The following is a 72,089-nucleotide window of genomic DNA, read 5'->3' as shown; positions in this document are numbered from 1 at the left end:
CTGGGAGATGGATCTGCTCTGAGCCCTGGGATCATGGTGGCATTCCTGGGAGGCACCTTACAGGCAGAGGGGAAATTGCTCATGTGTTTCAGGGACTGGGAGTGACTGGGTGTGGCAGGAGGTGAGCCTGAGAAATAGGCTATCCCTCAGAGCAGGACAGGTTTTACTCAGGGCCACAGGCCAGTGTCTGACGTTTCTAGATCAATCCCAGTTTAGCTTCTTCTAAATGGTTTTGTGTCTGTGAGAGTGTGTGTGAAATGGGGTTTTGCTATGCTGCCCAGGTTGGTCTTGAACTCCTGGGCTCAAGCGAGCCTCCCACCTTGGCCTCCTGAAGTGCCGGGATTACAGGCATGAACAACTGTGCCCGGCCCTAAATGGTTTTAAGGGCATGGTACCTACCTCAATCTAACATGCACGCAGGCACGAGGGAGCCAGAACCCTAGCCTAGGATCTTCTCTTCAACAATCCTTGCATTAAGACCTCACCCTAGACACTTGCTCATTCACAGATCCCTCCCCTTCTCAGAGGGAGCTGTGTTACCAAGCCTTGGCTTGCACCTCCAAGGCATGCAATGGACGGGCTGGGCTCCCTGCAGGGAGGTGGGTGGGAGCAGGGCACAAAGATGAGCACAACACTGTCCCTTCCTCCCTCCCTCCCACGGGTGCTCTTCCTGGCCAGTAGCCGTGTGGACACCTGGAGGGAAGCTGATCTGTGTGGCAGATTCACTGTGTTGTATCTGGTACTGGGGCCCTCGCCAGGGGAGGTCAGTGACTCGTCCAGCCCCAGGAGGTGGCTGCTGTCTCCTCCTCATGCAGATGAGGTGGGGCTGGCATTCAAAGGCCTGGCTCCCTCCTTTTAGACTCAGAAGAGCCCAGGAACGCAGCTTGAGGTCTGGGGGAAGTGGTGTGTGCATTGGGTCTCACAGAATAGATAAGTTTTGAGTGGAGAGGCCAGCCAAGGGTGTTCCAAGTAAGCAAAGCATGGAACATGGAACTAGGCTGCAGCAGTGAAGTCACAGGAAGGGAAAGCCCACCACACACTGGGTGAGCTGCAGAGGGAGGATGGACTGAACTCCACCTCCAGGGTCATTCTGTTTTGTTTTTGTTTTTGTTTTTTTGTTTTGTTTTGTTTTTTTAAAAAAACCACAGTCTCGTTCAGTCATCTGGGCTGGAGTGCAGTGGCTCAGTCATAGCTCATTCCAGCCTTGAGCCCCTGGGCTCAAGTGATCCTCCCACCTCAGCCTCTGAGTAGCTGGGACTACAGGTGTGCACCGCTGTAGCTGGCTAATTTGTATTTTTTTGTAGAGATAGGGTCTCACTATGCTGCCCAAGCTGGTCTTCAATTCCTGGGCTCAAGTCCTCGTCTGCCTCAGTTTCCCAAAGTGCTGGGATTACAGGTGCACACCACCATGCCTGGCTAATTTTTTTTTTTTTTTTTTTTTTGAGATGGAGTCTCGCTCTGTCACCCAGGCTGGAGTGCAGTGGCGTGATCTCGGCTCACTGCAAGCTCCGCCTCCTGGGTTCACGCCATTCTCCTGCCTCAGCCTCCTGAATAGCTGGGACTACAGGCGCTTGCCACCATGCCTGGCTAATTTTTTTGTATTTTTAGTAGAGATGGGGTTTCACCGTGTTAGCCAGGATGGTCTCGATCTCCTGACCTCGTGATCCACCCACCTCGGCCTCCCAAAGTGCTGGGATTACAGGCTTGAGCCACCGCGCCCAGCCAAATAATTTTTATTTTTGGTAGAGATAGAGTCTCACTCTGCTGCCCAGGCTGGTCTTGAGTTCCTGCCTCCGTTTCCTAAATTGTTGGGATTACAGACATGAGCCACTGCGCCCAGCCTTGGGGCCCATTCTTGTCTGTGGGGCTGAAGGGATTTCATCATTTAGAAAAGGATCTTTTAAGACGTCTCTTTTAAGAAACCTCATGGCCCATTTGCATACTGAATTAATTAAACTCATCGACCTGACCATGTTCCTCAGGACTGGGCTGGAATTTCCCTGTGTTAGTGGAAGAGGGCATGGGGAGAGGTCTGAAAGTTGTGGTCCCTGTGATACAGCTCCAATAGGTGGAGGAACACTAGGGTTTTTGGGTTTTATGCTCATTTAGACAAAATGACATGCTTGGATGGCCAGTGACGGTGAGCATTTTTTCATGTGCTTTTTGGCTGCATAAATGTCTTCTTTTGAGAAGTGTCTGTTCATGTCCTTTGCCCACTTTTTGATGGGGTTGTTTGTTTTTTTCTTGTAAATTTGTTGGAGTTCATTGTAGATCCTGGATATTAGCCCTTTGTCAGATGAGTAGGTTGCGAAAATTTTCTCCCATTTTGTAGGTTGCCTGTTCACTCTGATGGTAGTTTCTTTTGCTGTGCAGAAGCTCTTGAGTTTAATTAGATCCCATTTGTCAATTTTGGCTTTTGTTGCCATTGCTTTTGGTGTTTTAGACATGAAGTCCTTGCCCATGCCTATGTCCTGAATGGTAATGCCTAGGTTTTCTTCTAGGGTTTCTATGGTTTTAGGTCTAACATTTAAGTCTTTAATCCATCTTGAATTGATTTTTGTATAAGGTGTAAGGAAGGGATCCAGTTTCAGCTTTCTACATATGGCTAGCCAGTTTTCCCAGCACCATTTATTAAATAGGGAATCCTTTCCCCATTTCTTGTTTTTGTCAGGTTTGTCAACTAGTTCAACCCTTGTGGAAGTCAGTGTGGCGATTCCTCAGGGATCTAGAACTAGAAATTCCATTCGACCCAGCCATCCCATTACTGGGTATATACCCAAAGGACTATAAATCATGCTGCTATAAAGACACATGCACACGTATGTTTATTGCAGCATTATTCACAATAGCAAAGACTTGGAACCAACCCAAATGTCCAACAATGATAGACTGGATTAAGAAAATGTGGCACATATACACCATGGAATACTATGCAGCCATAAAAAATGATGAGTTCACGTCCTTTGTAGGGACATGGATGAAATTGGAAATCATCATTCTCAGTAAACTATTGCAAGAACAAAAAACCAAACACCGCATATTCTCACTCATAGGTGGGAATTGAACAATGAGAACACATGGACACAGGAAGGGGAACATCACACTCTGGGGACTGTTGTGGGGTGGGGGGAGGGGGGAGGGATAGCATTGGGAGATATACCTAATGCTAGATGACGAGTTGGTGGGTGCAGCGCACCAGCATGGCACATGTATACATATGTAACTTACCTGCACATTGCGCACATGTACCATAAAACCTAAAGTATAATAATAATAATAATAAAAGAAAAAAAAAAAATGACATGCTTGGAGTGGTTTTTTTTGGTTTTTTTTTTTTTTTTTTTGTGGGGGACGGAGTCTTGCTCTATTGCCAGGCTGGAATGCAGCAGCACGATCTCGGCTCACTGAAACCTCTGCCTCCTGGGTTCAAGCAATTCTCCTGCCTCAGCCTCCCAAGTAGCTAGTATTACAGGCTCCCACCACCACGCCTGACTAATTTCTGTATTTTTAGTGGAGACAGCGTTTCACCATGTTGGCCAGGCTGGTCTAGATCTCCTGACCTCAGGTGATCCACCCACCTCGGCCTCCCAAAGTGCTGGGAATACAGGTGTGAGCCACCATGCCTGGCTCAGCGGAGTGGTTTTAAAACACTGGTGTCCACGGAGCTGGTTCCTTCTGCTGGCTGTAGGGGAGAATCTACTGTGTCCCTGTCCCAGCTTCTGGTGGTTTCCTGGTCATCTTTGTCTTGTAGATCATCAGCCCAGCCTTTCCTTCATCTCCCTGTGACATCCTGTCTACGTGTCTGTCTCTGTGTCCAGGTTTCTCCTTCTTATCAGATCCTATTGGACGAGGGCCTAGGCTAATGACCTTGCCTTATCTTGATCACCTACAGAGACCCTAGTTCCAAATAAGGTCATCTTCACAGGTATTGAGGGTCAGGACTTCATCATCTTTTGGGAGACACAATTCAACCTGTTACAGCCCTGAAGTGTGCCATGTAAATTACCGAACCCCACATCCCCGGGAATAACCTAGTTGACAGGAGGACGGAGTTCAGGATCTTTCCAGATCCCAGCCCTTGCCTCCAGGAGATGCAGCCACCTAGTACCCTCAGTCGGAATACCTGGGAAGTGAAGGGCCCTCCCTAGGCAGATCCTAAGCCAGGAAGAGAAGCCTCTGTGTGGCTGTCAATCAGTATGGACAGCTGCCAGGGCATCTGCCCAGCCTTCTGGACAAGCTCTGCTACCCACCTGCCTCTCTTAGAAGGGCCCCAGGGAGTGTTCCAATTCATCTGGAGAAGCAACTCCAAATCCATTGCTTACTCCAGACATCTATAATATGTGGGCTTAGGTACAGTTGAAACAGTACCATTTAGACAGTTCCCAAAATTTGTAATGGATATTGAGAAAGATACATGATATGACAGGGAAAGAAAGCACAATGCACAATCTTATGTATAGGTTGATTTCGAATATGTACATACACACACCCGTTTTAAGCAGCTTGATTGAGATATAATTCACATACCATATAATTCACCCATTTAAAATCTGCAGTTCATTGACTTTTAGGATATTCACAAAGTTGTACAGCTGTCACCACATACAATTGTAAAACATTTTCATCACCCAAAAGGAAATCCCACACCCTTCAGTTGGCATCTAGCAGCCCCTCCTTCCCGCCCACCCCCAGCCTGAGACCTCTAATGTATAATACATCAGTCTCTTGTGTGTCTGCATTTCATGTAACTTATTTCTTTATTTTTTTTTTGAGATGGAGTCTCACTCTGTTGCCTAGGCTAGAGTGTAGTGGCATTATCTCGGCTCACTGCAACCTCCACCTCCCGGGTTCAAGTGATTCTCCTGCCTCAGCTTCCTGAGTAGCTGGGATTACAGGCACACGCCACCACGTCCAACTAATTTTTGTATTTTTAGTAGAGATGAGGTTTCACCATCTTAGCCAGGCTGGTCTCGAACTCCTGACCTTGTGATCTGCCCACGTTGGCCTCCCAAAGTGCTGGGATTACAGGCATGAGACACCGCACCCGGCCGCAATGATTTTTTCTGTATAATTAGGAAAACAAATTTAGAAATACAGACCTGACAGTCTGATTCCTGCCTGTGAGTGGCACATTGTAATTATACTTTTAATTTTTTTCTATATATTTAATATTTTTCTGATCACACAATGAGCATGAGTTGCTAATAAAGGGGAAGGGAGTTATTTTAAAAACAAAGGGCGGTCATATCATACTAATAGTCCTTGTAGGCAAGGCATGGTGGCTCATGCCTGTAATCCCAGCACTTTGGCAGGCTGAGGCGGGTGGATCACCTGAGGTCAGGAGTTCAAGACCAGACCAGCCTGGCCAACATGATGAAACCCTATCTCCATTAAAAATACAAAACAAAAAAATTAGCTGGGCATGGTGGCGCACTCCTATAATCTCAGCCACTTGGGAAGCTGAGGCAGGAGAATTGCTTGAACCCAGGAGGCAGAGGCTGCAGTGAGCTGAGACTGTGCCACTGCACTCCAACCTGGGCAACACAGCAAGCCTCTATCTCAAAAAACAGTCCTTGTAGAGTGTTCTGAAACTACTCAACACCAAATTCACAACTTTTTTTGTGTTTTTTTTTTTTTTTTTTTTTTAATTTGAGACAGGGTCTCACTGTGTTCCCCAGGCTGGAGTGCAGTTGTGTGAACACAGCTCACTGCAGCCTCGAACTCCTAGGCTCAGGCAATCCTCCCACCTCAGCCTCCCAAGTAGCTGGTATTATAGGTGCATTGCCACCCTGCCCAGCTAATTTTTTTTATTTTTTATTTTGTAAAATTTTTATTTTTAAATTTTAATTTGTAGATACCTCATTATTTTTCCCAGGCTGGTCTTGAACTCCTCAGCTCAAGCCATCCTCCCATCTCACCCTCCCAAAGTGCTGTGATTACAGGTGTGAGCCACCACAACTGGCCCAGAATCACAGCCTTAACTTATCAGGTTGGGGGGCGGGGGGCGGGGGGCCAGGGGGGCGAATGTGTCTGAGTTCCAAACAACTGACTTTCAACTTGGAATCTTAGTGCACAGCTTGTTAGAAGTTGGAAATGCTTGCATTGCACTAGTCTGCTATGCATTTGATTTTCTAGGCCCAGCTCCCACTAGCCCTCATCCCCTAGTCCTGAGCACCCCACATCCGAGCACCCCACATCCTTAATCAGGGGACCTCCCTCAGCCCTTAACAAACGGCCAGGTGGTTCAGGTGAGAGGCCCTGTAATTAAACCACATCTTTTGCCTCTTTAATAACATCAGAGACAGCAAGTTCTAGGAAGGGACAGAAGGAATATATAATTTACTGTCCTTTGCCTGAGCCAGTATGAAATTAGTGCACGTGCAGTCTTGCGTGTTTTGGCTGTAAAGCGTGATCTGTTGTCTCAGCAAATGTGTAGGTAAACTAAATATTCTAATAAGTCGGTGCAACCATGGCAGGCTCTTTGCAGGTGTGTCCAGCACAGCTGAAGAATAGACGTCTACACTGGAGGAAACTGGCTCAGCTAGTCAGTTCACAAAACAAACCAATCCCGGCCACCATCGCAAAACCTCGCCAGTTGCGTAATCTGGAATCATGGGCATCGTCCTCGATTAGCCTTGTTCTTCTGGGCCTCACATCAACTGTGTGTGCCACTGATCTCTCCAGCCGCCCTCTCGTCCTCCTCAACACCCACAGCCACTGCCCAGCACGTCTCACCTGGATGAGAGTAATGACTCCAGAGTGATCTCTTCCTCCTTGCCCCCTCCTGTGCTCTTTTCTCCCCGACTGCTGCCCAGGTGATGAAGGTCACCCTGCACCACTTGCCCTTGTGCCTCTCATGATGTGACACCATTTACTTGCCCAACTGTGTCACCCACAGCTCCCGCATATGTATCCACGTTCCCATCCGGCAGACTAACATGGGTCCCCTATCCCCCATGGTGTGTTGTAGCCCCATTGGTGGGCTCTTAATCTGGACTCCAGGAATGGAGCACAAGCTGACATGTGAATGAGTGTCTCAAAACAGAACACGTAGGTTGGGCACAGTGGTTTAGGCCTGTAATCCCAGCACTTTGGGAGGCTGAGGCGGGTGGATCACCTGAGGTCAGCAGTTCGAGATCAGCCTGGCCATCATAATGAAACCTCATTTATACTAAAAATACAAAAATTAGCCAGGCATGGTGGTGGGCACCTGTAATTCCACTATTCATGAGGCTGAGGCACGAGAATCTCTTGAACCCGGGAGGCAGAGTTTGGAGCCGAGATCACACCACTGCACCCCAGCCTGGGAGACAGTGCAAAACTGTCTTAAAAAAAAAGGAATTTTATGAAATTCTTTGCTCCGGGCATTTGAATATGTTCTTCCATTTACATGCGGTGTCTTACCCATCCACTGGGGTGAAATACTTTTTAAGACTCTGCTCCAAGGTCACGATTTTCCTGCCTGAGGTTCCCTTCTCCATGTCCCCAGGGATTTAATTACTTCTTAATTACATACCTGTTTCCCTCCTAGACCCTGAGCTCCTGGGGATAAGAGCTGTCTCTTCCGCCCACCCCCGGCCCCCCAGCAGTGTCTAGCACATAGCCAGCTCTTAGTACTTGCAGAAAGAAAAAGACCACGAAGGGCACGCACGCCAGACCATTCTCTATGGAAGACCCACCCAGTGTTCCCTGATGTATAGTGAATGGCTCCATATTCCCAAATCTCGGCTCCTCCCTCGTTTACCTTCATGAAAGGGGCCTTTTTGTGGTTTGCAGGCATTTCATCTAAGACGCTGAAGCCCAGTTGTCAAGCATCTACGCGGAGGAATCAGACTTCCCCTTGCTGTGGGAATTCGCTAGATGTGTAACGCTTTGTAAATTACCTCTTGACAAATGTTGGGCTCTTTGTTTTTCTTTTCTTTCTTTCCTTCCCTTTCAGACTGATACATTATTAAAAGAAGCAAGGAAGCTGAAGCAGCTTTCTTGAATGTCTACAAAAGATTGATTGACATCCCAGGTAAGCCCCAGCACTGATGTCCCACATGTGGCAGACATTGTGTCTCATGAGTCAGTGAGTTTGGGGCTCATTCTTCTTGGCTTTCCTAAGGAAAATAAATACACCATCAGTGGCAACTTCCCCCAGGAAACCAGGGAGTGCTGCACACGTGAATTCTCCACAACCCAGACTTTGGATATGGAGGGAAATTGGTTGCACTTGTTGAAGTACTCACATAATTTCCAGGGGATGCCTTCATAAAAGCAGAGACTGAAATCTCTGGGGCTACAGCATAAAACACTGCACATCCTGCAGAGAAGATGCAGACCTGGTGTGTGTGCTGTGCAGAAGTCCCTTGTACTGCCCAATGCCATCTTTAGGACTTTAGGAATGGCCCTACTAAGACACCTGGAGTGTCCTGCTCCCCTGCCAGGTCAACCAAGATCAGTGGCCCCTAGACAAGCCTTTCACTTAAGGGTTATGGGCAGAGGGTAATTGATAATCCCTGCAGCTACAACCAAGTATAACAGTTGTTTCTTTTATTTTATTTTTTCTAATTTTACTTATTTAATTTTGAGACAGGGTCTTGCTCTGTCACCCAGGCTGGAAGGCAGTGGCGCAATCTCCACTCACTGCAACCTGCACCGCCCGGCTCAAGCTATCCTCCCATCTCAACCTCCCAAGTGGCTAGGAGGTGCATGCCACCATACCTGGCTAATTTTTGTATTTTTAGTAGAGACAGGGTTTTGTCATGTTGGCCAAGCTGGTCTTGAACTCCTGACCTCAGGTGATCCGCCCGCCTCAGCCTCCAGAAGTGCTGAGATTACAGGCGTGAGCCACCGCACCCTGCCAGCTGTGGCATCTTGAGATAGCCTCCCAAGGCCATCAGATAAGACAGTTTGGAAGTGCAGAATTCTCCAAGGGCTCACAGCAGCACTGGCAGGGGGCCCCTGTTCCTAGACTGCTGCTCTGTGATGTTTGTAGACGTCTCTAGTGAAAAGTCAAGGACAGTGGATGATGCACACAGTTCAGAGACCCTGACTCTGGTCCCGTCTGTCCCCAGGTGTGGCCCCACAAAGCCCCTCCCTCGGCCATAGCACCCATCTCACTAGTACAACAACAGGATCGGACCAGATGCCAGGCAGAATGGAGGAGCCAGCCCATTTGTCAGCCTCTTGCACTTTCTTGCCCAGTTCTACTTCCCAGAGTCCTGGATCTCTGATACTGTCTCCCAGCAGGGCTTGTTTGTGGAGTGGCCTTCAGGCACGGCTGCATCCAGGGCACCCGGCAAAGCATGAGTAGTTATGGGAAAAAGCTGGGTTGCAACATTGTAAAGACCTGCGTTTGATTCCCCACTCCATGAATTATGTAACCTCCAGCAGGGCAGGAGGTTTCCTTACTCGGGCCTTAGTATTTTCATAAGTGAAATGAAAGAATGCCATACCTCGCCTGTAATCCCAGCATTTTGGGAGGCTGAGGTGAGTGGATCACTTGAGGTCTTGAGTTCAAGACCAGCCTGGCCAGCACGGTGAAACCCCATCTCTACTAAAAATACAAAAATCTGCCAAATTTGGTGGCAGGTGCCTGTAATTCCAGTTACTTAGGAGGCTGAGGCAGGAGAATCACTTGAACCTGGGAGGTGGATGTTGCAGTGAGCCCAGATAGCGCCACTGCACTCCAGCCTGGGCAACAGAGGGAGATTCTGTTTCAAAAACAAAGAATGCCATGCCAGTGCCTGGCACAGGACCTGCAAGGCACCTGGCATCACCTGGCACATTTGAAAAAGGTCTGCTTACCTCGCCTTGCTTAAGGTCTCTCCCTACTCTAAAGAATTCTGTCGCTTTCCATGATGAATTTGTAAAAATCGTTATCTGCACTGCAAGACCTACTCATCCATATTAGCATGCCGCAGCAGGGAGAGCCAAGTGCAAGGTTTTGTTTCCCATCATCTTCCTCAGGGACCCTAAATTTTAAAATCTGCATTAGTCACCACTGAGGTGCCACTAATATGGTGGCCAAAAGTCCAAGTTCAAACCATTACAAAGCTGCAAATGCCTTCATAGATGTGTCTCTAAAAAGTCAACACTGGGGCCTGGTGTGGAGGCTCATAGCTACAATCCCAGCACTTTTGGAGGCCAAGACAGGCAGATCACTTGAGGTCAGGAGTTCGAGACCAGCCTGGCCAACATGTTGAAACACCGCCTCTGCTAAAAACACAAAAATTAGCTGGGTGTGGTGGCAGGCACTTGCAATCCCAGCTACTCAGGGATTACAGGCGTGAGCCACCATGCCCAGCCATTTCACCAACTTTTATAAATTAACTAGGGAGATAAATATATGTTTCTTTAAATTTAATGCAACTGCACATAAGAAATGTGTCATTCTTCTCCTTTGTTCCAAGCATTTTGTAATCCAATTTTTCTATCGCTATCACTGAAGCAGGAGAATCGCTTGAACCCAGGAGGCAGAGGTTGCAGTGAGCTGAGATCGTGCCACTGCACTCCAGCCTGGGCGACAGAACAAGACTCCGTCTCAAAAAAATAAAAAAATATGTAGTGTTGAGAATGCTTGCTATCAAAATAGCCTGAAGTGCAAAAGCACAGCTTATTCTTGAATTTTTATGAGATAGCCTATATTTTTACCTTTTCACTTCTTATTTGGACAATATGTGCTTCGATGCATTTCTGTGATCTTCCCACCCCTAAAAAAAAAATCTCTGCAGGCCGGGTACGGTAGCTCACACTTGTAATCCCAGCACTTTGGGAGGCTGAGGTGGGTGGATCTCGAGGTCAGGAGTTCAAGACCAGACTGGACAATATAGTGAAACCCCGTCTCTACTAAAAATACAAAAATTAGCCAGGCATGGTGGTGCATGCCTGTAGTCCCAGCTACTCAGGAGGCTGAGGCAGGAGAATCACTTGACCCTGGTAGGCAGAGATTGTGGTGAGCAAGATCATGCCACTGCATTCCAGCATAGGCAACAGAGTGAGACTCTGTCCAAAAAAAAAAAAAAAAAAAAACTCTGCAATTTGAAGGATTTGCTGAATATATAGATGACTGGCTGCTCTGTGGTTTCCATGGAAAGCCGAAATGTAATTACAAATCCAATTTCCTATGGATTTTTACAATGGAAAAAGGACCAGTTGTGTTAAGTGGCTAATTCTTTTTGTACACAGATGGTTGATTGTCATTTTCTTATAGTAGCTTTCTGAATTTTTGTGGACTGCCAAAATAAGAAGAAAAAGTTGTATATAAAAATTGCTCAATTGGCCGGGTACAGCAGCTCACGCCTGTAATCTCAACACTTTGGGAGGCCAAGGTGGGAGGGTCATTTGAGGCCAGGAATTCAAGACCAGCCTGGGCAAAACCACAAGACGTCATCTCTATTTTTTAAAAAAAGTTGTTTGTTTTTTTTTTTTGAGACAGAGTCTCGCTCTGTTGCCCAGGCTGGGGTGCAGTGGCGTGATCTCGGCTCACTGCAAGCTCCACCTCCTGGGTTCATGCCATTCTCCTGCCTCAGTCTCCCAAGTAGCTGGCACTACAGGCACCCACCACCACGCCCGGCTAATTTTTTGTATTTTTTTAGTAGAGATGGGGTTTCACAGTGTTAGCCAGGATGGTCTCGATCTCCTGACCTCGTGATCCGCCCACCTCGGCATCCCAAAGTGCTGGGTAAAAAACAAAAAAAAAAGTTTTAAAATAGCTCAAATTTAAGTACATTAAAGGACAGAGTCTTTAGGAAATGGTAGACTAACAGGTCATCTATGTAGAAGCCAATAGAGTCAGAGCTGAGCCCCATGCAAAATAAAGTCTATGTGTTTAAAACATTTATTTATTTATTTACTGATTTATTTTTTGAGAAAAGGTCTCGCTCTGTTACCCAGACCTGAGTGCAGTGGTGTGATCTCGGTTTACTGCAACCTCCACCTCTTGGGTTCAAGCGATTCTCCTGCCTCAGCCTCCCAAGTAGCTGGGATTACAGATACATGCCACCAAACCCAGCCAATTTTTGTATTTTTAGTAGAGACAGGGTTTCACCACGTTGGCCAGGCTGATCTTGAACTCCTGACCTCAAGTGATCCACCCACCTCGGCCTGCCAAAGTTCTGGGATTACTGGCGTGAGCCATCACACTTGGTCTAGAAGTTTAAAACATTTAAATTGACCAAAAAAAAAAAAAAAACCCATAAAGACGCTAGAAACAATTTTAGGTGGATATTTATACAATAAGGGGGTGGAAAATTTTTTTTTTTTAAGCATGATGCCAAAAGTAGAAATCACAAAGGGAAATTCAAAGCTTTATGGAGATGGATGGGTGGGTGGATAGATGGATGGATGGACAGATGGACAGATGGACATATGAATTTGGACAGACTGGCAAAAATATTTCCAATGTATATAACAGAGTGTGTGTGTGTGTGTGTGTGTGTGTGTGTGAGAGAGAGAGAGACAGAGTGTATGCCCTTACAGAGCAATAAAAAAGTTTCATTTCCCAATAGAAAAACCTCTGCATTTTCAGTTCCTTACTAGACATTTCTACCATGAGCATCTCAAACTCAGCTTAACTTGTTATTCTCCATAATTTCCCCCTTCCCTATAGTCAGCCCCTTCTGCTTTTTTCCTCTGCCCAGCAATACCTGCTCTTCCTTCACTCCAGAAATGGATGGTATTTCTTCACTCCTTTGTGAGCCCTCCTGTCTAATTGATGTTAGTTCTAGCAATATTGTACATGCCCAACTTCATCACCTCTCTCACTACTGTCATTTTAATGTGTTTTCTTTTTCTTTTCTTTTTTCTCTTTTTTTTTTTTTTTTTTTTTTTTGAGACAGGGTCTCGCTGTGTCACCCAACCTGGAGTACAGTGGCACGATCTCTGCTCACTGCCACCTCCACCTCCCAGGTTCAAGCGATTCTCCTGCTTTAGCTTCCCAAGTAGCGGGGATTACAGACACCCACTACCACACCTGGCTGATTTTTGTATTTTTAGTAGTGACGGAGTTTCACCATGTTGGCCAGCCTGGTCAGGAACTCCTGACCTCAAGTGATTCACCTGCCTCAGCCTCCCAAAGTGCTGGAATTACAAGTGTGAGCTACCATTCCCGGCCTTAATTTGTTTTTCATCTCTTGGTCTCACTTCTTCAAGATCTTCCAAACTTGACCCTGTGCCACCAGTTTCTCCCTGGACGAAACCACCTTCCATGCATCTGCTAAAATTATCTTTCTAAAATATGTCTGATCCTGCTAAAACCTGTCCCACTTAAAATCTGTCCATGGCGCGCTCTCTTGTCTCTAAGGGCAAGTCCAAAATCACAGCATGATGCACAGGCACTTTGGGATACAGCCCTGCCTTCCCAGCCTCATCTTATGCCAAATCGAATTTCCCCATCCTATGGAATCCCAGGCCCTTTCCCCAGCTCATCTTACAGCTGGTTCCACCTTTCCTGACAAGCAGATCCTGCCCTGCCTTGCCTGCTCCTGTGCCCACACTTACCTGCTCTGGTGAAAGAGGGCTCTGGTCTCCCTCATTCTAGGGGCTCTTCATGTGGGGTCTATAGAAGGAACCCAGGGGCTTCACGAATTGAACCCAGAAAAAATATATCTTTATTTCCATCAATGACTAACTGCAATGTAGCATTTCCTTCCATTGCAAATGAAGCCCCCACACCGAGCTAATTGCAGACCGTGACCTTGCTGTGAGTGGAAATCACAGAGGCGTTCACATCTCATTCCCGTTGTTGCAGAGATCACAAACGCTGTTTGGATTCATCTTCAAAATGTCAGTGGTTCTTAGATTTGTTATTTAGTGCAACAGTAAAGAACAGTTGTTCCTATATCACAAATCTGGTTTTAGAAAAGTATTATCCGGGCGCAGTGGCTCACGCCTGTAATCCCAACACTTTGGGAAGCCAAGGTGGGCAGATCACTTGAGGTTAGTCGTTTTAGTCCAGTCTGACCAACATGGTGAAACCTCATCTTTACTAAAAGTATAAAAAATTCACTAGGCATGGTAGCAGGCCTCCCAGCTACTCGGGAGGCTGAGGAAGGAGAATCACTTGAACCCGGGAGGTGGATGTTGCAGTGAGCTGAGATCACACCACTGCACTCCAGCCTTGGGCAACAGAACTAGAGTCATTCTCAGAAAAAATAAAAGTTAAAAAAATTGCAATAACTGCACTTCAAAATAGTTGTTTTCCTTGGTCTCTGAAACATGATTAGACTTACGTCCTATAATAGACTTATGGACTTAAGTCTTTAAAACATTGTGAATAGATGCCTGTATTCTTTACAAGACTTCCAGAGGGGACCATGGCAAAGGAAGGGTTAAGCATCTGCATCAGATTAACAGAGCCTTGAGGGCTGTGGCTGGATCCTCCTCTGTCTTTGCCCCACGGCTTTGCACAGTGCCACTTTGTACCACATGACTTTTTACTTGTTTGCTTGTTTGTTTTGAGGCAGGATCTAGCTTTGTCACCCAAGCTGGAATGCAGTGGTGCAAACACCACTCACTGCAGCGTTGACCTCCTGGGCTCAAGTGATCCTCCCACCTCAGCCTCCTGAGTAACTGGGACTACAGGCAAGTGCCAGCACACCCAGCTAATTTTTTTTATGTTTGGAGATGAGATCTCACTATGTTGCCCAGGCTGGACTCGAACTCCTGGGCTCAAGTGATCCTTCTGCCTCTGCCTCCCAAAGTGCTGGGATTACAGACGTGAGCCACAGCGCCTGGTGCCTATCTATTTTACTCTTTTCTGTGTTTCCTTATGTCCTGTGAAGATGGGTACAGTGGGAACTGGGTAGTAATTCTACACGTATTCTGGATTTTAGCTACTCACTCACATTTATGATTACTTTACCTGTCAATTAATTGCCTTTCTTTTCACTCGAGTTTTAGTGATTTTCACTGTACAGAAGAATCGTATACAGTTGACCCTTGAACAACACAGGGGTTAGAGGCACTGACCCCTCACACAGTGAAAAATCCAAGTACAACTTTTGACTCCTCAAAAGCTTTACTGACAGCCTGTTAGTGACCGGAAGCCTTACCAGTTACATAAACTGGCGATTAAGATGTTTTGTAAGTTACATATTTATATACAATATTCTTCCAATAAAGTAAGGTAGAGAAAAGAAAATGTTAAGGAAATCCTAAGGATAAGAAAACACACTTTCTGTTCATTAAGTGGAACCGGATCATCAAAGAGGTTTTCATCCCTGTTGTCTTCACATCAAGGAGGCCGAGGAAGAGGAAGAGGAGGGTTGGTCTTGCTGTCTCGGGTGACAGCAGAGGAGGAGGTGGAGGAGGTGGGAGGGGAGCCAGGCACACTCAGTGTAATTTTACCAAAAAATATTCAAGGTGAAGTGGAACCATACTGTTCAGACCCATATTCAAGGGTCAACGTGTGTGTGTGTGTGTGTGTGTGTGTGTGTGTGTGTGTGTGTGTGTGTGTGTGTGTGTGTGTGTGTGTGTGTGTGTGTGTGTGTGTGTGTGTGTGTGTGTGTGTGTGTGTGTGTGTGTATACCCACATATAAATAATAATATACATAAATAAGATAGGTCCCATCAATCTTATCCTTAATCATTTCTAATATGGTTTCAATGATGGAAAATAGTCTTTTCAGGTCGGGCATGGTGGCTCATGCCTGTAATTCCAGCACTTTGGGAGGCCAAGGAGGGTGGATCACTTGAGGTCAGGAGTTCAAGACCAGCCTGTCCAACATGGTGAAACCCTATCTCTACTCTAAATACAAAAATTAACCCAGTGTGGTGGTGAATGCCTATAGTCCCAGCTACTTGGGAGGCTGAGGCAGGAGAATCCTTGAACCCGGGAGGTGGAGGTTACAGTGAGCTGAGATCATGCCACTGCACTCCAGCCTGGGAAACAGCATGAGACTCTGTCTCAAAAAAAAAAAAGAAAGCGGTCTTTTCTCCTCAATCCATTTTCTTACTTTTCAGTGATTTATTGTATCTTTGTCTGAAGTTTATTATAGCATATAGAGTAATATTTGTTTCTGTTTCTTATTCTTTAATACTCAGTTTACCCAATAATATTGATGACTTCTTCCCCTGATAAATAATATCTGACAAATCGGGCATAATTAAACATACATCTGGATTTCTGTCTATAATTTCATTCTATTAGTCTAGTTTTTTGCTCTAATAAGTGCCACACTCTTGATGAAGTCTCCCTGTTTTCTATTTCAATATCTTGTATAGCCAGTTTACTATTGTTGTTTTCACTTTAAATAAAAACAACAACCTTTAGTATTTTGGTCATCTATTTTTTCTCTATGCATCTCATCATTTTTTTTTTTTTTTTTTTGAGACAAAGTCTCATTCTGCCACCCAGGCTGGAGTGGCAGTGGTGTGATCTTGGCTCACTGCAACCTCTGCCTCATGGGTTCAAGTGACTCTCCTTCCTCCTGCCTCAGCCTCCTGAGTAGCTGGGATTACAGGCACCCACCACCATGCCAAGCTAATTTTTGTATTTTTAGTGGAGGCGGGGTTTCACCATGTTGGTCAGGCTGGTCTCAAACTCCTGACCTCGAGATCTGCCCGCCTTAGCCTCCCAAAGTGCTGGGATTACAGGTGTGAGCCACCGTATCCAGCCATTTTACCAACTTTTATAAATTAACTTTGGAAAGAAATGTATGTTTCTTTATATTTAATGCAACTGCACTAAGAAATGTATCATTCTTTTCCTTTGCTCCAAGCATTTTGTAATCTGATTTTTCTATCGATGGAATTTATACTATATTATTTTAATTCCCACATGCTTATATGTTTATCTCTGTTGTAAATGAGAGAGATCTTTTATTTCATTTTGTGGATGTTTATTACAGTATAGGGGAGTTTGTTATTTTCTTGTCTTTACCAAGAAACATAGCGCTTTGCTGAACCCATGATTGTCCCAGTCTATTTGCTCAAGTGAATCCCTTGGATTGCATGGGACTGCATTACCTACAAGTAGTGAATGTGCACCCTTTGTGATACTCAGAGCCTCTGATCCTCTTCTTTCATTCCTGTTTTCAAGAGGAGCATTCTATTATAGCTCTGGGAAGAATTGTGGAGGCTCTTGGTTTAAGTCTGTGTCCTTTTCCATGTTAACCAAATGCTCCAGTGATTTCCCCTCTGTAAATTGAACTGTGAAGTGGTTTCTAGATTCCACGGGATTAAAACCCCACAACTGTGTGAGATTCTCCTAGTGGGTTAGTTAGTTTTCTATTAGCTCAGTGCAAAAGTAATTGCAGTTATTGCCATTAAAAGTAATGGCAGGTCGGGCGCAGTGGCTCACGCCTGTAATCCCAGCACTTTGGGAGGCCGAGGCAGGCGGATCACCTGAGGTCAGGATTTCAAGACCATCCTGGCCAACACGGCAAAACTCCGTCTCTACTAAAAATACAAAAATTAGCTGTGCGTGGTAGTGGGTGCCTGTAATTCTAGCTACTGCGGAGGCTGAGGCATGAGAATTGCTTGAACCCAGGGGGCGGAGGTTACAGTGAGCAGAGGTCATTCCACTGCACTCCAGCCTGGGCGAGAATGGTGAAAGTCCATCTCAAAAAAAAAAAAAAAAAAAAAGAAGTAGGCCAGGCACAGTGGCTCACGCCTGTAATTCCAGGACTTTGGGAGGCCGAGGCGGGTGGATCACCTGAGGTCAGGAGTCCTAGACCAGCCTGGCCAACTTGGTGAAACCCCGTCTCTACTAAAAAATACAAATATTAGCCAGGCGTGGTGGCAAGTGCCTGTAATCCCAGCTACTTGGGGGGCCGAGGCAAGAGAATCGCTTGCACGTGGGAGGTGGAGGTTGCAGTGAGCCGAGATCGCACCACTGCACTTCAGCCTGGGGGACAAGAGCGAGATTTCATCTCAAAAAAAAAAAAAGTAATGGCAAAACTGCAATTACTTTTGCACCGACCTAATAGTAGGATTACACTTTCATATAGTACATTTTCATTCCATTTTTCTTGCTTGACTATTTAAGAGAGGTTGAAGCTCATGTTTCTATTTACTGTGCTGTTTAGCATTTCTTATTTCTCCCTAACGTTATTATGCCACATATAATATTGGTTAGTCTGGCTTCAAACCCTACCTTAATTAGCCTTTAAAAAAAATCTAGTTGGCCAAGCACACTGGCACACACCTATAACCTCAACATTTTGAGAGGCCAAGGCAGGAGGATCACTTGAGCCCAGGAGCTGGAGACCAGCCTGGGTAACGTAGCGAGATCATCTCTCTAAAAAAATTAAGTTAGCTGGGCATGGTGGTGCTCACCATAGTCTTAGCTACTTGGGAGACTGAGGAGGGAGGATTGCTTAAGCCCAGGAGGTCAAGGCTGCAGTGAGCCAAGATCGTGCCATTGCACCCCAGCCTGGGCAACAAAGTGAGATCCCATCTCAAAGAAAAAAATCTAGTTAATCATTGCCTTTTTACTCAAAATGTGTTTCTACCACCCTTTTTGGATTTTTTAAAAAAATGTATTTTATTTTTATGGGTAAATTTGGCCTAATTACATTTACTGATATAACTCTTTTTAAAATTATTATTATTGTTATACTTTGAGTTCTAGGGTACATGTGCACAACGTGCAGATTTGTTACATATGTATGCATGTGCCGTGTTGGTTTGCTGTACCCATTAACTCGTCATTTACATTAGATATAACTCTTAACTGAAATTTCTCTTTACTGTTGAATTGTTGATCCTTTTTGTTTTTCTAGTTCACAGTATCTCTGCCCTAGGCTTTCTGATCCATTTAAGGAAGATTGAGTGAACAGCCTAATTGACCCTGTGAATGTCCCCTGAGCCTTCTAACTAGCCCTGCCTTCAGTCTCCTCTTGTTACTGAAATTCACTTTCTGATGCAGAACCATTGAGCCCTTCTGAAACCTTTTCAAAACTACATATCTAAATTTTCTTATCATACTGTACTGTTATTAGATTACATGTCGTAGAGCAGCAAATTGTACTTCATTATATTAACCTTGTCACCTCCCTCTACAATGAGACCCAATCTTTTATAAAATACTCTGGACCTACAGATTCCTGCTGGTGAATTCTTTAAAGTTACCTGGATTTCAATGATTGTCTACTCCCTTTACAAAGCAGCTGCTGTTTAGCAGGATTATCAGTTAGTGGTGAGAATCCTTTATTCTCTATTATATGGCAAATATTTTTCACCACCTTGAGGGATGCCACGCAGATCCCATGGGGTTTTCACACATAGACAAAGACGTTCTTCTCATCACATTGTTTTAAACAATCAAGCTGCCATTTTAACTTTCATGAAACTCAGAAATTTACCAGCTAGCTGGGCTGGGCGCAGTGGCTCACACCTGTAATCTCAGCACTTTGGGAGATCAAGGCAGGTGGATCATTTGAGGTCAGGAGTTTCAGACCAGCCTGGCCAACATGGAGAAACCCCATTTCTAGTAAAATTCAAAAATTAGCTGGGTGTGGTGGTGCACTCCTGTAATTCCAGCTACTCGGGAGGCTGAGGCACAAGAATCACTTGAACCTGGGAGGGAGAGGGTGCAGTGAGCTGAGATCGTGCCACTACACTCCAGCCTGGGTAAGAGAGAGAGACTGCATTAAAAAAAAAAAAAAAAAAAAAAACAAAGAAAGAAAAAGGAAGAAAGAAAGAAATGTATCAACTTGACACATCAGGGTCCTTCTGTAAGTTAAAACCTGGGAAGCGCCCTACCCTGGCGTTTGAAAAGTGGCTGAAGAGCCGGGTGTGGTGGCTCACGCCTGTAATCCCAGCACTTTGGGAGGCCGAGGTAGGCGGATCACGAGGTCAGGAGATAGAGACCATCCTGGCTAACACGGTGAAACCCCATCTCTACTAAAAATACAAAAAATTAGCAGGGCATAGTGGTGGGCGCCTGTAGTCCCAGCTACTCGGGAGGCTGAGGCAGGAGAATGGCGTGAACCCAGGAGGCGGAGCTTGCAGTGAGCCGAGATCACGCCATTGCACTCCAGCTTGGGCGACAGAGCGAGACTCCGTCTCAAAAAAAAAAAAAAGAAAGAAAGAAAAGTGGCTTAATCCAATTTCCTGTCCAGAATTACAATGACATTGTATTAATACCTCCATGATCAAAAGCATAGCTAAGCTGTAAGGCCAGTTATTGGATATACATCTTCCTAATGGAGAGATTATTATCACGGGAAACAGCTTTTGGCTTGTCCAGTAAGACTCCTTTCCAGCCAGGCATGGTGGCCCACACCTGTAATCCCAGCACTTTGAGAGGCCAAGCTGGGAGGATTGCCTGAGCTCAGAAATTCGAGACAGGCTGGGCAACACAGTGAAAACTCATATCTACTAAAAATTAAAAACACTTTCCAATATGAATTTTTTTTTTGAGATGGAGTCTTGCTCTGTTGCCCAGTCTGGAGTGCGGTGGCGGCAATCGCGGCTCACTGCAAGCTCCGCCTCCTGGGTTCACGCCATTCTCCTGCCTCAGCCTCCCCAGTAGCTGGGACTACAGGCGCCCACTGCCACGCCCGGCTAATTTTTTGTATTTTAATTAGAGACAGGGTTTCACCTGTTAGCCAGGATGGTCTCTATCTCCCGACCTCGTGATCCACCTACCTCGGCCTCCCAAAGTGCTGGGATTACAGGCGTGAGCCACCACACCCGGCCACGAATTTTTTTAAGACAGGTCTCGGCCGGGCACGGTGGCTCACGCCTGTAATCCCAGCATTTTGGGAGGCTGAGGAGGGCGGATCACGAGGTCAGGAGATCCAGACCACCCTGGCTAACATGGTGAAACCCCGTCTCTACTAAAAATACAAAAAAATTAGCCAGGCATGGTGGTGGGCGCCTGTAGTTCCAGCTACTCGGGAGGCTGAGGCAGGAGAATGGCGTGAACCCGTGACGGGGAGCTTGCAGTGAGCCCAGATTGCTCCACTGAACTCCAGCCTGGAAGACAGAGTGACAGGTCTTGGGCCGGGCCCGGTGGCTCACACCTGTAATCCCAGCACTTTGGGAGGCCGAGGCAGGCGGATCACATCTTGGGCCGGGCGCGGTGACACACACCTGTAATCTCAGCACTTTGGGAGGCCGAGGCAGGTGGCTCACGAGGTCAGGAGATCGAGACCGTCATGGCTAACAGGGTGAAACCCTGTCTCTCCTAAAAAATACAAAAAATTAGCCGGGCATGGTGGCGGGCGCCTGTAGTCCCGGCTAACCTGGAGGCTGAGGTAGGAGAATGGCGTGAACCCGGGAGGCAGAGCTTGCAGTGAGCCGAGATCATGCCACTGCACTCCAACCTGGGTGACAGGGTGAGACTCCGTCTAAAATTGATCTGTTGCCCAGGCTGTAGTGCCATGGCACAACCATAGCTCACTGCAGCCTTGAACTCCTGGGATCCAGCTATCCCCCTCCTTCTCCCTCCCAAGAAGCTGGTTCTACAGGTGCACACCAGAACATCAGCTATTTTTTTTTTTTTTTAATTTATTGTAGAGACCAAGTCTTGTTATGTTGCCCAGGCTCCTCTCTAGCTCCTGGCCTCAAGCGATCCTCCCACCTGAGCCTCCCCAAATCCTGGGATCACAGGTCTAAGCCACCCCACTCAGCCCAAAACAAATTCTATAACCAAACCAGAAAAGTTTTTTGTTTAGTTTTTCACCTTAAAACTTCCATTACCCCTACTTCCCACAAAGTATTTGAAGTGCATTTAATACAAGACACAGAATCAATGAAGCTCTTAAGTGAAGTCTGAGATTTAAAGGGGGATAGCTCTGTAGGGAAGATAACTTGTAGGTTTGGCTTTGAATAAAAAGCTCAACTCTTCAATAATCTGGTGTGACTAAGACATTCGCTACCTACTTTTTTTTATTGTTAAGAGTTCGAGGCCAGGTGCGGTGGCTCATGCCTGTAATTTCAGCACTTTGGGAGGCCCAGGCAGGAGGATCACTTGATGTCAGGAGTTCGAGACCAGCCTGGCCAACATGGTGAAACCCCATCTCTACTGAAAATACAAAATAATAATTAGCTGAGCATGGTGGTGCATGACTGTAATCCCAGCTACTGGGGAGGCTGAGGCAGGAGCATCTCTTGGACTCAGGAGGCAGAGTTTGCAGTGAGCCAAGAGCATGCAACTGCACTCCAGCCTGGGCGATGGAGTGAGACTTCATCTCAAAAAAAAAAAAAATTCGGTATTACTATGCCACACTGATACACTGTTTACTTGGCTAGGAGGGAAAACTTCTTGTTGCAATTAACCTTTTTGTTTTGTTTTGTTTTGCTACATTTAAGTATCCTTAACTTCCTTTGTGGTATTTTAGTGAGTAGACAGGATAGAGGGCATTCTTAAAGATTCATGGCCAAATCTGGTGATGTCAGAGTGAAGGGAACAGATGGTCTTTGAGGGGCCAGCAAGTCTGGCCCCATCTGAATTGTTTGTCTAACACTTCACAAGCAGAATAGGAACCACTGAATTACTCATTTTCAAGTTGCCCTAAAAAAGGCACTTAGCCTGCCGAAAGGCAGAGTTTCCATGCCAGCGACAGGAAGAGGAAGGATGCTGTCTTTCCTATGAATGTTCTCATGCCTCCCCTGCCTGGGTCTTCATTTTCACATCCCAGCCCTGCGGGGTGCAGGAAACCACCAGCTAACTTAAGTGCAGGGCAATTAAGCATGGAGGGAATTGTGCACAAATCTATACAGACTCTGAAGCCACAGGTGAGCCAAGCATTGACTTTACTGGGTAAAGAGCAGGTGGAGGAAGGTTGAAGGAGCTTGGGTTGGTCAGAAGGCACCAGGATTTGGGACCTGAGCCAGGGAAGTGGGCCCAGGAAGTGGACTTGGGCTCCGGGATGGAGGAGAGAAAGCTGAGAGTAATAACTAGTATGCAATCAGAAATTTATTTTATTCTTAGTTTTAGCTTCTCTGCCACCAAACCTTTTTTTTTTTTTTTTTGAGACAGGCTGTCACTCTGTTATCCAGGCTAGAGTGCAGTGGTGCAATCTCAGCTCACTGCAACCTCCGCCTCCTGGATTCAAGCGATTCTCCCACCTCAGCCTCCCGAGTAGCTGGGATTACAGGCGCACACCACCACTCCAAGCTAATTTTTAAAAAATTTTTAGTAGAGACGGGGTTTTACCATGTTGGCCAGGCTGGTCTCAAACTCTTGACCTCAAGTGATCCACCCCCCTCAGCCCCCCAAAGTGCTGGGATTTCAGGCGTGAGCCATCATGCCTGACCCCAATCTTTTCTTAACAATTCCTATCAAGCAGTAGTTAGGAGAGAAAGTCATCAGAAATCCTTGCATTTGGGAGTATAGTCAGGGCTTTTAGTAGAGACAGGTTGCCCACTATGCCCTTGAGCCCATGCACCACTGTTCCACCCTGGGCCTCAGTTTCCCCACCTATGAGATCCTAGCAGTCTTCCCCTGTAGGTCCGCAATTGCTCCCCTGTGGTGTGTCTTTTGTGCAGTGCAGGAGGCAGGTGAGAGAGAAAAGCCCGTGTCTTGCCCAAAATACGATGTGGCGCATTCTTGGGCAGCCTCTGTTGGAGCTGCAGGTGGGATGCTCACAGGTGAAGTAAACCAGGAAAGGCAAACAGAACCTGAAAGGTGGCTCTGAAAGAGAGAATTCAGAAATCGTGCAAGCAATACTCCCACCAGTAGGAAGGTTTGCTGGCTAAGTTTCACACTAAAACGTGAAGGAGACTGTTAAAAACAATGGGTATGGATGATGGAACAGCAGCCCTTCCTAAACAGCTTTTAAAAGTCTGAAACTAGGGCCAGGTGTGGTAGTTCACACTTGTAATCCCAGCTACTTGGGAGGCTGAGGCAGGAGGATCACTTGAGCCCTGGAGTTTGAGGCTGCAGTGAGCCATGATTGCACCACTGCACTCCAGCTGGGCAAGAGAGCAAGACCCTGTCTCTACAAAAAATAAATTAGCCAGGTGTGGTGGTGCACATCTGTAGTCCCAGGTTTTCAAGGGGCCAAGACTGGAGGATCACTTGAAAATAGGAGTTCCAGACCAGCCTGGCCAACATAGCAAGAGACCTTGTTTCTACAAAAAGTTTAAAAATTAGCTGGTATGGTGATGCACACTTGTAGTCTCAGCTACTTGGGAGGCTGAGGCAGGAGGATCTCTTGAACCCATGAGTTCAAGGCTGCAGTAAGCCATGATCAAACCACTGTTCTCCAGCCTGGGCAACAGAGCAAGACCTGTCTATTTAAAAAAAACAAAAGTAATAATAATAACAAACAAATCTGAAAGTCAAGAAGCAACAACCGGTCCCCATTTCCTGCCGGTTGCTGTCTACCCGTGATTCCTGGCACAGTTGGGGCAAGTCCCCGGAGTGCGGGAGCTGTGTTGCCTGCGTCTTTGAAACTGTCCCATGGCCAGGGGCTCAGTGGATAGCAGGCTGCTGGCCCACGATGTCAACAGCAGGAACTTGTGCCTCAGTTTCCCCCATCGCCTAAGTGTAGCCCTCTCACAATGACAGGTCCCTTCCAGAATTCTTTTTCTTCTCATTCTATTCTTGGGTAACAATCTTTTTCTTTTTTTATGAGATAGAGTCTCGCTCTGTCACCCAAGCTGGCGTGCAGAGGCACCATCATAGCTCACTGCAGCCTCCAATTCTTGGGCTCAAATGATCCACAAGTGCATACCACCACACCCAGCTAATTTTTGTATCAATTTTTTGTGGAGATAGAGCTTCACCATGTTGCCCAGGCTGGTCTCAAACTCCTGGGCTCAAGCGATCCTCCCACCTTGGCCTCCCAAAGTGCTGGGATTACAGGTGTGAGCCACTGTACCTGGCCCCATCCTTTTCTACGTCAAAGGAAAACATGCATATGGTATATTATTTTTTAAAGTCACATTCTTCTTATAGAGATGTGCTCTTTGTGTACATTTTTTCTTCTTGACAAGTGGGTAAACGAGATTCTGGGAAGGTAATTGTCTTGACTAAAGTTAGCAGAGTCTGGCATCAGGCAGACTGCACAGGTGGGCCACTTCTGTTCTGTTTTGTTTTGTTTTGTTTGAGATGAAGTCTCACTCTGGTGTGTGATCAAGGAAAGCTTTTAGTATTCCTGCCTCTGGAGGGTTGAGGATGCTCTGGCCTGTCATTAAAGGGAAGTAGCTTGAGCTGTGAGAACAGGAGAAAGTGGGAGGAGAGAGAAGAGAGAAACTAGCTGTTTTTGGTTTATCCTATGTCAATCTTTTGTCCTCCAGATTTTCAAAAGAAGGGACTTTAGAAAGCATATGTAAGTCTCCCCAGTTTCACGTTTAACATGTCATTTCCCAACAGAACTGGCATTTGGAGACAAGGGTAATAACTCCTGATGAGAATTTCTCTGACCTTATTTGCTGGAAGTGGACAGCTCCTCCTTTCCCTCCCAGGCTTGCTCCTGGGGCTTCCAAGAGTGTCTCGGGCTATTTGTATTGCCATAAAGGAATACCTGAGGATGGGTAATTTATACAGAAAATAGGTTTCTTTGGCTCACAGCTCTGCAGGCTGCAAAAGAAACATGGTGCCAACATCTGCTGCTGGTGAGGGCCTTAGGAAGCTTCCACTCATGATAGAAGGTGAAGGGGAGCTAGCAAGATTATATGGCAAGAGAGGGAGCAAGAGAGGAGAGAGGTGCCATACTCTTTTTAACACCCAGATCTCATGATGGGAACTAAGAGTGACAGCTCACTCAATCTCATGATAATGACACCAAAGCATTTATGAGAGATCCACCCCAATGACCCTCATGCTCCCACCAGGCCCCACCTCCAACACTGGGGACCAGATTTCAACAGGAGGTTTGGAGGAGACAGATATTCAAACTCTATTGGAAGGGAAGCCTCATGTCTGAAGAGAGAAGGTGGTGGAGGAGGAAGGCAAGAGTGGAGGGGTGGACAGTGGGCTCATGATGCATGCATACTTAGGACTAAATAAGCATTTGTGTAACTCTTTCTTTCTTGGGCATGCAAAATCTCTACCTGTTTCTCTCTGTGTCATAGACTTCATGTTTGTCCCTCCCCACTGCCAAATTCATATATTGAAACTCTAATCCCCAATGGGATGGTATTTGAAGATGGTGCCTTTGAGAGGTGATTAGGACATCACCATCAACAGAGGCTCATTCTGTTGCCCAGGCTGGAGTGCAGTGGCCTGATTATGACTCACTGTAGCCTCCAACTCCTGGGCTCAAGCCATCCTCCTGCCTTGGCCTGCACAGTAGCTGGGATTAAAGACACCTCCTACCATATCCAGCTAATTGAAAAAAAATTGAGAACAAGCCTCTTGGATGTCTCATGTTTTTTGTGTTTTCCTCCTTCCTTGCTCTTGCTCAAAGCTTGAATCCTGCCAAGACATTTTTTCTCCTTCTGGGGCCATGTGTAGGCTGCTTTTACAGAAGCACCAAAGCCAGTGTCACAATGTTGTTGACACTGGCCCTGACACCATTGTCCCACCACATCACTGCTGATGTCCCCAGCCCCAAGCCCAACCCCCTCGATACTGCTAGTGCTACCATTGGCACCATCACAATGTCTCTAGTCTGCCATGGTGGCAGCCAGTGTATTTCTACCAAATTTTTTTTTGAGACTGGATCTCACTCATTTGCCCAGGCTGGAGAGCAGTGGTGCAATCTCGGCTCCCCACAGCCTCCAATTCCTGATCTACCAACAATCTTAATGGTTGTAGAGATTATAGAAAATGGGTCCTGTTGCTTAATATTCTTTTTTTCCAATTAAAAATTTGTTTTGAGATAAGGGCTTGCTCTGTGTCCCAGGCTAGAGTTCAGTGGCCTGATCATGAATCACTGCAGCCTTCAAATCCTGGGTTCAAGCCATCCTCCTGCCTTGGCCTCTCAAGTAGCTAGGACTAGAGACACATGCTACCTCATCCAGCTAATTTAAAATAATCTTTCAGAGACAGGGTCTTGCTCTGTTGCCCAGGCTGGTATTGAACTCCTGGATTCAAGTGCTCCTCCCTCCTTGACCTCCCAAAGTGTTGGGATTACAGGCGTGAACCACCACACCTGGCCCGTTGTTTGTTTTGTTTTATCATCTCTTCATCCTGGTTCCCAATTACAGGCACTGAGGTGCAGAGTGAGGAGCAAACACTGTGCTGTCCTTGGAGCTGCTCTGTCCATAAACAATGGTCATTCTTGGGCAGTCTTGGGCATCTCCAATCTCTACATGTTTCCCCCTGTGTCATGGACTGTATGTTTGTCCCTCCCCACCACCAAATTTATGTATTGAAAATCTAGTCACCAATGGGTATTTGAAGATGGTGTTTGACAATGGGGCTTTGAGAAGTGATTAGGTCATGAGGGTGGACCCCTTATGATAGGAATAAAGCTTTTCTAAGACAAGATAGGCTAGAGCTTGTTTTTCTTCTCTCTCTCTCTGTGTGAGCAAATCAGAAATACGCCTCTTACTAGAATCGCCAGAACTGTGAGAAATAACTATTTGTTATTTAAGTCACCCAGTCTGTGACATTCTTGTTATAGCATCCCCAGCTGATGAGGACAGCCTGTATCAGTTCAAATCTCTAGACAAACAGAAGAAAAGAAAGAGTTAGACGTGGCCAGGTGTGATGGCTCACTCCTGTAATCTCAGCACTTTGGGAGGCTGAGGTGGGACCATCACTTGATCCCACAAGTTCAAGAGTAGCCTGGGCAATACAGAGACCCCATTGCTACAAAAAATTTTAAAAAAAATAGCTGGGTGTGTGTGTTGATGTGCACCTGTAATCCTGGTTAATCTGCAGGCTGAGGTGGGAGGATCTCTCCAGCACAAAAGTTGAAGGCTGCAAGTGAGCTATGACTGTGTCACTGCATTCTAGCCTGGGCAACAGAGTGAAATCATCTCCAAAATAATAAATAAATAAATAAAAAGAGTTGGACATGAACAGGATTCATTGCAGGAAAAGCCTCTGAAGGATAAAGAGGAGAAGGAGCAGGAGCTGCTGAGGAGCACCTCTGGATTGCTGTGCAGGTCTGACACCTGTGAACAGAGATGGGAAGGAGGAGAGCCTGCATAGAAAAAGCCCTGGGCCACAGCACAGCTCTTGGAGAGTCTTGGCTAGGTCTCTATAGAGTCCCTGAATTAATTATCTTTCACTGTGTTACAAATCACCCCAAAATGCAATGGCTTAAAACAACAGCAAACTTTTCTTATGTCACAGTTTCTGTGGATCAGGAGTTCAGAAGCAGCTGAGCTGGGTGGCTCTAGTTCCTGTCCTCTGATGAGGTTGCAATCAAGATGTTGGCTACAGTTATTTGAAGACTTGATTTGGGAGGGAGGAGGTACTTTCAAGGTGGCTCACTCACGTGGCTGGCAAATTGATACTGGCTGTTGGCAGGAGGCTTCATTTCCTTGCCATAGGGACATCTCCAAAGAGCTGCCTGAGTGTCCTCCAGGCATGGTAGCTGGCTTGCCCCAGGATGAGTGATCCAAAAGCATGCAAGACAGAAGCTATGGTGTTTATTATCATCCAGCTTCCAAAGACTGACAGCATGAGTTCTGTAGATCCTACTGAATTCTACAGAATTGCATAGGTCAACCCATCATTGGAGTGGTCTACATGGGTTGTGAATACCAGGAGGCAAGGATCATTGGAGTTATCTTGGGGGCTTGCTGCCACACTCCACAAGCAAAAATGGACTGTTGGAGAGCCCCACATTGAACAGAAATAGGCTGGCTTGGTTATCTTGCTCTGCTTAGCCACTAGGAGGAAAACATGGCCTCCATGTAAATCTTGCAGAAGACTGTTGGAGGATCTGAAGGGACAGTCACTGGGTACTGACCACCAACTATTGTGAGCAGAACCTCTTCACAAGAAGTTCTATTGAAGGACGATCTGAGCTGCTCAACTCCCTAGCTTCTACATGCTCCTATTCCTTTATGTAGATAAACCCTGAGAATATCCAGTTCACAAGCTCCAACTTTCCAAACTTCCCTGAATCCTAGAATAAGCACATCTTCAGGTTGAGCTGAGAACATTGTCATATTAAGACAAGGAAACTGAAGCACAGAGAGAGATGATATACCCAAGATCCCCCCAAAGATGACAGAAGCGGGAATAACATGAAAGTTTTAAAATCCCAAGCCTGATACTCTTTACTTTGTGCCATGAAGTTCCCATAAGTCCAGCCATTTGTGCAAAGGACTGGCTTGCTAGGACACTCCAGACTGCTAAATAGGCCATTATCTGTGATGTACATTCCTATTTTTACTGTTGTGGCTGCTACGGCAACATATTTGATTTCCTCATTATGTTTTCTTTGGCTAATGTAAAAATTAATTTCCATTCCCTGCACAGCCATCAGCTACTGGTAAGAGGAGATCACTCAGGAGATTGAGTGGTAAACCCAGTGGATACCGGTGTAATCTACAAGTGAGGGCAAGAAGCTGCCATCTGTTACCTGCTCATTCTGTACCATACTCCATGCAAGGTATCTTCTTTCTCCAAAGCCTGTGAGGCTGATTTGAATGTTTTTGTTTTATTTTTGAGACGGAGTCTGGCTCTGTCGCTTAGGCTGGAGTGCAGTGATGCCATCTTGGCTCACTGCAACCTCCGCTTCCTGGGTTCAAGTGATTCTCCTGCTTCAGCCTCGAGTAGTTGGGATTACAGGTACCCACCACCACACCTAGCTAATTTTTGTATTTTTAGTAGAGATGGGCTTTCACCATTTTGGCAAGGCTGGTCTCGAACTCCTGGCCTCAGGTGATCTGCCCACTTCACTTGCCCAATCAATGTCCCATTTTAAATTTGAAAAAATGGAGATGACAGAGGTGAAGTAACTTGCTTGGAATGATATGTGAGTTAAGTGGCAGGAAAGAATGTAAGCATATCTGCCTGACTCAAAGTCTGGTCATTTTTTTCCTATATGAGACTATTTTCAATGCTAACACAGTAGGCCCTCTGTATCCTGGGAGGATTTGTTCCAGGAATCCTTGAAGATACTAAAATCTGCAGATGCACAAGTCTCTTTTATAAAATGGCTTAATTGGCTGAGTGTGGTGGTTCATGACTGTAATCCCAGCACTTTGGGAGGCCGAGGCAGGCAGATCACTTGAGGCCACTGCACCCCAGCCTGGGGGATAGAGTAAGACTCTGTCTCAAAATGAACAAATGGATGAATGAATAAATAAATAAATAATAAAATGGCTTAGTACAGTCAGCCCTGCTGTATCTTGATCCCCAGTTGGTTTAGTCCTTAGATGCAGGAGGCATGGTTACAGACAATTGACTGTATCTCTTTGTTTCCTAGTGGAAACTAAGAAAGAAAGCCACCTGCTTGGTCAAAGGGGACTTTATTCAGTAGTTTTTGTTGGAGAAGAAGAGGTAGACCAGGTTCTTTCTCTAAAGAATTAGACGTGAGAACTAGAGGAAGAATAATTGTTAGTAGGGAAAGCTGAATGATGGGAGGTCAGGAGGTAATAGAATGTGCCCTACGTGAGCCTCCTAGAATTGCCACAACAACGTACCACAAATGGGATAGCTTCATCACAGGAACTTGTTGTCTCACTGGTCTGGAGCTGGAAGTCTGAAATCAAGGTGTCAGCAGGGCTGGGTGCTTTTGAGGGCTGAATCTGTTCCATGTCTCTCTCCTGACTTCTGGCAGCCCCAGGTGTCCCCTGGCTCATAGATGCCATTCACCCTGTATCTTCACAGAATTCCCCCTCTATGTGTGTCTGTTTCTGTGTCCAAATTTCCCCCTTTTCTAAGTACACCAGACATATTTGTGCATCTACCCTTATAACCTCATTTTAATTTGATTGAGTCTATCATGACTCTATTTCCAAAGAAGGTCACATTCTGGATATGGCATGGTGGCCCACACCTGTCATTCCAGCACTTTGGGAGGCTGAGGCAACAGGATCACTTGAGCCCAGGAGTTTGAGACAAGCCTGGGCAACATAGCAAGACCCCATCTCTAAAAAAGTTAAAAAAAATTAGCCGGGCATGACTGCACGTGCCTGTAGTCCCAGCTAATCAGGAGGCTGAGGTGGGAGGATTCCTTGAACTGGGGAATCTGAGGCTGCAGTGAGCTGTGATCACACCACTGCACACCAACCTAGGCAACACTGAAAGACCCTGACTTTAAAAACAAACAAAAGAAAAGAAAAACAAATAAGATCATGTTCTGAGGCACTGGGGGTTAGGAATTCAACATATATTTTTTGGAGAAGGCAATGCAGTTTATAACATCTCTTCTCCCTTGGACCAAACTCATAAAATAAGTTCAGGAGGGGGCCAAGGAAAGTCATCGCGAATCCACGGGCTTCAGTGAGGATCCCCACCCTGGTCTCAGCATTGGGCCTACCTTTTAGCTGACTGTCCCCACCCAAGGCAGCCTCAGGATTATGGTCACAGGAACAGCAAGGCCATCATTGCGGGGCTAATTATGTATAACAGAAAGAGGAGGTGTCCCACAGTGAGCCACCATAACGCTCTTATAACAACCTCCTTTATTTCTTTTTTTTTTTTTTTTTTTTTTTTTCACTTTAAGTTTCTGGGATACATGTGCAGAGCGTGCAGGTTTGGTACATAGGTATACATGTGCCATGGTGGTTTGTTCCAACTATCAACCTGTCATCTAGGTTTTAAGCCCCGCATGAATTAGGTGTTTGTCCTAATGCTCTCCCTCCCCTACCCCCACCCCCTGACAGGTCCCGGTGTGTGATGCTCCCCTCGTTGTGTCTATGTATTCTCATTGTTCAACTCCCACTTATGAGTGAGAACATGTTGTGTTTGGTTTTCTGTTCCTGTGTTAGTTTGCTGAGAATGATGGCTTCCAGCTTCATCCATTTCCCTGCTAAGGACATGATCTCAGTCCTTTTTATGGCTGCATAGTATTCCATGGTGTATATGTGCCACATTTTCTTTATCCAGTCTCTCATTGATGGGCATTTGTGTTCGTTCCAAGTCTTTGCTATTGCAAATAGTGCCGCAATAAACATAGTGTGCACGTGTCTTTATAGTAGAATGGGGACATGACCAGTAATGGGATTGCTGGGTCAAATGGTATTTCTGCTTCTAGATCCTTGAGGAATTGCCACACTGTCTAACCTCCTTTCTTTCTTAAGGGGACTAGTGATGATGTGTCCTATACAATTAAGAAATCCAAGTATAACAGCAACCTACCTCTGAGACCTGGGATTACTGTAGCAACACTACTAGTGACCAAATGCATTGTCCAAGCAGGAAGTCTAGTAATAGAAATTCCAAGCAGGCAGTTAGATTTCTCTTCCAATCTACCCCCTGCCATGAGTTAATCGCGTGACCCTGAGCTCCAGTCCCTTTGTTTGTCAAGCAAGGGGCTCTTCCCAGCTGTAAAATTCTGTGATTTTATCATATTTGATCATTTAAGCACAAATAGTCCCTCCAACAGACAGCCTTGAAGGTGCACTTTAGAAAAAATCACTGAGTGGTAAATCGTGTGCCCTTAAGTGAGAGTTTATTATCTAATTCTCTGGGAAGCAGTCGAGAATTTTCCTCCCAAATGTGAGATTTACTTTAAGCTTAAATTATTTTTAAAACGTAGACAAAACCCATGATATCATCCTTCTATTTATTTGTAGATGTGAAAAGGAATTCTTACCAGTTCTGAGACTTAGATAAATACACAAGAATAATAATAACCTTCGCAGGAAGGTATTGAACATTAGACAGTTACCGAAGGCAAACGTTATTTGTTCCATGGGAGCTCCTCGACTGGGTCTTTTGATTCTGTGTGTAAGCTGCTAGAGCAGGCAATTACTGTTCTTTTTCTATTCTGGGTCTTAAAATACCTTAGAATTCTTTCTATTGTGATCCAACTGTTAGGAGGAAGACTCCAGCCCCAGTGTGGGAAAGACTCCATGTAACAGTTCTTAAATGAAAACCCCAGGCATGTGCCAGGTGGGCACAGGGGAGGAGAAGAAGGCTCTTCATTCATTCAGTCTGCCCACCATCACCACGTCCCCACTGAGCCATGGCGCCTGGGATCCATAGACCTCCCCTTGAGGCCCTCAGAGTCTAATGCGGGGGACACACAGGTAAGCAGATAATTTCAATGCAGTGTAATGGTTTCTATAAAATACACATTCAGCAACAGGGGAATGATTGAGTACATTATAGCAGATCTATAGAAAGGAGGATTATGCATCAATTAAACGCCATGTTTTGGAAGAAAATTTTTATTTTTATTTTTATTTTTATTATTTATTTATTTATTTATTTTGAGACGGAGTCTCACTCTGTCGCCCAGGCTGGAGTGCAGTGGCGCGATCTTGGCTCACTGCAAGCTCGGCCTCCCAGGTTCACACCATTCTCCTGCCTCAGCCTCCCAAGTAGCTGGGACTACAGGCGCCCACCACCATGCCTGGCTAAGTTTTTTGTATTTTTAGAAGAGACGGGGTTTCACCATGTTAGCCAGGATGGTCTCGATCTCCAGACTTTGTGATCCGCCTGCCTTGGCCTCCCAAAGTGCTGGGATTACAGGCATGAGCCACTGCTCCCAGCCCCTGGAAGAATATTTAATATGGCTTTTTTTTTTTTTTTCACTGACTTTGCTGTTAAGGCAAAGAAAAAGTCATGCTACAAAGTTCTATACAGCATGGCCGGACACGATGGCTAATGTCTGTAATCCCAACACTTTGGGAGCCCAAGGTGGGCAGATCACCTGAGGTCAGGAGTTCAAGATCAGCCTGGCCAAAATAGTGAAACCCTATCTCTACTTTAAATACAAAAAATTAGCCAAATGTGATGGTGCATGCCTGTAATCCCAGCTACTCGGGAGGGTGAGGTAGGAGAATCTCTTGAACCTGGGAGGTGGAGGTTGCAGTGAGCTGAGATTGTGCCATTGCACTCCTGCCTGGGCAACAGAATGAGACTCCATCTCATAAAAAAAAAGAAAAGTTCTGTGCAGTATGAATCCACGTTATATGTATTATACAATATGTAAAATATATATAATATATACATATGCATAAACGCACATAGTACATATACTCTATCATTGACACATATGTGTATAAATATTTATATATCTAGAACCACATAAAAGGATAAACATTATACCCTATCATATAAAGAATAAACGTTTATCCACATAAAAGGATAAATATAATAACAAGTAGTTATTGAACTCTTAATACATTCCTTAATATACTCGGGATACTCTCTTTATGTTCTATATGCCATTTAAGTCTTAAATTTACTTTATACAAAATCATATATGCAAAAGTGTGGCTCTAACACGTGTACAATGTAAACAATAAAAATAAATAGGGACAGGCATAGTGGCTCCTGTATGTAATCCTAGCACTTTGGGAGGCCAAAGTGGGAGGATAACTTAAGGTCAGGAGTTCAAGACTAGCCTGGGCAACATAGGGAGATGCTGTCTTTACCAAAAATAAAGTAAAATAAAAAGTTAATAGGCCAGGTGCTGTGGCTCTGGCCTGCAATCCCAGCACTTTGGGAGGCTGAGGCAGGTGGATCACCTGAGGTCAGGAGTTCGAGACCAGGCTGGCCAACATGGTGAAGCCCCCTCTCTACTAAAAATACAAAAATTAGCCAGGCATGGTGGTGGCGTCCTGTAATCCCAGCTACTTGGGAGGCTGAGGCAGGAGAATGGCTTGAATCCAGGAAGCAGAGGGTTTAGTGAGCCAAGATTGCACCACTGTACTCTGGCCTGGGCAACAAGAGCGAAACTCTGTCTCAAAAAAAAAAAAAAATAGAAAATTTAAAAATTTTCTAATTTTCTAATTCTTAATGTGTTGAGTAATTTTTTATTGTATTCTGGACATTTTTCACACTATGCTCTGTGAATCTGAGTCTTGATAAAATGCTATAGAGATTTTTTAAAAATTTAAGCAGGTAGTAACCTTGCAAGATTCAAGCCACAAATTCCTACCCACCTTCTGTGTGCATTGGTTCACTCTAGTGCCAGTTCTGTTTTCAAGGCCCTCATAAGAGCTATTTAGATGTGTCCCACTGGTGCACCACCTAAGGGCCATTATGGGATCTGGGTAGTGTTCCAACCCATCCTTCAGTTCTCAAAGACTGTGATTTAGCATCAGGTCCATATATATATTATATATTCAGTTTTCCCCACCAATTTTAATACTCTCAAATTCTAGTGGTTCATTGAGATCTTTTTAAAGTCTTCATAATTATCTGTACATTCTCTTGTTTATCATTTTCAATCCACTTTTATTATTTAAACATATTCATTTTTATAGTGTTGCTCATAATCCCAGTATCTATAGTCTTTGTAGATCTGACTCTATACTTTGTTGTTTCTGTTGGCTGTTGCTCATAGTGACTTGTTTTTTTCAGAGATGTGTTTGTTTATTCCGGGCTCCAAGAAAATATACCTGTATGCATTTGCTTTAACCTAAAATTTTGAGTTGAAGTTTTCCAGGACACATATGTGGTATGAATTCTGGTCCAACTCCTCATTATATATTTGTCATTAGGGATTCTCAGGGACTATTCTTTTTTCAGTCATTCAACACAGACCTAAGAAAAAGACCAATGATTTTTCCGACATTTATCTCTGTAGAGCAGGATTTTCATTTAATGTATTCAGTGAGGGTTTCATCGCTCTAGGGCCCCTTCTCTATGATGAGGCTTCTGACCTGTCCTTTTGTCATGTTAGGACTTCAGACTTTGTTTACATTTTTGTATGTATGTTTCTCTAACACCCTTGATAGACAAACATTCGTCCTCAGGGAAAAAGCCAGCTTCAGAAACTGCATGTCATTCTTGTCTCAATCTTTATTATTATTATTATTATTATTATTATTATTTTGAGACAGAGTCTCACTCTGTTGCCCAGGCTGGAATGCAGTGGCACGACCTCAGCTCACTACAACCTCCGCCTCCCCAGTTCAAACAATTCTCCTGCCTCAGCCTCCTGAGTAGCCGGGATTACAGGCATGCGCCACCATGACTGGCTAATTTTTGCATTTTTAGTAGAGACAGGGTTTCATTATGCTGGTCAGGCTGTTCTCAAATTTCTCACCTCATGATCCACCCATCTTGGCCTCCCAAAGTGCTGGGATTACAGGCATGAGCCACGATGCCTGGCCATCATTCTTTATTATTGTCTTCCACTTCCAACTTGTATTTAAGCTCAGCATACTTAAAATATGCTTTAAATATGTTGTTCAGCATTTTTAGGTGTTCTATAATAGGAGGTGTGTGTGTGTGTGTGTGTGCTTGGTCTGGTATATAGCTTTAAGTAAAAGTTTGTCCCTAATTTTTTCCTAAATTTACTATAAAATAATGCTAATAAGCACACCAAATATCAGCAGTGGTTTAATTTTGAAAGTACTTATGAGTTATTTTTTCTTTATGTTCATTTATATTTTCAGAAATTTAAAGAGGATCCTTTGTTATTTTTATAATTAGGCAAGGGTTATGAAAGGAACATTATGGCAAGGAATTACATGGTGTAAAGGCGGCAAAACAGGAAGTTAACAATAAAGGAATTACATGGTGTAAAGGCGGCAAAACAGGAAGTTAACAATAAAGGAATGAGATGAAAGAATTCAAAAAGGAGGGAATTGTGGAGCTGATTATAAAATTCTTACCTGAATTCTGTTAAATACACAATGAAATTTCCAATAAATTATATCTCAAAGAAGTATATGTTAATTTTTTTGTTAAAGGTAATTTGAAGTGTACTTCCCTTGCTTGTACTGAATATAACCTTGACTAAATCTGACTTCATAGAATTTTTGCAAAACTTAAATGAGATAATAGTTGAAAAAATGCCAGCTCAGATGAAACACACAGTTTTGAAATTTTTAGTAGCATTACATTATGGCAGTAAGACTTAAATAATGAAATGAAAAAGCTTCTGGTTATTAAATTGCTGATTATATCAGAGTCAAATGACATATACTTGTGTTTGAAATTCAGGTGCAGACTTTCAATATAAGAGAGTTCACTTTCCTATATTCCAGTAAACAGTATCCTAATCGCCATCAATAGCGTTTGTCAAGCACATGATTCGGGTGTCAGCATTGTGCTAAGAGAGGGAAAGGTTATATAAAGAAGTATTTACCCTTGAATTTCAAATAATTTTTATGGGGATGTAAAAACATAGTAAATCCCCTTATGTGGCTCAGAATTTATTAAAGCCCATACAATATAGACACAAGTAAAAAACAGAGTTGAGCCACATAATCTTTAAATATCTTGTAACTCAAAGTCTTTTTTTTTTTTTTTTTTTTGAGATGGAGTCTCACTCACTCTGTTGCCCAGGCTGGAGTTCAGTGGTGAGATCTCGGCTCACTGTAACCTCCATCTCCCAGGTTCAAGAGATTCTCCAGCCTCAGCCTCCTTAGTAGCTGGGACTACAGGCACGTGCCACCACGCCCAGCTAATTTTTTGTATTTTTAGTAGAGATGGGGTTTCACCATGTTAGCCAAGATGGTCTCCATCTCCTGACCTTGAGATCCACCTGCCTCAGCCTCCCAAAGTGCTGGGATGACAGGTGTGAGCCACCGACCCCAACCAGTAACTCAAAGTCTTTGACTCCAGCCCAAGATGCTCTGGGTTTAAGAAAGTTCACCTTTATGTCAGGTGACATTCTTCGCTGCCATGGAGTAGAGATAGAAAAGCCTGTTTTATAAGTTTATATATACTTCCCAGTGTTGTGTCATATGAAAAGTAGGTGCTGATACAAAATATAAAAATAAACAACAACAAACCTCAAATGATTGAGAGGAGAAATACAAAGTTATTGCATTTAGCTGAGGATTCATGTCATATTTAATTTTTACTGCAGCTTTGCCTTCTCGGTGTTTGCAAATTAGGTTAAGGAGTTAAAACGGATATTTTCTGGCCGGGCGTGGTGGCTCATGCCTGTAATCCCAGAACTTTGGGACGCCAAGGCGGGCGGATCACGAGGTCAGGAGATCGAGACCATCCTGGCTAACACGATGAAACCCCGTCTCTACCAAAAAATACAAAAAAAGTTAGCCGGGCGTGGTGGTAGGCGCCTGTAGTCCCAGCTACTCGGGAGACTGAGGCAGGTGAATGGCGGGAACCCGGGAGGTGGAGCTTGCAGTGAGCCGAGATCGTGCCACTGCACTCCAGCCTGGGCGACAGAGCCAGACTTCACCTCAAAAAAAAAAAAAAACACGGACATTTTCTGAGAATCCACTATCCCACCTCTCTACGTGATTATTTTTTCATTGTATTTATCACTGTCTGATATGCTGTATGTATTTCCTTGTTTATTCTCTCTCTCTCCTGTTAGAATCCTAGCTCTATATGGCAGAGATTTTGGCCTGTTGTTTTCAACAGGCAAAAACCTTTTCAACATTGTACCCTCCATCCTTAGAACTGTGCCTGACACACACCAGGTACTTAATGATTATTTGTGGAAGGAATTAATTACTCTGTTATTTAAGAATGAGAGCAAAGCCAGATACGGTGACTTACACCTGTAATCCCAGCACTTTGGGAGGCTAAGGCGGGTGGATCACCTGAGGTCAGGAGTTCGAGACCAGCCTGGCCAACATGGCTAAACCCAGTCTCTACTAAAAGTACAAAAATTAGCCAGATGTGGTGCCAGGCACCTGTATTCCCAGCTACTCAGGAAACTGAGGCAGGAGAATCGCTTGAACCCAGGAGGTGGAGGTTGCAGTGAGCAGAGATCGTGCCACTGCACTCTAGCCTGGGAGACAGAGTGAGACTACGTCTCCAAAAAAAAAAAAAAAAAGAATGAGAGAGAAAACAGTCTCAGTCTCAGGGCTAATATGGCTAGGAGAGTTTAAAGTATTCTGTGGTAGTAGTTGTCAAACTTTATCACCTGTAAGGCTTGTTAAACCACAGGTGGCAGGGTTTCAGTCTCAGCATTTCTCATCTAAAAGGGAATGGACAGAGCATAAGAATTTACATTCTAGGGCTGGGCACAGTGGCTCATACCTGTAATCCCAGCACTTTTGGAGGCTCAGGTGGGTGGATTACTTGAGGTCAGGAGTTTGAGACCAGCCTGGCCAACATGGTGAAACCCTGTCTCTACTTAAAATACAAAAAAAAAAAAAAAAAAAAAAAAAAAAAAAAAGCTGGGTGTGGTAGCATGTGCCTGTAATCCCAGCTACTCGGGAGGCTGAGGCATGAGAATTACTTGAACCTGGGAGGCGGAGGTTGCAGTGAGCCAATATCGCACCACTGCACTCAAGCCTGGATGACAGACCAAGAGTGTCTTAAAAAAAATAGGTTTTACATTTTAACAGGTTCCCAAGTGATGCTGATGCTGATATTTCTGATTCTGGGGCTGTACTTTGAGAACCTCTGCTCTTAAAAAAAAAAAAAAAAAAAAAGATGCCCTTTTGTATAAATGGATCTCTACCCTCACCCCTATAATCCCAGTGTCATATCCGGAAGTGCACTTACCTAGAACTAACTACCTATTGCAATTTGAAAACAAAGATTACTACTCTCACTTCAATTAAATTAATCACATGTTATTCTTATTGGGTGATGGGGAGAGTAAGGAAGAGGAAAGAGTCCAGGACATAATTTGGGAGATGGAGTAATAGAGCCCAGGGAAGTCAAGAGGCTTGTCCAAGGTCCACAGCTCATGGCCAATAGATAGTCTGTCAAATTTTCACTATATAAAATTGGCACAAAATGTGCCAAATCTACATTTAGAACATTCGTTTCTGATTGCCATAGAGAAGACAGAACTAAATTCCAAGTGAAATGATACTTAAGAGATCTAAACGCCAAAGGAACATGTCTTTTTAAATTTTTGTTTTTCTGAAAGCAAGATATACTCCTGCACAATGGAGAAAAATAATTAGAAACAATAAAAGTATTTATGATAATGGGAGATAAACCTATTAAAAATTTTATTAGATAAAGATGACAAAATTAACTTTCCCTGTTTTCATTTTAGAATCACTGAACATTTGTGTTTCCATTATAAAAATAGCAATGAAAAGAAAATTGGACACAGCATTACCCTTTTCCCTCTGCGGGGTGGAGGAGGATGATTTCTTCTCCCTCGAAAGATGAGGAAGGCCTACTGCGGGTTTAATTAAGGAGGATGTTGTATGCAGAAAAAGAGCAAGGCTTAAGGTAACACCCCGCAACTGAGTTCCCCAGGCTACATAGTAGTTGTACACTTGGGCTCTGCACTTGGACTATGTGATTTAGAATATTGCCTCTGCCACTTCCAATACTTTGGACCAGGTACTTAATATTTCCATCCTTCAGATAATCCTTCTTTTTGAGATAGGGTCTTGCTCTGTTGCCCAGGCTGAAGTGCAGTGGTGCAATTATAGCTCACTGCAGCCTCAAACTCTCAGGCTCAAGTGATCCTCCCACTTCAGCCTCCTGAATAGCTGGGACTACAGTTGCACACCACCATACACAGCTAATTTTTTAAAATTATTTTGTACAGACAAGGTCTCACTGTATTGCCCAGACTGGTCTGGAACTCCTGGGCTCAAGTGATCCTCCCGCCTCTTCCTCCCAAAATGCTGGGATTACAGGTGTGAGCCACCATGCTCTGCTGAGATAATCCATTCTTTAGAAGATGGTGAGGAATTATTCGATGTCAGCTGAGTTTATCTATCCTTGGCATAAAATGACATGAATTCAATCACATTGTGGGAAAGTGATCCATCCATTTGAAAGGATTCTCATCAATAATGTATCTATCCAGTCTCTCACTCTAAATTCTGAGCTGGGCACTCTGCATTGATCTCATTTTGTGACATGACATAGATAGACCTGACTCAGACACCTGCTGCAGCCTTTGTAGCTGTTGCCATGGGGAGAGCATCTGCTGATTGGGCAGAAACTATAATTTTGAAAGAATCCTGGGAGAAATATGTTTAATGAAAAAACAAATGAAAAACAAACAGCAAGTTTAGATAAGAGAAATACAAGAAAAGATGGCCTATGAAAGAAAAGAAGATTTAAAATAACCTTTTTTTTTTAAAGTAAAACAAAGAATATTTCAATAATTTAATTTGCACAGGGTCAGCCCTAGGTGAGCCTAAGCAGAAACCAGGTGCATGGGGCCTCTTCCTCTAAATTTATTATAGTTGATATGCAGAGGAAGTTGTTAGTTATTGGTTCATTTGTTTGGCTGAAGACAAAGAGAAGTGTTCTGTGCATGGCTTCCTGGGGGGAAACTGTTGGAAGTGCAGGATTGGAGACCCTGAGTGTGCTGGCTCCTTAGTCTGGCCCCAGAGCAAAAGTGGATGCAAGAGAGGGATGGAAGTTATGGTAAAAATCTAGATGACCAATAGATATGACACCTTATGAGATTTAAGAGACAAACAGTGGCATTAGGTTGGTGCAAAAGTAATTGCCAGCCAGGTGCAGTGGCTCATGCCTGTAATCCCAGAACTTTGGGAGGCCAAGGCAGGTGGATCACGTGAGATCCCAAGTTTGAGACCAGCCTGACCAACATAGAGAAACCCTGTCTCTACTAAAAATACAAAAATTTGCTGGGTGTGGTGGTGGGTTCCTGTAAGTCAAGCTACTCAGGAGGCTGAGGCAGGAGACTCACTTGAAACCAGGAGGCAGAGGTTGCAGTGAGCTGAGATTGCACCATTGCATTCCAGCCTGGGTGACAGAGCGAGACTCTGTCTCAGAAGAAAAAAAAAAAGTGAAGCAATTGCTGTTTTAGCAAAAATCGAAATTACTTTTGCACCAACCTAATGCTTTGGGTACCAGGTTTCACAATACGGCGTGCCTCTGCAGGGAAAGCCGTTCCTCCTCTACTCTGCTACAGGCCATGGAGAACCCCAGCACCTGAGCTGAAGAGGTGCCTGCACCCAGCCGAGGAGCAGGAGGGACTCTTGCACATAGTGAGGCACTTTATGTTTACATTTATTATTTTAAAAAATTAGTGTCCTGGCGCGGTGGCTCATGTCTGTAATCCTAGCACTTTGGGAGGCTGAGGCGGGCAGATCATGAGGTCAGGAGATCGAGACGATCCTGGCTAATACGGTGAAACTCCGTCTCTACTAGAAATACAAAAAATTAGCCGGGCATGGTGGTGGGCACCTGTAGTCCCAGCCCCTTGGGAGGCTGAGGCAGGAGAATGGAGTGAACCTGAGAGGTGGAGTTTTCAGTGAGCCAAGATGGTGCCACCGCACTCAGGACTGCTTTTGTGTCCATTTGTAGTATATTCTTTTGTCGTTGTTTTCACAGAGGAGCACAGCAATTTTTTTTCTGAAAGGAAAAAAAATGTGTGGCTCTATATTTTCTGTATCAGCAATTCAAGAACATGAATTAAACAACAGTTGAACTCTAGCAACCTTGGAGGACAGTACAAGAGAAGAAAGAAAGAAAAAAAAGAGAGGAAAGAAAAGGAAGGAAGGAAGGAAGGAAGGAAAGAAAGAAAAGAAAGAAGAAAGGAAAGAGAGAAGGAAAGAGGGAAGGGAGGAAGGGAGGAAAGGAGGGAGGGAGGGAAGGAGGGAGGGAGGGAAAAGAGATTTAAAAAAAAAGAAAGACAAGTAAGATTAAGGATCAGTTCTTTGCCTCCCGAATTTTTCAGAACAAACTTTCAGCTTTCAGACCACCATTCTGTCTCATTTGGAACAGTTTCTTAAGATTTCTTTTTGAAAAATTCTAATTGGACTATAGCGATAACTAGAATCTTGAGCACTTAACTATGAACCAGACAATATTCTGATTGCATTCATCTATTTAGCCCTTTGAGTGGCATGTTGTTTTTAATTCCATTTTATAGATGAGAAACATAGGATTAGAATGACCAAATAATTTGTCCAGGGTCTCAAGCTACAGAGAATAGAACCAAGATTTGAATGAGAATGTTGGGTACACAGAGCCTTATTTTAAACTTCTAGGAATGGAATACCACTCTTCACTGCTCAAACACATTCAGTTGCTTCCCATTACTTATGCTTTCTTCTATCTAAAATCCTTAGCTATTATTATTATTATTATTAATTATTTGAAATGGAGTTTTACTCTGTTGCCCAGGCTGGAGTGCAGTGGTACGACCTCTGCTCATTGCAACCTCCACCTCCTAGGTTCAAGTGATTCTCCTTTCTCACCCTCCCAAGTAGCTGGGATTACAGGCACCTGCTACCACGCCCGGCTAATTTTTGTATTTTTAGTAGAGACAGGGTTTCACCATGTTGACCAGCCTGGTCTCAAACTCCTAGCCTCAAGTGATCCACCCGCCTTGGCCTCCCAAAGTGCTGGGATTGCACGTGTGAGACACCATGCCCGGCCCTTTAACTGATTATCTAAATCAGAGTTTCTAAGTGGTCTTCTGTCTAACTTAGCACAGCCTGCCCAGCTCCCTCTCCCAAGAACAATCTAGAGAATCTATGGTGGGGAAATGTCAGGATGGGGAAAAAAGCCATGAGAAGTTGCTGGAAAGCAGAGGGCTGTTTTCAGTCGAGATCAACTGTGTGTGTGAGAAGGGGAAGGGTTGAGAGCTGCTCTAGAGGCCAGTGCAGAATGTCCTGAAACTAAGAATTGAAGTTCTGGTCTTGCTTCTGTCTTCTCTCCAACCCAGGCAGCAAGTGTCCTCAGGGAGAGTGTCAGGCAGGATTGAGCGAGGAAAGCCTCAGTACACCATGGATGCAGCCTTGACAAATGCAAAGAGGACCCCACAGCCAACACTGCCCATAGAGGAATCCCCACTAGGCAGCAATGGCCAGGTCAAAGCACCCCTGCTGTGCCCAGCTTTTTGTCCGGGGATTGCTCCAGAAGAGTTTGGCTCAACTTAAAATATTCATGAATTAGAATTTTATGGTAATAATTGATTTTTTATCTATCCATCTATCTATGTCAGTATGTATTCACAGATATTTACTTTATTCTATAGATTAGAATGCATCCTTATTATTATTGATATTATTATTTTGTTGCTCAAATTGTCCCAGATTTGCTCATTAGGGGCTTTTTTTTTCTTTTTGATGGAGTCTTGTTCTGTCATCAGGCTGGAGTGCAGTGGCCCAATCTCGGCTCACTGCAATCTCTGCTTCCCGGGTTCAAGCAGTTCTACTGCCTCAGCCTCCCAAGTAGCTGGGATTACAGGCGCCCACCACTATGCCTGGCTAATTTTTGTATTTTTAGTAGAGACGGAGTTTCACCATGTTGGCCAGGCTGGTCTCAAACTCCTGACCTCAGGTGATCCGACCACTTCGGCCTACCAAAGTGCTGGGATGACAGGCATCAGCCACCACACCTGGTCTCATTAGGGGCTTCTTCAAGTTGTCTTCTGCACTTTTTTTTCCCCTGTGGCAATGGGTAAAAGATTTTTTTATATTTTAGGTAGAGACAGGGTTTTACCACATTGGCCAGCCTGGTCTCAAACTCCTGACCTCAAGTGATCCACCTGCCTCAGCTTCCCAAAGTGCTGGGATTACAGGCAGGAGCCACTCCTCTAGCCTTTTGTACTCTGTTGAGGTGCTCTCTCATTCTACATTTTCTTGAACATTGCATTACTTTCTGGCATCATGAAATGTTCCAGGCTCATATTATTACCTTTTTTTGCCCCAGTCCTAGAATCAACCATTTTTCCAAGAAGCTCTGTTTGTTTGTTTGCTTGTTTTTTGGACAATGGTACATAGAAAGCAAGATCTGAATGGTAGGTATATAAAAAGCATTTTGTAAAGTGTTATGGAAAACTAGAGAAAAAAATCAGATGAGGGCAGTGTGTCTTCTAAGTTTAGCAGAGTGTACTCACTAGACACCCAGTAAGTGTTTGATGTTAGTGTGGCTACACTTGTAACCAAATATAGTCAATGACAAAAATGCTTTATCTAGACAGTATGGGCAGGGTGACCCACTAGCTCTGCTTACCAGGTATTGAGGAGTTTCTTGGGACACTGGACTTCAGCAGATGAGGCTTCTGGAGGGCGGGAAGCATAGGTTGTGTGGCTCTCTGAGACATCAGGAGTTGCTAAGAATTCCTTTCTCTGCCCCTTAGGCATTTCAGATGCTGTCATTCTCCATGAGTAGCATTTGCAGCGTGGATCTCATCCATAGCTTCTGATTCTCTGCCCTATCCTCACTGAGCTCTAAATAATAACTTTGGACCTTTCAACACGGCTCAGATAAGCTGTGATGGGAAACATGGTCTGTGCCAATGGAGCACATGGTTCTGCCAGCAACAGCCTGTTGGAGCAGGAGGTGAGAAGTCCAGATGTACAATTACAACTGGGCTGCCAACAGCATCCCATCTGGGGTTCACAGAAGTGCAACTAAATCAACAAAGGCTTTGTTTCAAGCGTCGCTGGCCACAGCTGCTGTAGCATCTCAGTTTTTCCTATCAAATATTTTCCACAAGGGCTGAGTGGGAGGCTGAAGGATCAGAGGAAGAAAGGTTTAGAGATGAATGCATCTTAGGCTTGCATAGAAACTCGGTCAAACATCGTGTTAAATCCCCTGCCTTTATGCACAACTGTATTATTGTCCCCATTCTGCAGATTCAGAAACTGAGGCTTCAGAACCATTAATGGTTATGCCCAAACTGCCGCTAGAGAAGAGATGAGAGTACTCTTTCCTCTAAGACTAGCACTCATTTTTCCACACTAATGCTTCCTCAGTTATGTTCCTGAAACCCACATAATGTGTATAATGAGAAAGTCCTATAAAAAAATGTTTACTGAATCTAGATTTCCCATCTTATTTGTGCATGAAGCTTTCTTCACCAGATTCCCATTATGAGACCACAGAGAGCTGAGTCTAAGAAAGTCGTCACGGGTGGGGAATTTGAGGTTTTTTTAAAAAAGAAGTGAAAAATCACAGACATGTTAGAAGTAGTAAAATACTGTAACCACTCATGAGGGAATTGTTTGGGTTGATAACTCTATTGGACTGATAAAACATAAGGGCATTTTGATTAGCTGAGCCATGGTTTGCTTTAGACTACAAAGTACCGTCCCTGTCTTTCAATGCGGCTGTTTCAGTGGTATTTGTTTCAATCCTATTTTTCAGCCAGTGGGTGAAGGACAGCAGTCACATAAAAACTTTCATTAAGAGATTTCAGGCTTGGCACAGTGTAATCCCGGCACTTTGGGAGGCCAAGCTAGGTGGATTGCTTGATCTCAGAAGTTTGAGACCAGACTGGGCAACACGGTGAAACCCTGTATTTACAAAAAAAAATATGCAAAAATGAACCAGACGTGGTGGTGTGTGCCTGTAGTCCCTGCTACTCAGGAGGCTGGGGTGGGAGGGTAGCTTGAGTCTGGGAGGTTGAGGCTGCAGTGAGCCATCTTCATGCCACTGCACTCCAGCCTGGGCAACATAGCAAGACCCTGTCTCAAAAAAAGAGAGATTTTTAGAGACTCTGAGCACACACAGTGTTACTTTGGGGTCCAAAGTGTGTGAGGCAGAGTCACTGAGAGAGCCAATCTCCTCATCTTGCCACAGTCTAGTGCAGGGCTGGCCCTTTGAGAATTTGTAGTTGTGGAAGCATTAGGAGATAGCACCTCTGACAAATACCTTGACACTTTTGTACAGGGAACTCCCGCCTATCAGTGATAAAAAGAGAGCAACCCCGTTTTTTAAAAAAAGAGGAGAGTTGCTATGAAAAGGATATTTGTAGAATGGGAAGCCACCAAGGTTTTGACCATAAGATGAGAGCCCAAATTTACTGGTAATTAGAAATAAGACAAATGCAAATTCAAACCACAGTGAGCTACTTCTTCATGCCTACTGGACTAGGTGACAGAGTTGGTGGGGCTATGGGAGGCCACATGCTCTGTTGGTGGGTGGGTGGACTGGTACAGCCATTGCGGTGTTACTCATGCAAATCATATATGTGCATACACATGCCTCAGCAATTCCTTGCCTGGTATTTATTTCAGGGTCCATAATGGAACTTGTACAAGGAAGTTTTTTGCATTATGGTTTATGGTGGGGAAGTTGGTGGCAACCTGGAAATTCATTACTAGAAGTGGAGAGGTAGGGATAGGCAGGGGTTATATAGTTTGGATATTTGTCCCCTCCAAATCTCATGTTGAAAGATGATCCCCAGTGTTAGAGGCGGGGTCTGGTGGGAGGTGATTTGATCAGGTATTAGTTCATTCTCACACTGCTATAAAGATACTACCCGAGACTGGGTAATTTATAAATAAAAGAGGTTTAACTGACTCACAGTTCAGTATGGCTGTGGAGGCCTCAGGAAACTTACAATTATGGCAGAAGGGGAAGCAGGCTCCTTCTTCACAAAGTAGCAGGAGCGTGTGTGTGCATAGGAGAAACTGCCAAACATTTATAAAACCATCAGATCTCATGAGAACTCACTCACTATCATGAGAATGGCATGGGGAAACCACCCCCATGATCCTATCACCTCCCACCAGATCTGTCCCTCAACACCTGCGGATTACAATTCAAGATGAGATTTGGGTGGGGTCACAAAGCCTAACCATATCAGATCACGAGTGTGGATCCCTCATGAATGGCTGAGCACCATCCTTTGGTAATAAATGAGTTCTCACTCAGTTCGTGTGAGATCTGGTTGTTTAACAGAGTCTGGAACCTCCTTCTCCCTCTTGCCACATGTTATGCCAGCTCCCTCTATATCTTCTGCCATGTTTGGAAGCTTCTTGATGCCTCACCAGGAGCAGATGCTGGTGCCATGCTTCTTGTACAGCCCACAGAACCATGAGCCAAATAAACCTATTTTCCTTATAAATTATCCACCCCCAGGTGTTTCTTTAAACGACACAAGAACAGACTAACACAAAGGGTAATATTCCAGTGATAGGCATGATACAGCTACACGGGTTGTTGAAATAGTGAAACAGTGTCCTCATGTCATGTGGGTTGATAACCTGCTGCTTCTCAGCCTACTAAATGCCTCTCCATCTCCCCTACAAACTACCCTAACCTTTCCTGCTGTGGCAATTTAAGATTAAATTCTGAATTTCAGGAGCCTCTGGGACCCAGTTCCAGCCCAGCATTGAGGCTCCCTCCTCATTAGGTCATGCCTGTGTTGTTCAAGGGTTAAATATTTTGTACATTAACTGTGTGGAGGGCTCAACCACAATAAATTTATACCATGGGCTACTAGGCAGTAGTTAGAAGCAATGGCTGTAGATACAAGCTTATATCTTAAAAAACTAGTTCTTAGGCAAGTGAATTGTTCTATATTAATGTAATTTACAAAAATTAAAAATTGCATGCACACAAAACTAAAATGTGCATTTTGTAAGAACACATTCAAAAGGTGAGACACACAAACGATACATTAAAATGATTGCTTAGGGAAGAAAAGAGAACTGGAGTGAGTTATGGCAATTAAAGGGAGTGAATGAATGAATGAATGAATGAAAACAAGATGGACAATGCACAGGTCCAGAGGACATATCATGAAGTAAGGAGTATGGCCAACTCAATCGTCTTCCCCTGGAGTTCAAAGTGAGAAAGCATTAGCTAAAACATAACACCATGAGCCAGGCACTGTTGAAGGCACTTTGCATGTAGTAACTCATTTGATCCTGACAATATTCTCAAGCCTGCCCAGGTCCTATTTGCCTTTGGATCCAGTCCTGGCCATTTCCCTCTCTCTGCTGTATCCTATCAGTGTTAACGTTGTTCCAGTGGCTTCTGGACCAGCCAAATTGACCAACCAGAGCAGCAGAAGAAAAAGGTAGGAAAGTGGTCCTGCAGCTGGTTGGTAAGCCATCTGAAGGCACACAATGGGGACTGTGTTAATTTCATAGTGCTGCCATCAGATTTACCACCGATTTAGTGGCTTAAATCAATACAAATGTATTATTGACAATTCGGTAGGTCAGAAAACTGAAATCGGTCCCACTGTGCTAAAATCAAGGTGTCAAGGAGATCATGTTCCCCTTTCTGGAGGCAGTAGGGCAGTGGTCCCCAACTGTTTTGGCACCAGGGACTGAATTCGTGGAAGACAATTTTTTCATGGACCACAAGCAGTTGGTGGTGGTGGTAGTTTCTGGATGATTCAAGCACATTATATTATTGTGCACTTTATTTCTCTTATTCTATTATTATATTTTATTTTTATTATTACATTGTAATATATACTGAAATAATTATACAATTTATCATAATGTAGAATCAGTGGGACCCCTATGCTTGTTTTCCTGCAACTGGATGGTCTCATCTGGAGTTAATGGGAGACAGTAACAGATCATCAGTCATTAGACTCTCATAAGGAGTGGGCAACCTAGATGCCTCACGTGCACAGTTCACAATAGGGTTCACATTCCTGTGAGAATTTAATGCCACAGCTGATGTGACAGGGGGTGGAGCTCAGGCAGGAATGTGAGTGATGGGGAGCATATGTAAATTCAGATGAAGCTTCGCTTGCTTGCCCTCCACTCATTTCCTGCTGCTTGGTCCAGTTCCTAACAGGCCGTAGCCTGGGGGTTGAGGACCCCTGCCCTAGGGGATCATCTATTTCCTTGCCCTTTTCAGCTTCTAGAGGCTGCTCACATCACAGTTCTCTGTTCATAACCCCTTTCTCTGTTTTCAAATCCAGGAACATTGCATCTTTCTCACCCTTCTCCCATAATCACAGCTCCCTCTCTGACTCTTTTTTTTTTTTCAGGTGGGGTCTTGCTCTGTTGCCCAAGCTGGAGTGCAGTGATACCCAAATCCTAATCCCCAGAACGTGTGAATATGTTATCTTATATGGACAAAATGATTTTGCAGATGTGATCAAGGTTAAGGACTTTGAGATGAGGGTATCATCTCAGATTATCCAGGTTGCATATTATCCATAGCTCACTGCAGCCTCAACTCCTTACATTGAAGTGATCCTCTCTTTTCAGCCTCCCAAGTAGCTAGGAACTACAGGTATGCACCATGATGCCTGGCTAATTTTTACATTTTTCTTTTGTAGAAACAGTCTTGCTATGTTGCCCAGGCTGCTTTCAATCTCTTAGGCTGAAGCAATCCTGCTGCCTCAGCTTCCCAAAGTTCTGGGATTACAAGCATGAGCCACTGTGCCCAGCCTCTCTCCGACTCTGACCTCAGCTGGAAAAGTTTCTTTAAAGGACTCATGTGATTAGGTTGAGCCCACCTGCATAATCTGAGATGATACTCTCATCTCAAAGTCCTTAACCTTTATCACATCTGCAAAATCCTTTTGTCCATGTAAGATAACATATTCACATGTTCTGGGGATTAGGATTTGGGCATTTTTAGGGGACCATTATTCTGCCCACGGAAGAAATGAACAGAAATATTTTGGGGTGAAATGATGCCAAAGGAGAAAGCAGAGTAGAAAAGAAGGGATTTTGCCACTGATGTTGGTTTCCATGTGACCTCATATCTAATTCAAACACTGATGAAATCTGCCAGCATTTGAGCTGTACTTAGAATACAGTCATTTGCAGAAGATCAAAAAAGATCCTGGAAAAAGAATAAGATAATCAAAGGGGTTGAGGGAAGCAGTTCCAGACTCTCAGATTAACTGCAGAGTGGGGAGGGTAGAGGTGGAGAGGGTGGTGTAGGAGGGTTATGGGGGCAGTGTGAGGGTGGGAGGAATTGCAGGCTCCCAGAAGTACTGTGAAACATGAAAATAAATGAGGTGAAGAGAAGAAAAAGGCTGAAAAGTATACATTTCCTTGTCTTTCATAAAAGAAAGCTAAGATAGACTGGGCGCGGTGGTTCACGCCTGTAATCCGAGCACCTTGGGAGGCCGAGGAGGGTGGATCAACTGAGGTCAGGAGTTTGAGACCAGCCTGGCCAACATGGTGAAACCCCATTTCTATTAAAAATACAAAAAAAAAATATTATCGAAGTGTGGTGGCGGGCACCTGTAATCCCAGCTACTCAGGAGGCTGAGGCAGGAGAATAGCTTGAACACAGGAGGTGGAGGCTGCAGTGAGCTGAGATCGTGCCATTGCACTCCAGCCTAGGCAACAAGAGTGAAACTCCATCTCAAAAAAAAAAAAAAAAGAAAAGAAAGAAAGAGCTAAGATAACTAAGCTCTCCAATAAAAATAGCAAAAACAGCTTTTTTTTTTTTTATTAGAGAGCTTAGTTATGGAGAGGTAATTTTGGTATTAATGTTTTAAGGGAATTCCTAGCAGAATCAAAAACTGTATGTTTGTCTTCCAAATGAGTGATAAAGATGACAACAAGTAGAGCATTGCCCAGACATCAGAAGGCCAAATAGAAGATTCAATAGCAGAATATTAAAATACAGCATGAAACAGACTGACAGAGGCTGGATCCAGGAGGCACTTATACCAGTGATTTGTACCTAATGGTGTAAATTCCACTGCCAAGAAACAAAGACTCTCACACTACAAGGCTGTATTTGTTTAACAAATTGCTGCTTGTGAAACATCTTGCTAAAGCTGAATGACCTCAAAAGTCTAAAAGCAAAGTTGAGAAAGGCAATATTAATTAAAAAATAAAAGGTGACTTCTAGTGTAGAAAATAGTAACCTAACATCTAAGGCAAAACTATTGGCCATGACAAGCAGGAAAATTACTTACAATAAAAGTCTAAAATCAATAATACAATTTTGAGATTATCAAAGTTTTATCCTTTGAATCAATATAATAAAATACAACCCATGGGAAAGACATGAAAATCATAATTAGAGGATAATTTTTTTCTTGTTCTTTTTTGAGACAGAGTCTTGCTCTGTCGCCCAGGCTGGAGTGCAGTGACATGATCTTGGCTCACTGCAACCTCCGCCTCCCCTGTTCAAACAATTCTCCTGCCTCAGCTCCTGAGTAGCTGGGATTTCAGGCACCTGCCACCATGCCTGGCTAATTTTTGTATTTTTAGTAGAGATGGGGTTTCACCATGTTGGCCAAGCTGGTCTTGAACTCCTGACCTCAAGTGATCTGCCCACCTCGGCCTCCCACTGACCTCAAGTGATCCACCCACCTCGGCCTCCCAAAGTGCTGAGATTATAGGCGAGAACCACCTCACTCAGCCTAGAGAATGATTTTGATTGTTATATGTTAATGACAAATTAAGGACACAAAAATTAAATATGGATATAAATGATATAAACAATGAAAATAAGTTAGATGGAATGAATAGGATTTTTTTTTACTTTATTGAAAATATACCTTCTTTTCTTATGTTTGTGATTGTTTATACAAATTGATTATATGATACACACTAAAAAGCACAAAGATTAAAAAAAGCATTCAATAAATATAGAATTTTTACAAATATTTTATTAAATAACAATTGTCTCACAGCTCAAGATTAAAACCACAGACTATTCAGAAAATAAGGAAACTTCTTTTTTATTTTAAAACATTACAGAAACAGGCTGGGGGCAGTGGCTCACCCCATAATCCCAGCACTTTGGGACACGGAGGCGGGAGGATCACCTGAGGTCAGGAGTTCAAGACCAGCCTGGCCAACATGGTGAAACCTCATCTCTACTAAAAATTCAAAAGTTAACCGGGCATGGTGGCGGATGCCAGTAATCCCAGCTAGGGAGGTTGGAGTGAGCTGAGATCGCACCACTGCACTCCAGCCTGGGCAACAGAGTTATGACTCTGTCTCAGACACACACACACACACACACACACACACACACACACACACAAATAACCCCTGCCACCAAAACCACTATAGAAGCATATATTCAGTCATGTGCCACATAATGACACTTGGATCAGTGATGAATTGTGTCTATGACAGTGGTCCCATGAGATAATAATAATGTATTTTTTGCTGTTTCTTTTCTATGTTTAGATACACAAATGCCATTGTGTTACAGTTGCCTACAGTATTCAGTACAGTCATATGCCGAATAGATTTGTAGCCAGGGAGCAATGGGCTCTACCATATGGCCTAGGTGTGTGTTTGGCTCTACCATCTAGCCTTGTGTAAGCTCACTCTGTGATGTTCACACAATGATGGAATTGCCTAATAAAGCACTTGTCAGAAAATATCTCTGTTTTTAAGTGATGAGTGACTGCAGTGTGGTCAAAGCAGGACTCCAAAATAAATTCTTAGCTTTGAATATTTCGTAATAAAATAAAAAGGTGAAAATAAACAAAATGAAGCATTCTAACTAAAATTTAAAAATAAAGAAAATAATTATACTGTCTACTTAAACAACATGAAACCATGAAACCTAGCAATAAATGTATTTTAGAAAAGACTAATAGAATAACTAAAATAATAGTTATTTTAGTATAAATATTATAGTAAATATAAAATGAAATAATATTAGTAATATTAATTAGTAAATAAATAGTAATTAATATTAAATAAAATACTAAAATAACTGGGGCTGGTGGTGGTGGCTCACACCTGTAATCTCAGCACTTCCGGAGGCAGAGGTGGGTGGATCACTTGAAGTCAAGAGTTTGAGACCAGCCTGGCCAACGTGGTGAAATCTCTACTAAAAATACAAAAGTTAGTCTGGCCTGGTGGTGCACACCTGTAATCCCAGCTACTTGGGTGCTGAGGCAGGAAAATTGCTTGAACTCGGGAGGCAGAGGTTGCAGTAAGCAGAGATCACACCACTGTACTCCAGTCTGGGCAACAGAGTGAGAATCCATCTAAAAAAAAAAGAAGAACTAAAACATTAGCAAGTTTCAAAACACGAGAGAAAAAAAAAGAGGTGTAACAATAGAAAATAATAATGCACTTTTAATGCATTATTATAAATGCAATTATGAGGGGTACATAATTATATTCTATTAATAATGAAGCAACTTAATGAGATGTATTATTTTTACATAACATAAATTGACAATGGCAAATTGATATAAGATCAAATAAGAATTTGAAATTATACTAAGGAATGAAACAAATGAGAAATATTTAATGTGGGTGTTTTCTGCTCCCTGTCTTTACAAAAAGACAGAAAGCTATAAAATTTATCCTATAAGGTAGATGTTGCTGTTCCCAATACCTGACCAAGATAACCAAAAGTATATAAGAATAATCTCACTTGTGAATAAAAACTATGTGATTAATAACAATGTCAGTAAGTAGAATTTAATGATACATTAAAATAATAATATGAAAGTACAAAGGGTTTATCCCAAGTATAGAAGTGATCAATATTAAGAAAAACATTAATATATTACTATAGCTTGTATTACATCTCTGAAAAATGAGTCTATAAATCAATAAATGAGTAGATATTAAAGGGTGTTTTATCAAGTCATTATTATTTTAAAGTCTTATAAAGACATATAAGAATTAGAGACTACTTCCTTAATATTATCAAGAGTATATTCTAAGCTATTAATAATAATTGACATTATGCTCCAAGGAGAAATAAGCCCTCTAAGGATTTCTCTTCAAACAAAGCACCTAACAAAAGTCCCTTGTCTGCCTTTTTAGTTAATTCACTTTTGAAAGTTATGTGTATCTTGGCTATCAAGGAGGTTAGAGACTCAACTTTCATCTGAAAGAACTCTAAGTATCTGATATAATGTTTGTCCCCTCCAAATCTCATGTCAAAATATGATCCCCAATGTTAGAGGCGTGTGGTCATGGGGTGGATCCCTCATGAATGGCTTGGTGCCCGCCCCAAGGTAATGAGTGAGTTCTTGCTCTGTTAGTTCACTGAAGAGCTGGTTGGTTATTTATTTATTTATCTACTTATTTATTTTGAGACAGAGTCTCGCTCTGTCACCCAGGCAGGATTGCAGTGGCATGATCTCAGCTCACTGCAACCTCCACCTCCCAGGTTCAAGCAATTCACCTGCCTCAGCCTGATGAGTAGCTGGGGCTACAGGCGCCCGCCACCCCGCCTGGCTAATTTTTTATATTTTTAGTGGAGACGGGGTTTCACTGTGTTAGCCAGGATGGTCTCGGTCTCCTGACCATGTGATCCATCCGCCTTGGCCCCCCAAAGGGCAGGAATTACAGGCGTGAAGAGCTGGTTGTTTAAAGGAGCCTGGCACCTCCTCCTCTCTCTCTTGCTTCCTCTCTCTCCATGTGATACACTGGCTCCCCATTCACCTTCTACCATGATTGGAAGCTTCCTGAGGTCCTCACCAGAAGCAGACACTGGCACCATGCTTCTTGGACAGCCTGCAGAACCATGAGCCAAATAAACCTCTTTTCTCTCTAAATTACCCAGTCTCGGGTATTGCTTTATAGCCATGCAAAATGGACTAACACAGTAACCTCAAGACACTAGTTCTCTTCCTGCTTCCAGGTGGGGCACCGCTTGCTTTCTCACCAGGTGCTGCTTTGGAAACACAGCACAATGAGAAACAGAAAGCTCGCTTTTACTTCTTAGGGGTTATCTGGTCTGAACCCCCATTTTGCATGTGAGAACACTGAACTTTGGAAAGGAAAAGTGAGTTATGTAAGACCAAACACTTACTGGCAGAGCTAGGGATGAATAATCACAATTTATAGAACACCTGCCACTCACCCCTTGAACAGCCTTAGGAAAAATATTGCACTTCCTATTGCATTCTTTTTTTGTTTATTTTTGAGATGGAGTCTCACTCTGTCACCCAGGCTGGAGTGCAGTGGCGTGATCTCGGCTCACTGCAACCTCCGCCTCCTGGTTTCAAGCAATTCTCCTGCCTCAGCCTCCCAAGTAGCTGGGATTACAGGCACCCACCACCACACCTGGCTAATTTTTGTATTTTTAGTAGAGACAGGGTTTCACCATGTTGGTCAGGCTGGTCTTGAACTCCTGACCTCAAGTGATTCACCTGCCTCATCTTCCAAAGTGCTGGGATTACAGGACCTATTACATTCTTGCAGATGAGAAGAGTGAGACTTGGAGGCATTAAACATCTGTGCAAAGATCACCCAGTTAGAAGAAGTGGAGCAGAGTGGACAGAACACCCAAGATAAGTTTGTAATTTTTACTTTTTATAACATTTCATAAAATAATGTTAAAATGTTTATCTCTCTCTTTTTTTTTTTTTTTTTTCTGAGACAGAGTCTTGCTCTGTCACCCAGGCTGGAGTGCAGTGGCATGATCATAGCTCACTGCAAACTCGACCTCCCCTGCTCAAGCAATCCTCCCACTTCAGCCTGATGAGTAGCAGGGACTACAGGTACACACCACCACACCTGGCTGATTATTATTTTTTTTTATTTTGCAGAGATGGTGGTCTCGATATGTTGCTTGGCTGGTCTCGAACTGGGTTGAACCAATCCTCTTGCCTTGGCCTCCAAAAGTGTTGCAATTACAGGTGTGAGCCACCATACCCAGCCTTGTACCTCTTTTAAATATTTGTTCACTATTTATTCAATGAGTCAGGATCAGCATATCACCTACCATATCAAGGGCAAACCACCAAAGCAGAAGTCCAGAACAGAGACCACATTTCTGATGTATGACATGTTGACATGGCCTAGGACCCTGTCTCTTAATCTGGTTCGGAGACAGTTTTGGATTGGAACTCAAATTTGCTGGTTCCATAGCCTGTGTACTGGGCTATGGCACTCAGACCTCCTGATTCCTGGACAAATGTACTTTCCTTGTGAACCCCTTTCTGAAAATCAAAACTGAAGATGGCATTATTTTCCCCTCCCAGGTCATTCCAGGGGTATTTCTTGTCCACCTACGTTGTGCAGAGTAATAAACATGAGACCAGGCAGGCAGGGTCTAGCCTCACCTGGAGGATAAGACCGGGCTGAAACATGCAACTGCATTTTCAGGCTGTAGTTTAACATTTGTCTCTGGAAATTCCAGCCAGGTGGGGCTAGTCTTGACTTCTCTGGCTTGTTTAGGAAGCTTTCTTTTCTGGCTCCTGATGTTTGGCTTTCTGCGGGAAGGTGCCTGTAAACTTTCTCCCCATGGACTCTGACCTTGCTGCTTGTAGTCTAATCATGGCTTTGGTTTCTTTCTTGCAGGAGAAGGCTTCCACTGCACAACTGGAAGAAACCATTGCTTTGGGAATTTTCTATCCTGCAGCCCTTAGCTACCCTTTGCTGGAATGCTGCCACCATGACTGCTAGAGACACTTCGTGGAAGCCCACAAGATGTGCCATCTTTTCTCATGTGGGCCAGGCACAAGCTTCTGTTCATTCCACCTATGGTTTGAAGGTCAACCCTCTGCAGCACCTGTTTAATCTCTAGAAGAGATGCTAATAAAACTTGGAAATGGGCCGAGCGTGGTGGCTCATGCCTGCAATCCCAGCACTTTGGGAGGCCAAGGCGGGCGGATCACGAGGTCAGGAGATCGAGACGATCCTGACTAACACGGTGAAACCCATCTCTACTAAAAATACAAAAAATTAGCCAGGTGTGGTGGCCGGCGCCTGTAGTCCTAGCTACTCTGGGGGCTGAGGCAGGAGAATGGCGTGAACCCGGGAGGCGGAGCTTGCAGTAAGCCGAGATGGCGTTACTGCACTCCAGCCTGGGCAACAGAGCAAGACTCTGTCTCAAAAACAAAAAACAAATCAAAGAAAAAACTTGGAAATGTTGTAGCTCAGGTATCTGCATTATGATTGAAACCACCTTTGCAAAAAGTATGACAGTGAGAAAAACATGACATAGAAAAATTATGACAGAGAAAGAAATCTGACCTGATTCCATTTTGCTTCTAACCTCCAAGCTGCCTTTGTTCATTCTGGGCATAGACCAACTTAACCATGGGAGAAATTTAATTTACAGTTTGACTTTGAATCAAGGATAATAGGACTCCCTTTCTAAAACTGATCTTCTCTTTGTCCCAGTACTGAAACCATCTTTGTAAGATCCGTGAAAGACCACGAGATTGGGATTATAGGAGGGGTCTGAAATCTGCTAAGATGTAGGCTTAGTTAAATAATAACCTGCCATTGTTCCATAGCTTGCTTTCTTATAATCCCTAATCACTCAGGATTCATGAAGCCAGACTTCACAAGATTTGTGACTTCCCCAATTGCTCATATAGATAACATCTCTACTGTAGAACCTAAAAGAGGCCTTTTGAGATGTTTTCCAGACTATTGCATTCTTAAACTAACTCCATTTGGACCCATGACTCATGACTCAACCCAGTCCCGTGGTCCCCACCCAAAGGCTGACTCAGCTCATGCGGACTGTTTTCCACACCCCTATGATTTTATCTTCAACCAATAAGCACTACCCATTGCTTAGCCCTTCCCGGCCAAATTATCCATGAAAACCCTAGCTTCCAAGCTTTCAGGGAGACTGATTTGAGTAATAAACTCCTATCTCCTGCTTAGCTGGCTCTGTGTTTATTAAACGCTTTATTACAATACTTCTGTCTCAGTAAATTGGCTCTATCTGTGCAGTGGGGGATAAGAAGCCATCAGGCAATTACACGATTACTCCTTAATACTTAATTAACAGCAATACTCATAAAACACTATTTCTAAATATTTATTCAACACAATCCCCAGAGGCCCAGTGGCATGAACCGTAACACTCAAATTTTTCAAACTGATACCTTAAACTTTCTGGGCTTTATTCACTTCCCAGATATGATGAAAATCAAGTTTCACAGCTTCCCTTTAGGAAGTTGAAATTATTTCTGATTCATGCCATAACTGCATCCAGTTCTCTCTCCTGCAGTATTTTTTGCTCAAGCCAAATGGGGCTTGTTGTGTTTTATCCTCATTCACACCATATATTTCTACACTGTCACCCCTTTGTCCAAGCCATTCTTTTTGCCTGACATGCCCTTCTCATGGATGGATCTCTGCCTTCCCACAGTCCACTCATGCTTCAAAATGCCTCTAAAAACAAAGATATCAAAAAGACACCTGCACTTGTATGTTTATCGCAGCATTATTCACAATAGCAAAGATGTGGAATCCACCTAAGTGCCCATCAAGGGAAGATTGGATTTTAAAAATGTGCTATATAGACACCATGAAATACTACTCAGCCATTAAAAAGAATGAAATAAAATCATGTCTTTTGTAGCAATGTGAATGGAACTGGAGGCCATAATCCTAGGTGAAATAACTCAGGAACAGAAAGCCAAATACCACACAGTCTCACTTGTAAGTGGGAGCTAATCAATGCATACACATGGTCATACAGAGGGAATAATAGACATTGGAGACTATGAAAGGTGGGAGGCTGGTAGGGGGTGAGGACTGAAAAAGTACCTATTGGGTATAATGTTCACTCTTTGGGCGATGGGTACATGAAAAGCCCAGACTTCATCACTCCACAATATATTCCCTAAGAAACCTGCACTTGCACCCCCTAAATACATAGAACTACAAACAGAATTTAACCCAAAACCAACAGAAAAGCACAAAATGCTTCCAAATGCCAAATGTTTTATGCTGTGCTATGAATCTGCGTGGTGTGGGGAACACATTCAAAATTCAGTTTTCATGTCTCCCTCAGCAGGTACTTTCTGCTGGGCTCCCTCTTGTCTCTGACAACCCGGGATGCATGGAGAGTTCATACACACACACACACACGTGTATAAATACATATATACATATTTATTACTATATATATACATATTTATAACTACACATATACATATGTGTTTTTCACGTCTGTATCTGTCTGCTTGTCTATCCATCTCTGTATCCATCTACTTCTATTTATCCCTATCCATCTATCTATTCGTTTCTCTCCATCTATACATATCTATCATGTATCCATCTATTGATCTATATCTATGTATCTCTCCCTATCCATCTATCCATATATCTATCCATCCATTTTTCTCTCTCCATCTATACACATCTATATTTATCATCTATGTATCCATCTATTCCTCTGTATCTATGTATCTATCATCTATCTATCCATCTATCTATTCCTATTCATCTGTTTCTTTCTCCATCTATACATTATCTATCTATCTTCTACTTATCTATTTGTCTCTCTATGCCTATCCGTTTCTCTCTCCATCTATACATACATATCTATCTATCTATCTAGCATCTATCTATTTCTATCATCTATCTATCGATCAATCTATCTATCTCATTTATTCTTCATGGCATGGCTTTGTGTCTTTTATCTTTAATTGATTCCAACAACACTCTGGGGAATGAATGAACACACGTTAAATAAATAAGAGAATGTCCCAGGATGCTACTGTCTGATTTTCTTCCAGGCCTATTGGCTGGTTGGGCCCATGCATGTAATGTCAAGGTTGGATATCTTGGCTGCTATGACATATTCCATTTGAGGAATAATTTAGAAGTGTGGGCGCAAGATAAAAATGTCAGCCTGGACCCTGATTAACGGGTGTTTCTAATTAAGCCATGATATACAGCGCTCACAGCCAAATACAGTGTGGCTCCGGTGATAACTCACCAAATAGTGTGTTGTCTTCATTATCTCATTCCCTAACATGTCCCTGATGGGTTTATAAATCCCTGTGGAATCGTGGCCTCGATCTCTTTAATGAGGCCTTTAAAAACTGGGGCAAAATTATAGCAGCAGATAAGGTTGGCTCCACTGTAGACCTACTTCATAAAGGTTTCTCCTCCCCCTAGTGAAATAAACACCATTTGCTAGACCAAGGAGTTTAATTCCATGTGAATTGGTCAGGGCATGTGATTGAGTTAATTCTTCAAGCAGCAAAAGAATATTAAAAGTAGTTTCTGTCTTCCCTGACCTACTGAGTAACTAGGTAACTAGAAATGGAAATATTCCTTTGCTCTAGTAAAGAGAAGGGTAGAGGCCAATGGCTCATGCCTGTAATCTCAGCACTTTGGGAGGCCGAGGCAGGTGGGTCACCTGAGGTGAGGTTCAAGACCAGCCTGGCCAACATGGTGAAACCCTGTCTCTACTAAAAATACAAAAATTAGCTGGGCAAGGTGGCAGGTGCCTGTAATCCCAGCTACTCAGGAGGCTGAGGCAGGAGAATCACTTGAACCCAGGAGGTGGAGGTTGCAGTGAGCCAAGATGACACCGTGCACTCCAGCCTGGATGACAGAGTGAGACTCCATCTACAAAAAAAAATTGTACTTTTTGTAGAGGTGGGGATTCACCCTGTTACCTAGGAAGGTCTCACACTCCTAAACTGCAGTGGTGTGATCGTGGCTCACTGCAGCCTTTCCAGTAATTTTTCTGCATTTAAAAAAAACAGTTGAGGGCTGGCACAGTAACTCACACCTGTTAACCCAGTACTTTGGTAGGCCAAGATGGGAGGATTGCTTGAGGTCAGGAGGTCGAGACCAGCCTAGTCAACATAACAAAACCCCATCTCTATTTAAAAAAAAAAGAAAAAAAAAAGAAAAAAAAAAGAGGCTGGGCGCAGTGGCTCATGCCTGTAATCCCAGCACTTTGGGAGGCCTAGGCAGGTGGATCATCTGAGGCCTAGGCAGGTGGACCATCAGCCTGGGTGACAGAGCGAGACTTCATTTCAAAAAAAAAAAAAACAAGGCTGGGTACAGTGTTTCACACCTGTAATCCATATGGTAGCAAACTTTAAAAAAATAAATAAATCTTTGTTCCCATTTCAGATTGAGGTCAGGAGTTGGAGAGCAGCCTGACAAACATGGTGAAACCCCGTCTCTACTAAAAATACAACAACAGCAAAAATTAGCTGGGCTTGGTGGCATGTGCCTGTAGTCCTAGCTACTTGCCAGGCTGAGGCAGGAGAATCACTTGAACCCAGGAGGCAGAGGTTGCAGTGAGCCAAGATCGCACCACTGCACTCCAGCCTGGGATACAGAGAAAGACTCCATCAAAAAAAAAGAGAAAGAAGAAAGAAAGAAAGAGAGAGGGAGGGAGGGAAAGAGAGAGAGAGAGAAAGAAAGACAGAGAGAGAGAAAGAAAAAGAAAGAAAGAAAACTTAACAGTTGAGGTTAAATGAAGCAAATTTTTATTTTTTTCACTTAGTATATCATTACTATCTTCTCTTATAATTAGAAATTTATAAAGTTTTTAAAAATGCCTACACAATATTCCTTTAGGTAAATCAACATAACTTACCAATTAATTTTTTATTGTTGAATATTTCAGTTTCTTGAAACTTTTCCATATAATGGCCCAGGCATGGTGGCTTTACAGGTGGGATTATACCTGTAATCCCAGCACTTTGGGAGGCTGAGGCAGCTGGATCATGAGGTCAGGAGATCGAGACCATCCTGGCTAACACGGTGAAACCTCATCTTTACTAAAAATACAAAAAATTAGCCAGGCGTGGTGACTGATGAGTGCCTGTAGTCCCAGCTACTTGGGAGGCTGAAGCAGGAGAATGGCGTGAACTAGGGAGGCTGAGCTTGCCGTGAGCTGAGATTGCGCCACTGCATTCCAGCCTGGGTACAGAGTGAGACTCTGTTTCAAAAAAAAAATCCATATAGTAGTGAACTTTTACAAAATAAATAAATATTTTTTCCCATTTCAGATTGTTTTCTTGCACTGGGATCAAGCTGAAAGTATTAACAATCAAAATACTTAGAATTTTGTTGATGAATTAATGCTAATTATTTCTCAATCTTTACCACTTTTGGGCATGAGCCACCACGCCCGGCTAAAAATCCATTTTAAAAGCCCAATTTTTCACTTCTATTTGCTTCAGTGTTTTTCATCTGTTAAATGGAGTTAATAACAATAACACCTATTACATCTACCTCTGATGATTGTTTTTAGATATGTAATGAATGGCTGGATGCAGTGGCTCACACCTGTAATTCCAACAATTTGGGAGGCTGAGGTGGGAGGATCACTTGAGTGCAGGAGTAAGACCATCCTGGGCAACACAGACTGCATCTCTACTAAAAATTAAAAAAAAAAATTAGCTCTTCATGGTAGCACACGCTTGTAGTCCCAGCCAGGAGGGAGGTTGAGGCAGGAGGATCACTTATATGTTCACTTTCCTAGCTAGTTGCTGTGAAGGAGAATGCTTTCTTCATGGTCTCATCTGTCATTTCGTGTCCCTCTGAAGAAAACTAGTTTCCACTGTGTAGCAGGCAGGCATGTAACTATCTAAAGCACAGTTCAGTCCTAAAAGGGTCTGGGAGAACAAATTATGTACTAGGTGAAGCAGTGCATTGTGGAAATCACAAAGCAAACAGTACTCCAGAAAGACAAATATCAGAAGCTTCCCCTTCCATTTTTTTTCTTTTCTTTTTTTTTTTTTTTTGAGACAGGGTCTTGCTCTGTTGCCCAGGCTAGAGTGCAGTGGTGATCACAGCTCACTGCAGCCTTGAGCTCCTGGGCTCAAGCAATTCTCCCACCTCAGCCTCCTGAGTAGTTGGGACTACAGGTATGCACCACCATGCCTGGCTAATTTTTTGAATTTCTGTAGTGATGGGATCTCACTATGTTGCCCAGGCTGGTCTCGAACTCCTGGCCTCAAGCAATTGTCCCACCTCGACCTCCCAAAGTGCTGAGATTACAGGTGTGAGCCACCTCACCTGGGCCCCCTTCTCCATATGCCTCCAGAAACATGTCCCTGGAGAGTAGCCTGCTCCCACACTGTCACTGGATGTCATGGGGTCAAAAAAAATCTCCTGCGATTGTGTACCTCAGACATTTCTGTGTCTTTCATCTTCACCCTGGGACCCTAAAGGCAGAGGGCCCGAGTGTCAGTAACTCTGGGCCTCCCCTAAAGAAAAACGGAGATGGCGGCTCATCTAGGAAGTGGAGGAGCAGGGGGTTCCTGGTTCTCAGGCCACGTGTGATCTCTGCCAACCCAGGGCCTGCCCCAGCCTGCAGGTATTGCTGTGTGGTGGGAACACCCGCTTCCCTTGTGCACAGCCTTCGAGAGGGGATCGTGGCCTCAGCTCCAGGGGTTCCTGGCCAGGGCCAAGCGCTCCTTCTGCAGAGGCCTGCATGCATCTTACCCCTTTGACTTGTATTTCCATGGCTTCCCCTCCCCACCTGCCCCCCAGCCCTTCCTGACTGGCCAGCCCCTCAGTAGTCCTCCTCGGCCAGGGAGAGCAGCACGGCCTTGGGTGTGTTCTTGAAAAGGGCTGCCCAGTTCTGCTGCTGCCCCTTCTTCACCCAGGGGCCATAGATTCGGAAAGCGTAGGCATCAATTAGCCGGCACAGAGGCTGGAGGGTGTAGGGGTGGGTCTCGGATGACGATCTCCCGGGTTACCGGGTTCACCCGGCGGTACTGGTAGTAGATCCGCACTGAAGCCAGCACAGTCAGAGCGATCACCTGCAGGGCCAGGCGGAGAAGCTGGGCTGCAGCCCCCGCCCTGCTAGACCCTGCCCCTCCAGCACAGGACTCTCTGGGCTCCTTTGCCACGAAGCCTTGGGTGGCTTCTGCGGGGCCCTCCTAGTGTCCCCCACTTCCCACTTGGCCAGCATCCTCAGGGATGGAGCCAGTGGGCTGACACCTGCCATCTCTGAAGCCATCACAGGGCGGCTGGGAGGGGAGGGGTGGGTACTCTGGAAACCCGCGGGGTATAAGGACCCCTGAGAGAGGAGACGGCTTAGAGGTTTGCACTTGGGGAGCTGGCGACAACTGCTGCAGGGCCTGGGTCAGGAGGCTTCGTACCTTGAACTTCCCCTGGAGGCTGAAGTGCCGCACTTCCTCCACCACGTACTGCTGGAAGAAGGGGTGTGCCAAGGTCTCTTCTGCTGTGCAGCAGCTCTGGGGTTGCACCAACAGGAATCGGGAGGCCTGGAAGGGGAGGAGAGGGTACCTGAGAACGTTAAGGCAGGTCCCCTCCAGCACGTCAGGAGAGGCGGGGCCTCCCTGGGCAAGGGAGCCTGGCATTGCGGCCGAGCCCAGGAGCCAGTCGGCCTCGCCTCTCACCAGGTCCTTCACGGTGTCCGAGTAATCATCCTACTGGGGTGAGCCAAACTGGTAGTTGCCACTCATGATCATCCTCAGCATCAGCATCTGCTTCCGGTGCCAGAAGGGTGGGGAGCCAGCCAGCAGCACGTACATGATGACGCCAGTGCTCCACCTGGAAGTGAGAGGGCCCAGGGCCACTTACCCAGTGCCAGGGGCACCGACCCAGCCCTGCCTGCTTCCTCCCTCGCCCAGCCCAGGCGGGTGATCCTCCTCCCGGCGCACTCACATGTCCCCTCCTTCCGTAGCCAGGATGGTCCTCATTCATGGAGCACTCCATGATCTCAGGGCCAGGTAACGGGGTTCTGCAGACCTCTGCAGGAACAGTCATCATCAGGACAGGTCAGCAGGGCACTCAGAAGAGGAAGTCCAGGCCAGGCGCAGTGGCTCATGTCTATAATCTCAGCACTTTGGGAGGCCGAGGCAGGCAGATCACCTGAGGCCAGGAGTTAGAGACCAGCCTGGCCAACATGGCAAAACCCCGTATCTACTAAAAATACAGAAATTAGCTGGGTGTGGTGGCACATGCCTGTAGTCCCAGCTACTCAGGAGGCTGAGGTAGGAGAATCGCTGGAACCTGGGAGGCAGAGGTTGCAGTGAGCAGAGGTTGCAGTCAGCCAAGATCGCCCCACCACACTCCAGCCTGGGTGACAGACTGAGACTCTGTCTCAAAAAACAAAACAAAACAAAACAAAAAGTGGAGTCAGCCAAAATACATTTTCAAGTGTAAATATTTTTTTTTGTTAAAAGTTGATGAGATCCTTCTTAATAATATATGCCTCATATTAATGGCAGGTGTTTTTAATATAGTTGCTTCTGATCTCCTGAGCACACCCAGTGTCAGTGACTGCCCTGAAACAGCATACCAAATGTGTGTTTGTGTTTGCCAGTATTCTTCCGGTGAAAGGGTCCAAAACTTTTGCTAGATTTTCAAGGAGTCTATAATTCCCACTGTCCCCTAACACCACAAAAATCTTTTTTAGGCTCTAGAAAAGAAATAATCTAAAAATGATTTTTAATTGCTAAACTTAAGTAACTGAATATGTGTATTTAAGCAACTTAATATTATTCAACAATATAACTGTGATTGTAAATACATTAAATTAGAAATCAGAGAGAATTAAATATCTATTCCTACTTACATAACTCATCTATAAAATGTTTATTTTACTTTATCCTTGGGAAGGAGCAAGTAATTTTGCCACCTAAATTATTATTTAAATAACTCTAGGGGGAAAATAAGAGACTGCAGAGAAAACATGCAATGATGTTTCAAAATCTTCTTTTAGGCCAGGCACAGTGGCTCACACCTGTAATCCCAGCACTTTGGGAGGCCAAGGCAGGCAGATCACAAGATCAGGAGTTCGAAACCAGCCTGGCCAACATAGTGAAACCCTGTCTCTACTAAAAATACAAAAATTAGCTGGGCGTGGTGGTGCATGCCTGTAATCCCAGCTACTTGGTAGGCTGAGGCAGGAGAATTGCTTGAACCCAGGAGGCAGAGGTTGCAGTGAACCAATATCGTGTCACTGAACTCCAGCCTGGGTGACAGAGCAGGACACCATCTCAAAGAAAAAGAAAAAATCTTCTTTTAAATTCAAAATTTAAATATTAAAAATCCCTGTATAGTAAAACTGCTATGTCTTTGGAAAAACAATCCCCCGCCTTACATGCCTTCAACTGTATCATATCTAAAGGAACAAAATTTAGTGATTTAGCACATTTAAAGTAAACCATGCTAAAAGCTTCAATTAAAGGCAAAAGCGTAGCTTTCACAATTAAATTACTAAGGTATGTGCCCTAAATAAAAAAAAATTACAGTAAAATTTGCTAAAGCTAATTTATTTCCCAAATTACCATCGTAATTACACTAAATCACTATGAAAATAAATATGCTGTGCGATTGTCTTGTGAAAGTCTGTTCAAAGTTCTAAACCTGCTAAATGTGTGTACTTTCTAAAAGAAATCTGCAATATTTAACAGCTAAGATACTGTAAGTTTTTTAGCCTTGTGAAAATAATCTGACCAAATATACTCAAATACTGTGAAAAAATGTTCATTCATGCATATTTAAAATGAATTTTTTGAAGTCTCTCACCAGTAAAAATATCTTTCAAATTTTGAATTTTTAAACTAACACTTCACTTCTAATCATCTTTATTAATTTTTAAAAAATCAAAACAAACAATTGTGCTTACAGTATAGAAAATGTAAGGAGATCACTTTTTGTCTTCACATTTACTATTTTTTTCCAAGTAAAACCTTTTATTAAATGGCTGGAAAAACCATTTAAGTTATATCATTGCCTGTCTGCTTTTTAATAGGAAACTCTTACCCACACACATATAGTAGTAAAGCTTACAAACCTACCAGCAAAATTAAAAACCCAGACAAAGTAATGGAAAAAGCCTAGTAAAACAAGAAAAAGAAAATGGCTACAACGTAACCTGAATGTGAAACTAAATCCCCAAAGATTTAGCTCCTTCTAGGGTTGTCTTTCTAAGGTTAAAGTTCCTGCAAGCCACACCCCTTCATGTGACCAATAAGATTAGAGCCGCCACAGAAGGATGGCCTAGTCAGGTTCTGCGTTGCTGCAGTACACATGACCCACATTTGGAGTGTAGTAAAAGACAATCATGTTTCCTTTAAATTACGTGTGGTGGTCTTTCCTAAAGAACACATTAAACAAGTAGATTTACATATTTTTGCTCCAGTGGTTAGTAGGTCACTATGTGCAAAATTTTCCAAAGGAATTTCACTTAAATAATTTCAAAGATCGGCGGGGCGCAGTGGCTCATGCCTGTAATCCCGGCACTTTGGGAGGCCGAGGCAGGTGGATCACGAGGTCAGGAGATCAAGACCATCCTGGCTAACACAGTGAAACCCCATCTCTACTAAAAATACAAAAAAGTAGCTGGGCGTGGTGGTGGGCACCTGTAGTCCCAGCTGCTCGGGAGGCTGAGGCAGGAGAATGGCATGAACCTGGGAGGTGGAGGTTGCAGTGAGCCAAGATCGCGCCACTGCACTCCAACCTGGGTGACAGAGCAAGACTCAGTCTCAAAAAAAAAAAAAAAATTCAAAGATCAATAAAAATTTCCAAAAATTTTGAGTAATAATGGTTGCCAACATCTTGTTTTGCCAAGTAAGAGTATTAAAACCAAACATAAACAAAACTCCAACTACTATCATTATAATTTCATGAAAGGACACTTGAATAAAGAGTAAAAGATACGACTGAGTAAGTTTAATTTTTTAAAACAACCTGAAATTTTCAGAAAATTGTCTTTATTTCTATTTAGATCAATGAAAACTCTTGTCATGTATCAAGAATTCTGAGGATCTACCTTTGAAACTTGTATTTTTAGTCACTTATTTATAAAGTTTTCCCAAGATGACTGATGGAGAAGGCTATAAAGAACAGAAAAATAAATTAACATAAAGGAAAGAGAGACTAGGGTTTGCCCCAACTTGGAGCAAGGTGTCTATTGTCATAATTGGTACCAATGATAGACATCAGTTCTGAAAAAGAGTCACCAATCAAATGTGACTTTAAGTAAAGGGTACAAGGAAGATCAAGGAAAAAGGAGGCAGATACAACTTCAAGAAGGATGTCTAGCAAAAAAAAAAAAAAAAAAGAGATGGCCCTTCTCTTATTTCTCTTATTGGGGATCACTTCCTTTAAGAGATCAGCAATCTGGATATGACCAACTCTTCTCCCCTTTCCTTTACAAACCCTGGCTGAATTTTCTTTGATTTCAGAGGTTACCATTTCTGTGGCTTCCAACCACCCAGTAACCTTCATACAGGGCTGCAAGATGTATTCTCTAAGGATACAAGAAGCACTTCGATAGCTCCGTACTTTCTTTGTCAGAAACAGGCAATTACTGGATAGCTGCTAAGAACAGCATCCACTTCTCCAGATCTGACCTTGAGACGAATTACAGCTGACTGGACAAGTTCAGCTAGTCTTCAGATTTAAACCACACAATCTAATTCTTCAGATTTAAACCACACAATCTAATTCTTGTTTTAAGTCCCTCTAAAATAGAATTGTTCTAGGGCTCTTGACATAACAGAAAGGCACATTTTCAGATATCTACACATATATTTTAATTTTAATTTTAATTTTTTTATTATACTTTAAGTTCTAGGGTACATGTGCACAATGTGAAGGTTTGTTACATATGTATACATGTGCCATGCTGGTGTGCTGCACCCATTAACTCGTCATTTAACATTAGATATATCTCCTAATGCTATCCCTCCCCCCTCCTCCCACCCCACAACAGGCCCCGGTGTGTGATGTTCCTCTTCCTGTGTCCATGTGTTCTCATTGTTCAATTCCCACCTATGAGTGAGAACATGCGGTGTTTGGTTTTTTATTTCATGTTTCAATAGACTCTACAGTTTGCCCAAAACTACCTCAGAAAATTTAAATATAAGATAAATTGATCTACAGTCATGCATTGCTTAAAAATGGGGATACATTCTGAGAAATTCATTTGTCATTGCGTGAACAACACAGAGTGTACTTACACAACTCTAGATAGTATAACCTACTACACACTTAGGCTCTATGGTATGACATGATAATATTATGGGAATTTGTCGTATATGCAGTCAGTCATTGACCGAAACATCGTTATGTGGCACATGAATGCATTTTACTATTCAATGTCTAACATCTTTAAAAAGTTTGGCTTATATTTTAAAACCAAAGTGTGATTAGCACTTTGTGAAGCATACATTGCCAAAGATCAATTTAACTATGAATTTTCAATAGGTTCACCTTCCATTCCAAAATTCTTGCAACTCTCAACCCTTCCTCACTACCACTGTCAAAGAATGCATTGCTATGGAGAGTCACATGAGGGCAATACAAAAAGAACATTAAAAGAAGCCTAAACTCACACCCGCTTACTTCACTTATTTAAACATTAGTCTTTCTTTTCAGTTATCCATGGATATGTACTGAGCTATGAAGAAAAGCACCTTACATCAGCTAAAGCACCATAAGTTGTTAATGATTTTTAAGGAAAAATTTAACAAAAATATATTTTGAAATTGCTAACGTTTTCAAGACAATGTAAGATACAATCGATAGATAAAACTTCTAAGTGATTTCTTTCAGATTCAGTAGGCGTTATTCAATGAAGTAGTAACAATCTAATTTATCAAATCATATCAAATATCTATTCCAATTACAGCCATTCCCCAGTTGGCTTTATCTTCTAAAATGTTTATTTTCCTACTTATTATTAACATAAAATAAAATATTATGCTAGCTCCTGGGGCAATTTTCTTTTTAGCAATGCAAACATTTCTTTTTTTATTTGCATAGGCAAAGTACGGTCATGATTCCTCTCTTTAAGAGATATATTTCCAGTAGAATTCTACTATTTATGTTTTCACCTGGGATATAGTTTAACTCACGTATCCACACAGTAGAATTTTGTATATGCAGAAAAAAACTTAGTGATACTGTAAAGTCTACAATTTTTCTCTGAATTATCTTACCTGCATCCAACAGCACTACTTTAAAAAGCCTTATATGGCCGAGCACAGTGGCTCACGCCTGTAATCCCAGCACTTTGGAAGGCCAAGGCAGGCGGATCACGAGGTCAGCAGATAGAGACCATCCTTGCTAACATGGTGAAACCCCGTCTCTACTAAACAAAATACAAAAAATTAGCCAGGCGTGGTGGCAGGCACCTGTATTCCCAGCTACTCGGGAGGCTGAGGCAGGAGAATGGCGTGAACCCGGAGGTGGAGCTTGAAGTGAGCCAAGATCGCACCACTGCACTCCAGCCTGGGCGACAGAGTGAGACTCTGTCTCAAAAAAAAAAGCCTTATATTTGAGACATGGGGACAAATAAACAATTCCTTATATCTACAACATTAACAAACGTTTTAAAAATATATTGGATAAGTACACATATTTAACAAAAAATATGTACCGGTAGTATTTTAACATACAAAATTATCAGTAGCTTTGTGTATGTGTTTCTTTTAGTGAGTTAAAAAGTTCATCGTTAATGAGTTTAAAGTGAATTAGGATTTTATGAACAATATTCACTATGATGGATCCTTACATTTTTGTGCCAAAGTTGCTCAATAAACATTTTGCTCAAAAGAGATAAAAAGCCTTCCTTTTGTTCACGTATTGAGGCTTACCTCAAACAGAATCTTGTATTTTAAATATTTAAGAAGGGACATTTTTCTATTCCATTATAAGGCATGTTAACCACTATGGAAAACACTACAGCTACTTTCAGAACTTATCTTTCGTATTTATATAGTTGATCTGTCAGGATTATTGTCTAATGGTAGATAACACCTAGCTACAAATGCACATTATTTAAAATGGTTTCGTAATACAGCTATGCACTGCATAATGACATTTCAGTCAACAAGGGACTGCATATATGATGGTGGCCCCTAGGAACTGAAAAATTCCTACTGCCCGGTAGCATCTTGATGATTTTGACCCTGAGTAGGCCTAGGCTAATGTGTAAGTTTATGTTTTCGTTTTCAACAACAAAAAAGTTTGAAGTGAAAAAAGAAAGAACTTTTAAAATAGAAAAAAGCTTATAGAATAAAGATTATAAAGATAATATTTTTGTACATCTGTTCAATGTGTTTGTGTTTTAAGCTAAGTGTTACTACAAAAGAATCAAAAAGTTTTTTTAAAATTTAAGTTATTATAAAAGTTACAGCAAAATAAGATTATTAAAGACAAATTTAAAAAGTAAATTTAGTATAGCCCAAGTGTACAGTGTTCATAAAGTCCACAGTAGTGTACAGTAATGTCCTAGGCCTTCACAGTCACTCACTGCGCACTCCTTGACTCATCCAGAGCAACTTCCAGTCCTACAGGCTCCATTCACAAGTGCCCTATACACATATCCCATTTTTAATCTTTTATACTGTATTTTTACTGCACCTTTTCTATGTTTAGATACACAAATACTTAACATTATGTTACAACTGTCTATGACATTCAGTACAGTAACACGCTATATAGGTTTATAGCCTACAAGCAATAGCTAGAGCACATAACCTAGGTGTGTAGAAGGCTCTACCATCTAGGTTTGTGTAGGTACACTCTATGATGTTTACAGAATGACGAAATAGCCCAATGACACATTTCTCAGAATATCCCCATTGTTAAGTGACATATGATGTAATTATGATCTTCAATAATGACAAATTTTTTAAAAGCAGGGCACAGACATGGTTACCAGCTTCCTCACACATCTCTTTTTTTGACCCCCACATAAAAACACCACAGCTTGAGATATAAGCGCAATAGGACAAAGCTACACAATTCGTAGTCACTTACACCACTCTGACAGCCAAAAGATGAAACCAAAACTCCAGCTAATTTACTCCCTGGAACAGGATTAGAGAAGGTAAGCAAGAATAAATTCATCTACCTATTCCTTTTATTAAAGCCTGTCCTTTGTTTCCACACAATCTGTAAGTGAAAACTCCATCAAAAATGGTTCATTCAAAAAAGTTTCTGCTATTAACAAAGCATAA

At 43.4% G+C, this 72,089-nt stretch overlaps 1 long non-coding RNA gene and 1 pseudogene across 2 annotated transcripts; one reads left to right on the top strand and one right to left on the bottom strand.

The window, feature by feature from the left end:
• Nucleotides 1-32,765: 32,765 nt before the first annotated feature.
• Nucleotides 32,766-56,971, top strand: LOC129060254 (uncharacterized). 2 transcript variants are annotated; one of them, XR_008526831.1, is made up of 4 exons: nucleotides 32,766-32,991; nucleotides 55,615-55,707; nucleotides 55,962-56,051; nucleotides 56,716-56,971. It is a non-coding gene; the product is annotated as an uncharacterized LOC129060254 (long non-coding RNA). The 2 variants fall into 2 exon arrangements; XR_008526830.1 differs by having other exon boundaries at nucleotides 32,786-32,991; nucleotides 55,615-55,711; nucleotides 56,716-56,965.
• Nucleotides 56,972-63,589: 6,618 nt separating this feature from the next.
• Nucleotides 63,590-64,878, bottom strand: LOC100460150 (phosphorylase b kinase gamma catalytic chain, skeletal muscle/heart isoform-like; annotated as a pseudogene).
• Between the last annotated feature and the right edge of the window lie 7,211 nt (nucleotides 64,879-72,089).

This window comes from Pongo abelii, chromosome 6, assembly GCF_028885655.2.
Source record: "Pongo abelii isolate AG06213 chromosome 6, NHGRI_mPonAbe1-v2.0_pri, whole genome shotgun sequence".
NCBI lineage: Eukaryota > Metazoa > Chordata > Mammalia > Primates > Hominidae > Pongo > Pongo abelii.
This window is presented reverse-complemented; position numbering and strand designations above follow the sequence as displayed.